The 72,089-nt window shown below is 45.3% G+C and overlaps 1 protein-coding gene across 1 annotated transcript; it reads left to right on the plus strand.

Annotated features, from left to right (window-relative positions):
• The first annotated feature begins 12,467 nt into the window (after positions 1-12,467).
• On the plus strand, positions 12,468-49,144 carry LOC119170777 (delta-1-Pyrroline-5-carboxylate dehydrogenase 1). The gene is made up of 14 exons (XM_037422038.2): positions 12,468-12,677; positions 17,159-17,357; positions 17,546-17,593; positions 18,200-18,355; positions 22,560-22,640; positions 23,085-23,159; positions 25,611-25,685; positions 28,688-28,875; positions 35,039-35,112; positions 37,678-37,826; positions 39,915-40,093; positions 40,517-40,705; positions 43,088-43,206; positions 48,781-49,144. Exons 1-14 carry the CDS (start codon positions 12,595-12,597, stop codon positions 48,897-48,899), a joined length of 1,734 nt encoding a protein of 577 aa, XP_037277935.1. The 5' UTR covers positions 12,468-12,594; the 3' UTR covers positions 48,900-49,144.
• Positions 49,145-72,089: the final 22,945 nt, after the last annotated feature.

Consider the following 72,089-nt stretch of genomic DNA (forward strand, 5'->3'; position numbering starts at 1 on the left):
TGCAAGAGTTTTCGAAGTAACCATGAAATAGATTCGGTAAAGGAACTTATCACCTCCCGAACTGACCACCGCAATTTCTTTAAAATATGTCCAATACGAGCAGCGTTACTAAGATTAGCCTCACGCCTAAATTGCTTTCTCTATTCAATCCCCACTAAAGCGCTGGAAGCTAAGCTGAGAGGGATGGCACGGGAAAGAACGTACGTGACGCGCGCCTCGTGATCTCCTGAGCTGTTTTTTTTAATGCGAAGCATTTCTTGGCGAACTTCGGCGACTTTGAACATATCTATCTATCTATCTATCTATCTATCTATCTATCTATCTATCTATCTATCTATCTATCTATCTATCTATCTATCTATCTATCTATCTATCTATCTATCTATCTATCTATCTGTCTGTCTGTCTGTCTGTCTGTCTGCCTGTCTGTCTGTCTGTCTGTTTGTCTGTCTGTCTGTCTGTCTGTCTGTCTGTCTGTCTGTCTGTGGGTGCTTTTGTGATCACCGCATTAGCTTTGTTTAGGCATTAGCTTTGTTTATGACATGCGTGTCATGTAACAACATGACTACGTTACATGCTCATGACGCACTCGCGGCCGTTCCGCTTGCGTCACATATACCAAATTTGGTATTACGGTACGTGAATGAATGGCGAAGGTATGCGACTGGTGCAAACATGATAATCATCATTGCGTGTCATGTAATAACATGACTACATGCCACGCTCATGATGCGCTGGCGGCCGTTTCGCTAGCTTCACATATACGAAACTCGGTATGGATGACGAAGGTAGGTGACTGGTGCAAACATGATCATGAGATGCGTGTCATGTGAGAACATGACTACATGCCAAGTCGAAACGCCAATACATCTTGACGTGACGTGGTGCGCGTGCTCACCGGCGTGACGCAGGCGTTCATTTCGTCGCGTCACGCCGGCGTTGCCACGCCAGTCGCCGGTCCTGCCATACACTCACAGGCGCGCGCCGCGCTGCGTTGCTTTGACGCATGCGCGTTTCAGCGCGTCCGGTGTCCCTCCGTCACGAAAAGAGGAAAACTCAGTGTTGTCTGGGTAGCGCATCGGCACAAAATTCAACATGTTGCATTTCGCGCCGCTTGTCGTCGGGCAGCGCTGACGGACGCCGGTCCCGCCTGGCGTCAGAATATGAGTGCTCGCGTTTTGCTAACGTAGCGTCGCTGTGCCCAGCGTGCTCGCGCGTCACCACTACATTGGAGTATACTGGGTCCTTCATGATGTGCTCGCGGCTGTTTTGCTAACTCCACGTATACCGAATTTGGTGTTACGTGGCGTTAATGTATGGCGAAATATATGACTGGTGCCAACATGATAATCCTGACACGCGTTTCATGTAGGAACATGACAACATACCACTCTCATAGCGGGCTCGCGGCCACTTTGCTAGCTCTACATATACTAAACTTGGTATCACGTGACGTTAATAGATGAAGGTAAATGACACATCCAAACATGATAATGATGACACGGAAGTCATGTACGGCATCATTTACCTCCACCTCGTGACGTTGGGCTGATTTTAAAAGGACATATCAACAGTTCACATTCGTGCTTCGCTTATCATCGGTTCCCACTGTGCGTGGGGTCTGCCAATTTTTTTTTTTCGAGTGCGCGGCTTTTCAGTGATCGCGTACACAAACACATTAGGGAGCCCACATGAACACAGGCGGTCATGTAGGCTCCGCAGCACGCATGCACACGTCGCGGCCTCTTGTGGCGGCCCCAGTAACTTCCGAGCGCACCGTGCTCATATCATCCACTGGCTTAATATAGGCCTGAGGCATGGTGATTTTTTAGGATATGGCATCATTTGCTGAAATAAAAGAAAGTGATTTTAAACGGAAAGCCTTTCTTTCCGTCCTGCAGACACTGAGCATTCCTATCTATCTATCTATCTATCTATCTATCTATCTATCTATCTATCTATCTATCTATCTATCTATCTATCTATCTATCTATCTATCTATCTATCTATCTATCTATCTATCTATCTATCTATCTATCTATCTATCTATCTATCTATCTATCTATCTATCTATCTATCTATCTATCTATCTATCTATCTATCTATCTATCTATCTATCTATCTCTAGGAATCCGCTCTGCGACTGCCTCTCTATAAAAGGATCAGTGACACTATCTATTTAGCCTTCTACGTCTGGGAGATCTCGTGATCACCTCCTCAACTTGGAGTAAACAAAAATTAGTTTGGGAGGGTAAAAAGTTTCGGCGAATATGTCTGGCTGGTCAAGGCAGGAGTAACGTCAAATTTCTGCGTCATACTTCCTCAAACGCTATTTTTCAGACACGTTTGACACATACCTAGATACCACAAGCCGCGATATGTAGGTATGTGCCACTGATGATTGAAACGTTAGGAATGGCGAAAACGTACTTTGGTAAATAAAATGCGAGAGTGTCTTAAGCTTACATCTGCAGCGTTGATGCGACAACTGCAAAGAATGAATATACGGGTTTCTGCAGGTATCGAACCCAAGCATTCTGCGTGGCAGTCGAGTATTTTATTCTGTTGTTAACTTATATGGCCCTGGAGCGATGTCTTTCTTCAGATTTTATGGTCGGTTCTACTTCCTGCGGCGTGAATTCCCCATAATTCCTTGCATCGTTGTTTACTTCCTATTGTCCTACTACGAAAGGGCCACGCCAGCTCTTGATAGAAACTGCTTCTGAAATAGACTCGATAAATGCGTAATATTGGTGAAATGTCCATTGTGGTTGTAGTGCTGTCTGAAATTTTATAAACCATACAAATATAATCCTACGGTATAGACGCCATATTGGGTTAACGTCTTTAGTATACTTAAGCGCCATCTGAAGTTCGTCTACCTCTATAGCCAGGGCTACTATCCTCGCATACACAAGCGCTATATCAGCTTACCACTTGCATATATTGTTCGTAATACTCATGTTACTGTTGAACAAGCAGTCGTCGCACAGTGCGAATAGCATAACGAGTGGGTCGTCCAAACTTGAAACCCATTACAAAAGCTTGTTTTTGTTCAGCCATAAACTGTGGCGCATACCCACTTCAGACATAATTCCTCATCGTCGTCAGCCACTGCATGAAAAATTGACACAAAATTCCTCGCAATAGTTTAGCGGATACCACGCTTTTCAGAAAAACGACGAAAAATAACATAGCGAATGCCAGCCTACTACCTAAAAATTTTTATTATTAAAGCCGTAGTGGGCATCAAGCAAGTGCTCTTGCAGCAGTTACCCAACGAATGTTTAGAAAGGGCTCTGAAAAGCTGCTTTTCTAATTTTCGCTGCGACTGTGCTGCACCTTCCGCGCAGGCCTGCGTTTTTTTAAGCAAAACTTACTTATATGCACGCCAGGCGCAATGAATAAGAACCTCAAGGAGCGCTCTTTGTATGAACAATGTAAGATACAACTTAAATATTGAGCAACCTTTCCTGACGAGGAAATAAATTTACACTTTCTTTTATCCGCCCCCCCCCCCTCTTTCCTTCACCTCCTTCGTGTGCTCGAGCCCATTTGAAGTTATGAACGCGCTGGTTGTCGGGTTGTCGCCTTCTTGTTGTTCCAGCTAATGGCTACATCTTGAGCCCACGGAAGACGGCATGGGCGACCTCGCTGCCGGGTCCGCTGTCGGTGGGATACTCGCAGGCCTGTTTCTCAATTTCGTCTTCTTTCGCATCGGAATCGAGGTGTTCTGCATTATTTCCAGAAGGTCCCTGTGATTGCCGTCCATGTTGGCGATGGCCATGTCAGCAGCGGCGCCGACAGCCGTCTCAGGCAAGCTGAGTAATGCCAACAGCCCTCCAAAGACCACCATTGATAGGAGGGCGAAGTCCAAGTCCTCGCGACCGACGTCCTGTAGGTAGGCGAGTGCGGCGGCCAACACTGCTCCAACGCGGCCGCACCTGTGCCCGCCACACACGACGGCGCTGCGTACCGACGATGGGAAGAGCTAGGCCATGTACAAGTATATAGTTGGTGGGGAGGGCTGCGCTTGCCACCAACTTCCCCGCTATTGCGAGTGCATACGCAACCTCGCCCGGCTCGGCGTACGTGGCGATGCCGTACAGTTCCGAAAATCCACCCAGAAGGGCGAACAGCAGGAGCATGAGCTGGAAATGACCCATGGTGTTGAGTGCTACGTACATAGCCACATAGATGGGCACAAGGGCAGCCACGTAAACAACACGCAACACCAAGTTGCTGCTTCCGCCCAGTATATGGCCCCGGGTGAGGGAATAGTAGGCCATAGCCACGTTGAACCTGGTGACAAACACGGCGGTGGCCCTGCCGCGCAGCGAGCTGGGAAGTAGAGCAGCGTGGTGGGCGCCACCGGCGCGCACGACCACATTGTTCACACCGAACTTGATCGGTTGAGGTCTTGCTTGATGCCACACCATTAATTTTGGCTGTAATGTATAGATGACCTCTCATACCTCCTTTATTCTGGACATGGTGAGGAGCCATATGGGTGACTTGTACGCGATGAATGTGGTCGAGATAAGCAGAAGGGTCGGCACCACAGCGAGCAGTTGTAGTGGGAACCAGCCGATGTGGACAGCAGTGACGACGACGAACAGCAACTCAACCAATACGACGCCTATGGAGCTGCCGAGACCCATGTAAAAAGCGTGGTACTGAACGGGCGACACCTCGAACAGGAGGATCACAGTGACTAAGTGGGTGGTGCTGGCGCATGCGGAGTTCATGAATATCAGCGTTAGGTATACGAGGTAGGCCTCGGCAAAGCAACTCGCGATGGCGCTCATCATCAACACGATCGAAGACATGACGATGCCTGGCTTGCGACTCTCGGGGTCAGCCAGGTAGCCCATGAAAGGGACCACAATGAGCGCACCGCTCATGAAGACACCGTTGCCCAGGGGTAGAAGCCAGCCGCGTTGGCACACGAGGTCCCGAAAGCTGTGGGCGCTCATGTGTGCCTCGACTGGGTCGTAGTCCCAGCAGTTACACGGAGGCCGTCTCCGTGTCGTAAGGGGCACCGCCTGTTCGTACGTACGCTCGGTACTGGCTGACACGGCCCGCTTCGTCGGCGGGGATGCCGACATTCTTCCATTGGGTCAAGGTCAGGACGTTTCTGTGACATAGTAGCACCATATGCGCCATGATGGTGAAACCGAAGATGAGCCTCTGGAAGTCGCCATTGCCGATGACGTGGGTACCCTGCTGCGCCTCTTCGTGGTTCACGTCGACGCCGACATAGACCGAGTTAATTCCTAGCGTGTGGGTCGTTGAGGAGGGATCCCCATCGTTTTTCTTCTCTGCGAAAAACCGCGCAGGAGACTGTGAGGGAGACTTCCGTGCCAATGTCATTGTAGTGACTGCGAGGGTCGCGGCTATGGAATCGTGCGGACCTATACTCCGCAAATGAATGTCGCCTTCAAACGAGGCCAGAGCGAGCGCACGCGACGCTCGGTGATGATGACGATGATGATGACGCCTTAAATATGGTTCCTACCTACTCAGGGGGTTGAGTGCTTTGCTTTGCTTTGCTATCATAAATACATGGCACGTACCCACTTTGGGGGATTGGCCAAGAATGCAACGTAGAGACGGGTAAATGTTATTTTAGGTAAGCTATGAAGTGGCTGCATAAACTTCTTCATCTTCTGTGAGTGTATGCACGTGATGCACGTGACGAATATGTACTTTGCCCCCAACATAACATATTCAGATTATATGTATATTGAGCCCTTATGAAGCATATCATGGTCATTTCTTTGTTGCACGAATAAATGTCGTGAATCCACGCACGCTGATCTTTATAAAGCGGGAGAAGTACGCAAGAAATTATTACATAATCAATAACCATCAATCAGGACACGTTATTTATCTATGTGACACTCGAAGGGTGGATGGTTACTATACCTTAGAATTACTGCGAAATCATGACCTATGGATAAGGAGTGTATTGACCATGTAATCGGGCATAATTCATCTAGAGTAGAGTATTGACGGCAAAACAACGTGCCATAGTCACGAATTGTATCAATCTTTTTTAAGCTTACGAGATATTATTGTCTTTGGTGTCAGCTTCACTAACAGTATGAAACTGTGTAGTTGGAGTCTCATACAGCACTATAGTCGTCTAACAGCTCTTCAAAGGTATGTGATGAAGTTGATATGTGGGTGCACGCACATATAGTGCGGAATATGGGTGTCGCTGACAGCTTTTCGTTATTGCACAGTCATTACATTAAAATGGTGGTATCCTTCTTGACAGCCTGCAACGCCTTCTGTGACAGCGAACATTCTAGAAATAACAAAAAAGAAAAAGACGCACAAGAGACCCATATGCGTGTGCAGGGTTCCCCTTCGAGGAGAGGGGCGAAGGTTTGTCGCAGCACCCCCTCCCTCCCTATTATGTCAATATATTAGGGCTGATTTTGCATTCCCCCCACTTCCCTATATTTGCAATGCCCCCGTCCCTATTAAGTCAATGTATAGGGTTAACATTTGCGCCCTCTCCCTCTTGAGTGGCAGGGGGGAGGGTCTGGTGGTATCGGCAGCAACTGCATACTTTGGCAATGCAGGCTTGGTGACCGGTGGTGGTGCGCGCTGTATCTTTATAGGAATTAGCAGACGCCTCATACCTGTGTACGCGTTGTGCTCTTATTGGAAAACTTGCGATAAAGTCGTAAAGAGCATGAAGGAAACTTCGTTCGCAGCAGCTGCCAAGTTTCCAAGGTGGTGGTGGTGGTAGTGGTTAGAAGATGGGAAAAAGCACCTAATTTCTGCAACCCGGTGGCTTGTATGCTCGCGCTGCGCTCTCTCCCTAAGGAGAGAAAAGGCCCGCAGATTCGTGTGTAACCGCGCTATCTGTCTCGCGGTCATCCAACCCTGAAATGCATGAAAGCTCCGATTTGCTTGAAAAAGCATGAAACCTCGTCATAATCCACAAAACATATGTGTGCTTCATCCACGAGGAACGCCATATATGTTTTGAACTGTGACCACGAACTGATATATTATTCGAACACTTGAGATCTTAAACATAAGTGCATGAGGCTTTTCGTTAACTATTTTTTGTCTATTTCATTTGTTATTGGTTGCGCAATGGCTTCATGATTTTGGGAATGCCGCATAGTACGGTGTCACCTACATTATACATTTTGAAAAACTCAACGGAATATTAACCATGCTTTCTTTTCATTTAGGTTTTTAATTAAGCTACAACTGCGAAACACAAAAGTTTGAGCCAAACCTACCTCGCAGCACCACACGAAATCGATAAAAAAAATTCACGTCGCGATTGGGCGCACGTATATACAACACGTTCATGGACAGTGTGCATGCGAGCGGACAGGCGATTGCCCCCGTGTATGTGCAGACGCGCGCGGCTCGTGCGTTTGCGTCTGCAATAAAACGAACACTGAATTCGCGTTGTTATTCCCGCCTCTGGTGTCGCCATACGTATGACCGGCGGGAAACGCTGAGCCGAAATCTGAGGAACTATACAGCAAGAACAGCAACAACACTTTGAAGTGGTCTGTCCACAATAGACGCCTTCTCAGAGCGCTATCAGTGCGATATGCTGTACATACAAATACAGCACTCGTGTACATACCGTAAGAACGGAAGACAGTGGATATAGGGGCCGGCAGACAGTCACACCGGACCCCTGTTTGCTCAGAGATAAGAAAACGCCCCCCTGAAGTATCGTAGTACCACGCGGTACGCCATAGAGACGGTGCCGGTATCGTACGCGCCCACATTATTGTGTGTTGCCGACGGTGGGCCGCGCGAACGATGGGAGAAGCGAGCGGAGTTCGTAAAGAATATGAGGATTGACAACAGAGTGATAACGGTTGGGATGATATCGTGCACGCACACTCGTCTTTATGCAAACGCGCTGATGAGTGCACTTGACGCAAAAGTGCCTCGCTTTCGATGTATCATTGTTGCCTGAGTCGGTTACTATATACATACGCGAAGAGAGGAATCACAATTTGGTACATAACAAATTTAGCTATAAAATTTGAAGTGTTTATGGCCTTACTATGGTTATGTTGTTTATGTGAGGAAAAAAAAAAAGTCGGCCGTATAATTGCGGTCACAGAAGTCAGGTATAGGTAAATACATATATGGCAGTACGGATTAAAAGTGAGAAATGTTAGAAACTGCAGGCTATTTTTTCTTTCTGTTTGAGACTTCATTCTTTCGGCGCCCAGATTACAATAGAAATACGGATAAAAATGTCTAAACAAACGGGAGTACAGCTTTTACGGGGCGATTATTCATCCACTAGTGCGTGACATGCATTACGTTATTGTTTTTTTCTATATTTCTTTCAAGAAAAAATATGTATAGAGACGATTAGCAAGACGGACGACAAAAAAAAAAAAAGTCTGATAAATCTCGCATTAAGCCGCGCAGCGCTTGCAACAGCAAAACTGGACGAACACTAATCTGGCTGCTTCTAAACTGTGCCAAGGCCCCACGTTACGAAGGTTGTTTCCACGTTGCTTCTACTAGAGGCCATTGCCAGGCTTTAGCTATACGTGACGCTGTGTTGTGCCCTACGCCGATTATAAGCGCGGAGAGGTTCCAGTGAAACCACATACAGTGATATACTCCACACGTCGTCATCGGTAACGTAGGCCTTTCATCGCTTCGGGGCCTTCTCGTCGTAGCCGTTGCTTTTGTTGCATGACATTATCTCGTTGTACTAACTAGGGTATTTAAGCATCGGATCACCGGCGTTGCTTCGCTGCCATTTCTTTTACTTACTGTTGCCTTCTTCATTATTAGAGGACTATAGTTGTGAGTACATTAGAGGGACTTACTCAATTTTTGCGGCACGTACCTGTTTATGTCATGATAATTATCGTGTACTCCCCACGGCACATATATCTGTAGGCTTCAGAAGTTGCGGATAGCTTGGACAGCTTCGCTGTTATAAGAAATGCACCTTAGTTCCCTGTCCCGAATTTCGAGCCGCAACCACGACATTGCCGTGTATTAGGCGCACACGTGAGTAAGAAAAAAAAAAAAATGCTTCTACGCCAAAGCATTTTGAGGTGAAGGATATTGTGGTTAGAGTACTGGCTAACTTACGTTCAAATGAGGCAATGAATTAAAAAAACTGAAAAAAAAGAAAGAAAAAGATGTTTAGTAAAAACTGCGATGTGACAGAATCTTTGGGTTTAGCAGAAACAAAGCAGGGCGTTGCAGAAGTAAAAGAGGGCGAGCGGGAACGGGAAACCAGACGACGAGGAACAGCACGAACAACTTATTACTCTGGACATTTTTTTCTCTCTGGCGCTGTGGCAACTATACGAACCAAACAGCCTTCAACAATACGTCACGAGGAGGACATGGTGCCTTCGTTCAGCGTCCTTTCTTTGCGCTTAAATGTCAATGATAATGATATGTGGGGTTTAACGTCCCAAAACCACCACATCACTATGAGAGACGCCGTTGTGGAGGGCTCCAGAAATTTCGACCACCTGGGGTTCTTTAGCGTGCACCCAAATCTGAGCACACTGGCCTACAGCGTTTCCGCCTCCATCGAAACATATAACATCAAGATATACAACTCCAACTGGCACCAGTTTGTTTTGCGAAATGCATGGATAATCGAAGAAACACACACGCACACAAACACACATACACGGCCTTAGTTGATTTCATTGAAATATTATATGCATTGGAATTAGTATATGCTGCTTATATGTCACGCCATGGAGTTTTTTTGTGAAGCTGCCATAGCGTCCTAGAGTTCGTTCGATCATTGCGAAAAGTTCAAAACATGCGCGCAAGCACAAACATATGCAGCAATGCTAATTTTAAGCGTATTAATGATACAAAGCTGTATTCTTGACTGTTATGTATCAATTTTGTTCCAGAATATTATTAGGAGCTCCAGCTGACCGGTTCTGCATATAGTGGATAAGGGCCGGGCGGATATAAAGAGTCGTTCGCCGCGCTCGGCTGCTGACCCGAGGGTAGCGGGTGAGATACGCTACCTTCAGGAGAATGGCACGAATGGGGGTAGTTAATCAGTGTTGAGTGAAGTAAATGCAACTTAATAATTCTGCAAGAAAATCGTCCTGTGAACGAGACGTCGTATCACTTTAATTTTCTCATAATTTCATTGCAACTTACGGGGCTTCGGGGACGTCAATAGCACCCGTCCTCCAAACCACTTCGCCCACTGTGCATTATTACCTTGTTTGTGAAGCAGGTTTTAGGTGTCTCACGAGGAGAAAAAAAAACAACAATCAACGATAAGGAACCATTTGCTGAAGAGTGGGGCCACGATGTATTACGGCCGGGCCGAATCCGGGCGCCACTTTCCGAGAGCGACTCCCCGTGAGCAATCAAAGAGGAATGTCAAAAAGAATCTCCAACTTTACTGGTTTTGTCACTCGGTAGCGGGCTCTCACGGAAGCGGCACAGAAAAGAAGAAAGAGGGGAGAGAATGAAAGAGAATGGCGCATCGCGTTGTTGCCCTCAAACAAGAAAGGGTGTTGTGGGAGAGGGGCCTCAGGGGGGGGGGAGGGGGGCTACTCCGCTTTGCGCGCGAGTAACTTTCCATGGAAAATACATGCAGGTGCACGTTGCCGCGCACAGAGAGCAGGAGTGCGTGTGCACCACAGTGCCTTTATTTTTTTTTCGATGGTCGTTGTATATACAACTTGTTGCGGATAACACTTCGTCAAATTCTTAAACTTTCTTAAAAAAATAGAAAGCATTTTCCGAAGAATTACTTGTCAGGTGTTGAGGACCATCATAAAGTTACAAACAGCATTATTTAAAAAAACAACAACATAAGTGGTGCTCCTCACTGGTTTTTCAATTATTATACGTTCCGTACATACTGCAATCTATATTCGCCGGTGAATTTTCAAGGCTGCGCAGTCGTAGATATCAATTTATGTGCATCCACAGATAAATGCGGCAAGAGTGAACTGTTCTTCCAGTTATTTTTATACAAAGCAGTAGAGTTATTTATGTTCACCGAAGTTGAAAGATAACGGGAATGCCCATGTATGTCGTGGCACAATTGGGTAATGTGTATATCCCGAATTCGGAACATGGTCCTGAAGATTAGTTGTTCAAACGAATGTACTTAGCAAAGTCATAACTTTCAATTTGTCGATTGGAATGCGTGCCATAAAAAAGATGAATGTGATATTCATGAAATCTTGTTAACTTCTCATTAGCAGATTTTAAGCAACTATGGGTGTTCGACACATTTTTGTGCCTTTAAAGTAATGTTCCTATCTTTGTCGAAAATTCTTATCTCTCTGTGGATAAAGAATCGAAAATTTTCAAGAAGTGTGGAGATGGCTCGCTAGAAAAAGCGTAGTTGTAGGCCTTAATTGAGTTAAATTACTCTAAACTGCGGGTGTTCATTACATGCGCAAAATACCTGTATAAATATTGTATTTTCATTATAGCCTATTTTTTAATAATCCAGTTTATATGACGTACGATACGCGTATTACGATTTCAGCAGGTATCTTCGCAAGACGTGTCTGCTTTCGACAAATATTTTTAGTTACAGCAGTTTCGGCGCATTCCTTCCGAAAATGTGCAATGCGATTTCCGGCTAACCGCTGGTGCAGTAGCTGTGCATAAGATGCGTGACATTTTGGAAAAAATGAAAGAAAAGAATTCAGACTTCCCCACGTGAATTCATATGAAACTTCTGTATTTAAGCCATAGGAAATTGTGTCATGTTTGTGATTAGGGTTCATAGTTTACATATGGTCTGTGCAACAGGGTCAATTTATGAACGGTGAGCTGCCCGGAGATAATTAACGAGATCAGCTGTTTCAAATGTTCCCGCGCGCTTATTAGAATTTTTCGCAAGCATGGCAATCCAAGAAAACGGCTAAGTTTTCAGTAAAAAGAATAACGGTGCTCGTTAACCGTGAACTTCTATCTTGAGCAAGTTTACTAGTTTGCCGCAAAGACAGAAGACGATTTGTGTCACCAAAAGCGACATTCAATCACCAGAAGGCACCAATGCGTGCGCATAGCGACAGGCGCTGTGCGGTCACGGCACACGATTTTTCAAGTTATATGTGCAGATGGACGAAACAGCAATGTTACAATTAAGATTATGGTGCCTTTGGCGTAATACTGAAGTAAGGAATAATGTTACAGCTGATCCTCGAAAGCGTTAAACGCTTCATGAAGCTCCTCACCCCAACGCCGCGCGGATATAGTTCGTCAAAAAAGCGGAAGAACATAGCTGAGAATGACCTTGGCATGGAAAAATTCACGCAAGTTTTTGTAGCGGAGTTGATTCTGTTGCCACCACAACAAACGCTAACTATAAAATATTTAGCAATGTTGGCGTACATTGGACGCACGTGCTTCAATAACGACGTAATAGTTATCAACTTGCGGCACTACTTTTTTGAGCGCACGATAACCGTGAATGGAAACGGGGCCTGTTCTAAAAGCAGACGAATTCGTGCCGTCGCTCGTCCCGTTGCTGCAGCAGTCAGCTGTAGGCGTGATCCAGAGTGCTTCCGTGGTGGCTGCAACGCTGGCTCGCTCCCACCCATTCATTTAACGATGGCATCCACCGTTCTCCAGCGATGTCGGATCCACCGGCTTACAAAAACACACAAGCGGTTGCAACTGGCCTGTGCATCAAGGTGAGCTGGTTACGCTCCACTGGGTTAAAACAACGTGTGTTTCGGCCGAATATTGTATGCGTGTGCTTGCGGTTTCTCAGGCGGGTTTCTCAAAGCTGTGTCCACGTGGGACTTCGTGTTAACAGCGGAGGCTTCGCTGGTTGATCGAGTTTGTGTATCTGTCGGCTTGAGTGTGTGGTCGCCGCGTGGCTTTATGCGAGAACCCGGCCGGCGCCGAGCCATTCAGCCGCGTGATCGCAGCTCGTGTGTGGCTGCAATATATCTGGAGAATGCGTCGTCGAGTGCTCGTTGGATTGCGCAATGCCGGCAGTAATCTAATCGTGCATACCGCTGTGCCTCTCGCACAGCTGTCTCGTTGGCGCATTTTTCTCGCACTCTTGTATACATTTGCACGCTACTTCGGGACGTGGTGTCCTGCTATTTTAATCGTACTACAAGTCCGCGTGAATCGCTAATCTAGATCGTCGCCCTTCAATGTACGAGACGTAATAGTAGTCAGAGTGAATGTGACCAGACACGGCGCACGCAAATTTTTTCCTAACGAAATCGCTCGCCGTCCTTCACGACTGGATATATACATGTGTGGCGTGCCGACGAACAAATTCCTACTTTAACATCGAATATGAGCACATTGCGCTGCGGCGTTCGAAGCTAACTAGAAGGCGCCGTAAATCGTTGTATGTGATCGCACTGCGAAAAAAAAAAAAAGTATGATGCAACACGTGTAAAAGCCAACAAGTGGCTTATATATCTCGTGTGGCGAGCATCCGAAACTGAAACTGCCATCAGTCCAGACGCCGAAGCACCATCAGTATATGGGTGACCAATAATCACTAGCTCTATAGTAATGTAACATTAGAGGTGTTATTTCAAGTACATTGACAGCGCACGGACCTCTAGCATATCGCCTTCATCGAAATGCGGCAAACATCGAACCCGCGACCATCGGGCCAGCAGCCGACCACAGTAACCGCCACACAAACTCTGCACTACAATGTGAATCCGTCTGCAGACTCTTCTCAACATACTGCATGATCACAACGGCAGTGCATCGTGTTTCTTGCTTGCAGAGCAGTGAGTTATGGCAAAATAACTGTAAATCGATGCCTATAAGGACGAAATGTATCATTCCGCTAGAACTGCCACTTGGTGTACCCTTAGTTTTGCATCGTGTATACTGTTTATGGTAATATATTTTTGGGTAGGTCTCACATATAGGAAAAAAAAAATTCAATGCTATGTGGCTTTTTTCAGTCCATCAGCAAAAATATTTCATTCATTCATTTACAAAACTTGGACTGCTGCCTGATCTTTTCAGTCACTGTTAGGCTGAGTCTTAAGGTGTCATTGTGGGCTCTCGGGACAGCCCATTGTGCTCAGATTTGGGTGCAGGTTAAAGCACCCCAGGTAGTCGAAATTTCCGGAGTCCTCCACTACGGCGTCTTTTATAATCATATAGTGGTTTTGGGACGTTAAACCCCACATATCAATCAATGGACAGCCCATACTTGATCTAGATATGACAAGCTCAATATTTCAATCCTGATACGAAGAGCTTTTGCCAGCGAAGCCATTATTTTTACGGGGTTAGCAAGAGCCACAGTGCAACTTCCCAGCGTGTGTCTGATTTCAGTGATGATATTTTACATGTTACATTCTTTCCTAATTTCACTTTTGGATTGAATATCATTTACGAAGTGTGGTGTGGAGTACATCTTGGTATGCAATAAGCATAGTGTGACTGTCTGTGCCTTGTTCAACTGTAAGTGTAGCCGTAGGAATTTACGATACTCCAAGTAGTGGTAATCGGAGACCTCGATGTAAGCCTCTAAATTATCTATATGATCTCTGAGAGGGTAATAGGTGTTGGTTTGGTCGTTTACTGGAGCTGAATGCAAGCAGGTCGTCGGGCCAGGTTGTTCGTTATGTCGTTTTGGTTGACCTGAGTCTCGTCGACCTGTCCCATGTGTGCAGGAAAGCATCAGATTTCAATTTTGAGATAGTTTCGACGCTGTTGATAACTTTAGCAGAAGTCCCAGTTCGTACCTGCTACTTTGGAATCGCTATTAATGCGAGACCATTTTTGGTCCTTGATAGCTAGAGCAAATGCAGATTGCTCCACCACTGTTGTCGGACGGTGTAGCGTCCCATACCTCACCCTGGCTTTCGACCACTACGGTCTTTGCCTTCGACCCAGGCGTCTTCTATGAGGCTGCCTGCTGTCCTAGCTGCTCAGTTTGAAGTTTTATTCACATGAAATAAGTACATTTTGTTTGCAAACACTGTATGACCCCTTAGCCCAAGGCTAATATTGGGGTCATTTACAGATATATAACTACAGAAATACTCATTAATAAAAGAAGAAAGAGCAGATAGAATGCATACACGTACACATCTATATATAGATACACGTCTATTTACACATACACATATACACACACTTATATACATATATACACATACATACATATATACACACATATTTAACAGACAAGAATATATGGTGTAGAACAACAAAAGAATATGTCATGTATGACTAGATGTGGTTAGCATATGAAAATTGAGAGAGAAGAGAAAGAAAACAATAGAATCGATATGAGTGTATCCACAGGCTGTGTACGTGACGCAAGTGTCTCTACAAATGACTTTTGCGGTTGATACTTTTTAACCAGTGTGAAATGTTCTTGCTCTGCTTTCCCTCAATTGGTACGCCATTGCATATTTTTGCACCAATAAATTTTACTGATCTCTGACCATATAGGTTTCGTGCCAACGATACTTTCTTTCAATAAGCTGTAGCAATAAAGCTGTGTGCATGATTCTTGGGAGGGGGTGGTTCTGATCACGTTGAGTCTCAAGTTGTGCACTCGGCTCTACCTTAGCCTTCTTTGGGTTTCTCAATCTGGTGGGGTCTGTCTCTATTACATTGAGAATAATGCTGGCCACCCGTGTTTTTGTCAGTCTTTCCTTCTGTGCCATCTGTTGCATTTCGGCCAACTTTTCTATTTTGTTGTATGTGCCTAGTCTCGTGAGCTTTCCTTTCGAGGGGCTGCTGGGTATAGCTAGGGTAGCCTTGACGAGCTTTCATATAATAGTGTTGAGCATGTTCAGCTCGGCCTGCACCCATTTGAGTAGATCTGCCACAAAGGTGAAGTGAGAGACAGCGAAGGCTTGTACTAATCGTTTTGCTGAGTAACCTGAGGACCTCGTCCATTTTGCTGAAAACTTGTTGAATGTTATTGAGGTTAGTACTTTCCCACTTCTATGTGGAAGTCTAAAACTGTAATCTTTTTTACTCGCTTGGTTACAGATCTGTTGTGACAGCGCAAAATAATTTTAGCTTCCTCCCCGGGGACACAGCCCATGTATCTTCCACCCCTGCCTCGATGTTTTTGGACCAACAGCACCAAATTTGTCTCCAAGCAATTTTGTGCCATTTCACTAAGTGTGCTTTCCACAGCTGCATCACTATTTTGATGCCGCTTAATTTCACAGAAATGTCGCACTCTTGTTTTCCTCATCAAAGCGTCGTTTGCTGCCGGTTGTAATCAGTAGCACTTTGCATTCCTATAAGCTAACGCTGTAGCCTGAATGCAGCGCTGTATCAATATCGGCAGTGTTGCAATTACAAAATTTGTTTGGCAATGCAGAATTGTGGAATTGAATGTCCAAATTCATGAAAATACCTAAATATTCATAAGAATGCAGTTTGTCTGCCATCTCCCTTCATTTATGCTACAATTCAATGTCATCAGTGTCACGCCTAGCTGAGTAGTCAATATGAAGGGCTCCAGAAATTAAGTGCAATAGTTTAAACTATTGCACTTAGACAACCATTTTAAACTATTGCACTTAGACAACCAGTTTTGTGTCACTGCATATCAGGCCACTTACAATGAAGATGGCGCTGGTCCATACTTGTTGTCCATGTTATGCCAGTTTGACATAGCTGATGATGGTGGAAGCAAAAGTGTGGGCAATATTTAGCTTTATAAATTGACATTTTTTTGTTCCATGAGGACTACAGTGAAGAGGAGAAGGCAGAGGGAAAGAGCATAGCTGTCCTTGATGAAATCCTTGTCAAATACTTTATGTGCACGTAAGGAAAGCATGAATTGAATTTGCAGTGAGTTTTAGGCTACCTAGAAATGGTGTGATGCCTGCTACAAACTGTAACAATCTTGTTGAAGCTTATTTAAAATTGTTTGTATATGCCAAAAGTTGTTTCATTAGTTAGCTTTGCGTATCTTCTCATGAATTTGCTCTTTAGCACACACGGCCAGGTTGGTTTGTGCATATTTAGAAAGTAATCAAATGGTGAAATGACCGATTATTGTGAAAGTGGCAACCCACAGCTGAGTCTTCGCTATAGCATATTGTTTTTCAGACTGTCCGATTCGTTCTGAAACTTCCATGCGGTGATTTATTCACCAATGCTGCAGCTCACTTGAAAGGAAATCCCAATTTTTGCACCCATACAGGGTGCGCTGTCTGACGTTTTCCCAACATGTCGATGAATTCAACGTGGTCAACGAACCCATGCTGACCTATCTGCCAGGAAGCAAAGAGCGACAGGCATTGCAGGATGCTTTGAACGAGCTCAAGGACACGTGCACCGAAGTGCCCATCGTAGTTGGTGGCAAGGAGATCAGGACCTCAGAAGCACGTTACCACACTGCGGTATGTTGAACTGACCTGTCGATCTTGTTGTGTCACTCCTTTCAAGTATTCAACAGTTCTAGCCTGTATGTGTGTTTCTTGCCCCTTTCAAAATGTGGTAGGCTTCTGTTAATTTTATCCTGATGGGATGAATGGCATCATTTTGTTTTTGAACTGCAGAGCCTGATACCACTTTCTTTTCTTTTCAGCCTTTTGATCATTCAAAAAAGGTGGCAAAGTACTACTGGGCATCAAAGGTAAAGCCCCTTCAAAGTCATGTTTAATAATTAGTATTACGTATGACTACGAATGACAGTTTGTAGCCACTGTCAGACTTATCTCTATCTTCAATGAACCTGCTGTTCTCCTATTTGGCTGATGCACAGCTTTAGTCATCAGCTACATTTACATGCATGTCATATGCTTGTGCCCAGACATAGTCATTGCTCTATTTTTGATCATTTTTTTATGATCTATTGATACTTGCATCGCTTTTCGTACTTGACTTTATTAAATAACGCATTCATACCAACAAATTTTCCTGATGCAATACCTTTTACAGCCAGTTATTAGAGCCAATCATTGACTTACAAATTTTACAAACCTGCAGTTTCATGAAGCAAGCATATGAGCATGTAGAATAACATCTTTGTGTGTTCACACAGAGATATTGTGTCTTCAGTTTGCATAGTCTATTGATTCTTTAAGCTTGTGTAAATATCACTCACAAAGATGTACTGTTGCCGGGCGATTTCGTTGTTGCTATTTGCGTGTTGAACTTACTTCATCACCATATTTTCTTTTTCTCGTGGTTTGGGACATAAAACCTTAGATATTATTGTCTGCATTGAACCCATTTGCAGGAGACGATCCAAGATGCAATCGGCGTTAGCCTCAAGGCCCGCGAGGAGTGGGAGGCCAAACCACTCAACGACAAGGTCAAGCTCTTTCTCCGCGCAGCGGACCTTGTTGGCAACAAGTACCGGTACAAGCTGAACGCTGCCACCATGTTGGGACAGGTGTGTGCAGACGTATTAGTTTTGTCGCATTCAGCTCATTACGCTCTCGAAGAACCACTAATACGTGGAAAGTGGGAAACACAAGTAGCTTACTAATAACTGAACGGCTTGACCCTGAAAAAATGTCTTAGCACTCCTTCTTTGTCTTTCACCGAGAAAAATAAAAAAAATTTGCAGAACAGTGGTGACTTGCATAGATAAAGTTTGCACAGTGGTGTAGCTACACTACATTTGTGCATGCTCTTTACGGACTTAAAAGGATTATATTTTTGCTGCAAAGCTACCTTGGTGTCATGCCTCCACTTTCTGCCTCGTGGGACCCATTTCTATGTTTTAGTGGCTTTGTTTGAGTGTAGCCGTGTGACCATTTGGCCAACGAGCAACTTTCGTGAGCTTTGGGCTCAGTTTAATTGCTGAAATGGTGGTTACTTGTACCACAAGTTATTCTAGTGCTAAATATGTTCAGGAACTTGCATTCGCAAAAGTCATATTTGCCAGCTTTTGCAGCCTTATCTTAAGTAGAATTCCAAATTGCTGGGCGTTCTTTCTGATGTTTATATTGACGTGAGTAAATGGATAATGTCGAATAAGATTTCTGTTGATAAAATATTCAACTAAACTTATATACCCAGGGAATTAAAAGTGACACGCAAAGTTGTTTTGGAGTGAAATTTTCAGAACATGAAGAATTCGTTTGTTTTGTTCATTTGTTTTTGATTTGTTTTTCATAACACAGCCACTATGAGCAGTGGCTGTGTTACGAAATGCAGGGACGCTACACATTTAGTAATAAGTGCTAGTGTGTGGAAAAAAAAAATTGAGACAGTCCACTCTTCTTCAAGGATATCCACTAAAAGGTGCATGAAATAAAATTAAGAGGTATTGCAGGAATACCACATACCTCAATTTAGTACGAATCAGAAAAAAATTTCTACTTGACCAATTTTTTTGTATGCGAGTTGCAGTTGACAAAGCACAGTAGAAGCTCGTTGTAGGATTTCACGGCACTAGAAAAGAACTAAAGCTGTGCGAGTAGCGAAATTTTTTGTATGAAGCGAACTCGAATATTTAAGTGTGAGTGCGAAGTGTCTAGAATATTTCTCAAATATTTTTCCAATACTTCAAAGCAAAATCTCAGAAGAAAAAAAATTGGCAAATCCCCCCGTACAGTGGGAATCGATGATATGCGAAGCACAAATGAGGAAGGTTGATAGGTCACTTCAAAATCAGCACAACGTTACGATATGGAGGTAAGTTATGCCATACATGACTTCCATGTCCTGATTATCATGTTTGGATGTTTCAGTTACCTTTGTCATCTATTATGTAAACTGATACCAACTTTGGTATATATAAATCTAGCGAAACAACCGCGAGCGTGCTATGAGCATAGCATGTAGTCATGTTTTACATGACATCTATTTCACGGTTATCATGTTTGGACGTCTCATTTACAATCGTCATCCATCACATCACGTACAACGAAATTTGGTATATGTGGAACTATTGAAACGGCTGCAAGAACGCTATGAGCGTAGCATGTAGCCATGTTTTACACGAAACGCATATTATGATTACCAGGTTTGGACGTGTCATTTACCTTCGTCGTCTATTCACTTCCCGTGATACCAAATTTGGTACATGTGGAGCTAGCGAAACGGCAGCGAGTGCATCATGAAGGGCCCAATATACTTCGACGCAACGTAGACGCGCGGGCAGGCTGGGCGCAGCGACGCCACGTTAGCGAAACGCGACCGGCGCGACCAGGGTTCGTCGGCGCAGTGTGGCAGCAACCGGCGTGATATGCGACATGCTGCATTTCGCACCGACGACGTTACTTAGATAACATCGCGTCTGCCTCTCTCCGTGACTGAGGGACGCCGTGTGCGCTCAAACGCGCATGCGTCAAAGCAATGCAGTGCACGCCTGCGAGTATATGGCAGGCAGATCCATAATGGAGGTCAGTGGGCAGATCCACTGATCTCTACAAGGGGGATATCGGTGTTTGGCGTAGCATTGCCGGCGTGGTGCAACGAAAGGAACGCCGACATGCACGCCCACCGGGTCACTCAGAAGTGTATAGGCGCCTTGAGTTTGGCATGTAGTCATGTTCTTACTTGACACGCATCTCATCATTATCGTGTTTGCCCCAGTCACATACCTTCATCATCAATTCATGTGATGTAATACCAAATTTGGCATATGTAAAGCCAGCAAATCGGCCACGAACACATCACCAGTGTGGCACGTAGTCATTCATGTTGTTATATGACATGCATGTTAAAATCATCATGTTTCGACATGTCATTTACCTATGTCATCCATTTAGGTCCCGTAATACCGAATTTGGTACGTGTGAAGCTGGCGAAATGGCCGCGAGCGCATCATGAGCGTGGCATGTAGTCATGTTGTTACATGACATGCATCTCATGATTATCATGTTTGCACCAGTCACATACGTTCGTCATCCCTTCATGTCCTGTCACACCAAATTTGGTATACGCAAAGCGAAACGGCTGCGAGCACATCATGACTGTGGCATATATCATGTTGTAACATGACACGCATACCATGATTTTCATGTTAGGGTCTGTTGCATGTGTTCGCCATGCAGTCATGTGATATTATACCAGTTTTGCAACATGTAATGTGAATAAAATCACTGCAAGAGCAGCAAGATCACGAAATGTATTTCATGACATTCATGACTACATGTAAAGATTTTCATGTTATGACTAGCCAGTTATGTTCATTATACAGTCACGTTATGTCACACCAAGTTTGGTATTGATGCCATTATACAAACGGCCAGGACAGCTAAAAGTCGTAAGCAGCTAGGGAGGCAGGCAGGTAGGCGCAGGCAGGGCAGGGCATGTCTGTCTGTCTGTCTGTCGCCGAAGTTTGCCAAGAAATGCTTCGCAATTATAAAGTTGGAGAGCATTCCTTAGCATAGTCATATGAGATAGCAACATGAAATTGTTTCTTTTTGCTAGGTTGAAGAAGTGCTGGCGGAGTAGTGTTTCATAGCCATATTGTTAAGAATGTGGCAAGGTGGAGTTCCAATTCTATTTACATACCCGAGTTCGTGCGACCGAAGCGTTGTCTCCAACACTAGGACGTCAAGGGCACAACTTTTATTTTCTTAGTCTCTCTTGATCCTTCAACTTCTGTGAAAGCAGAACTTATATGGCACACAAGGGTGTGCTGTCGTCAACTCAAAGGTTTCAAATCTGCCTTGTAAATGTCAATATATAAGAACACCTGAAATTGTGGTTCCTAAAAATTTTCTGCGTTTGATTTCTCGAACTTCCTGCTTAAATTTCGGGTTCACAAAGGTATTAATTGAGCCCCGAGGTCTGCCGCATTTGTCATCTCCGCGTTATAGCCTGCATTTTCTTGGGTCAATACATTTGTGACCGTAGCAGAGCCTGAAAGACAGCTTTGCCGCAATACAAGATGTGATGGGATGAAGCATGTTAAAAATATGAAGAGTTCATCCCAATTGGACGTTCATTGTATCTGTCTTCAGGAAGCTTGAACAGTAAATTTCCGGTGTGAGTCTAATCTACTGTGAGTCTAATCTACTGTTTCTATAATTAGCCTAAAATGTCATAGTATGATAATACCGTGCTCACGCCACTCCTATCGACATCATTAGTTTTTCCCTATTTTTCTAATGTGCTGGTGGCAGTGATTGGTTTTTCCTTGTGCCTATTCAAGCTTTGAGACTTTTGAATAAGTTTTGTAAACGTTCTAGCACAACTTAGAAGGCCTCTGAAATACCAGTGCCTGATGCTATCTGTGCATATTGCCAGGGACTGCCATGGTGGTGTAACAGTTGTGGTGCTTGGCTGCTGACACGAAGGTCGTGCAATCAAATCCTGGGCATGGTGACTCTATTTTTGGTGGAGGTAAAAACACATGAGGCCCCTGTACTTGAAATTTGATTGTGCATTGAGGAACCTGAGGTGGTCGAAATTCGTGGAGCCCTCCACTACAGCATTCCTCACATTTGTATCATAGTTTTAGGGCGTAAAATCCTAGATATTGTTATTACTAATATGTGCTGCTTTGGAAAGGCCCTGCGTGACTTTTGTGTTCGCGATCCCTTTAAGCATCAATGATGGCAAGTTTTCTGAAAGTTGGGGTTCTGTTTGCAATGCCAGATTGTCATCTTTCCTTTCTGTTGCTCTTGACCTTTCAGGGAAAGACTGTTTTCCAGGCTGAGATTGACTCTGCAGCAGAACTCGCAGATTTCCTGAGGTTCAATGCCTACTTTGCCAAAGTGAGTTTTCCATTTCCATCAATAATTAACTTTACAGTATTGTAAGGTATCTGCTTCTGCTAAGCTTGAGTGAGCTGAGGGGCATGTGGAAAAAGTGTAAGTAAGTTATTGTAATCATGTGTGCTTTTAGTGATTTTCTGATTTCAGTAACATTTCGTAATTACTACAGGGAACATGGGCTCTGAAATTGGGCTTTGCTCGAGTTTCAGCAGTGGTGTTGTGCTTACAGTGCCAACATACTTCACTAGATAGGCAGTGCAGCTACTTCAAAACATAATAACCAAGATTTGCAGGTTTTTTAGACTTTTGTAATGAGGTGTAGACTCTATTGTTTCTGTTTTTGAACTCCTGAAGCTGTACTGTCCATGTGTGAACTTGAATCTTGCATGTCCTACTTGTGTTATCCTTTTCATGGTTCATTGCTTTTTGTCCGACACTCTGCAGGAGCTCACTAAGTACCAGCCCATCTCTACTGACCCCAAAGTCACCGTGAACCACTATCGGCAACGGGGGCTTGAGGTGAGGAGATGCGCATAATGTTTCGCTGCCACATTTTTCTTTGTCTCGTACACCTCACCAGCTTCATATTCTCGCAGCTCTCAACAAGCTTTTGCTGGAAAGTGAACAAGACAAGAGACTGTGAAGAGTCTGGCAATTCATGTTTTTCATCCGCAACTTCATAATCTCTATTTCATCCTATCGTTAAGCAGCACCTTCTCTTTTCCTCACTCTTTAGAGGGGTCCTGCAACATTTTTTCAGCGTGGTAAGAAAATGCTGCCAATCATTAGTTGAGGCTCCTGGTAGCACGTGAGCCAAGCATTAGAGCGCAGCACGTTGCCTGAAATCATGAGAGTCAACTAAAAATTGCTCACTTGTCTCTCGACAAATGATGCCATAAATCCGGAGGGCTGTGCCGAAACAAAAAGCACACGGCCATTGGCTGATTTGAGCACTACAAGCTGCGTAGTTAACACAGCCAGTGTGGTACAACGTAGTGGACCTGCGTGCACTCACGCTCACATTGAAAGCAAGCCTCATGGTAGAAAAAAAGAAAGAGAAAGAATAAAGTGTTCAAGGTCATGATGCACACTGAAGAATAGATACAACTACTTAGCCCCCTTGTCACGGCCCTGTCTATGTAGCTTTTAGCACGTTCGCTGGTAAAAATAGAAAGAGAAAATGGTGAAAGCATGTAATAAGTTTCTGAAACTCCACTTGTATTTGACAGATAAAAACTCTTGTGTTAGTCGATTCATGAAACAATTAACTATTTTGATGAAGCAACTCGATGATTACTTTGAAAAGTGTGGCAGAGATCCTTTAAACAACTTCTGCAAATCTGAGTAACATACCAGAGCATTGATTCAGGTTGACATTTTAGCTTTCAGACCATTATGCATCTCACCTTCACCTGCAGGTTTGGCAAATTTTTAGGTGTGTACCATGAATTGAAGAGTCTTGCAGGGCCAGAATATATTTATGAAAGACCACAGCTAGTAATGAATATTGGTAGGTAAGAACAGCTCATCATTCCTCATACCTATGCATCATATTTTAGTGCTAAAGATACCAAATAAGTGTAAAGGATGCCTGAATGTAATGTTCAAACTTGGACAACTTGGAACAAATTTTGAAGTCCAGGCCACTCTGTTGCAAACATCTGTGTCGAATCTTTACCAGACAGAGAACAGAATGTATAACGTTCTTCCTGAGCATCTATTCAAGTGATTCAAGTGCTCATAGCAACCTAAATGTGGAATAACTGTTGAATAATATATGTCTATATTGGGCACCAAAGAGGCACGTTTGCATCAAGTGGAAGAATGTGGTAAGAGTCGGGTGCCCTGCTGTGGCATTTGCCCCCATTTAGAGGCCCCCTAAAGCACCTCTGATAACTTTTTAACATTTCAAATAAACACATGCATCGTGTTCAGGAATGTCATCACTGTTGGCAATTCCAAAAGCAGCAGCGCTACAAGCAGCAGACACCCGACAAATTTTAAGAAATAGCCCCTTGTCCTCTTCGAGCCTGTCGGCAATCCTCAGCTTAGCAGCACCAGCCGTGTTGTCGACATGTGGAGTGCTCGTCATTCAAAATAGTACATGTTGTCCGCTAGCAGGAACGCACTCCTGTTGCTCTTCCTCGTCGCTCTGCGAGGAGGAGCACTCGGTTTGGAGTACAGACAAGCTCACAAATGGAACTTAGCAAAGGAAAAGGCAGAACAAGCTAGGGCCTTTTTTGTGTATCATTAAATGCGTGTAGCTATGCTATTGCAGCACTGTTTTGAAAATTTCTTACGGCTATATGTTCATTGTAGGCTTGTGGAGAACTGTAAGCCCACAACTAAATCTGGACTTCTGCATTTTTTAGGGGCCCTTTAAAGAGACACCGAAGGCAAATAATTAGTTGACATTGATTGTAGAAATAGCAGTGTGCTGCTTTTGTGCCAAGAAAATTCGTATGTTAGTTTGAATTAAGTGGATTTTAATTTCATCGAAAGAATAGCAGGCAAGCCAAAAGCTTGAATTGTGTTGAATTAAGCAAGAGTACAAAATATCAAGGCATGAATTATTGTGAGTGTACTGTAAGGCATGAATTATTGTGAGTGTACTGTATTAGAGAGCCATTTTATTGAAACTCTGTTAAGTAATATTTTTATATTTGTGGTTTCTTTGTTTTTGTTTGTACTCATTGGGTTTTATTGTATTGAAATCTGGCATTAATGTTGAAAAAACTCCTCTCTCATCCTCATGTGCAGTCCCCACTAAGGTCTTTAGGCCATTGAAATCAATAAGTCCTGAAAGAACTTAAGTTGTTTGCACTAAAATCCGGGGTGTGGCAAGAATGGAGGCCTAAGGCACCATCTGAGATTGGAAATTTAAACATTGGTGGTCATTGGCTGGTACAGGTGCCAGTAGCGCCCGCAGGGTCTTAGTGAAATAGTCTGGCTTGTGCTGCTTGTTTTCAGGGTTTTACAACAGCTATTTCTCCTTTCAACTTCTCAGCCATTGGAGGCAACCTGGCATCAGCACCAACGTTAATGGTAGGAACTTCCTGTTGATTTTGCTTGTTATGGTTTGTCATTAATGGTTGACCGTCTACCCTATGCTTAATTTGCAAAGGGTCTGTAAATAACACCCATTCAGCTATGGGTGTTGGCACATCGGAAAAGTTATGCATGATTTGCTTGTGTCTAGTCTAAGCAGTTGTGTGATTCAAGCCGTTTTACTAATATAATAGAATGTGTCAAGAATGCTGTACTTAGTACATTGCACATCAACTTCGGTCTTGCTGTCAACTCCGCCATCTTGTTTGATATGATTGGCTCACGGGGTTGTTATGATTGGTCTGTCTGACCGACTCGAAATATTAACACGTCATCTATAGCATCCTGGCTTCATAGCATCTAGAGCAGCAGCCCAGCTCCTCCTAGATGTGAAAGCAATGTTATTTTTTTTAGTATCTACATGAGGGGAAATGATACCAAGAAAAGCAATAATATGAAGTTTTTGTTTTGAAAAGAGGGTGCACTGCTTAGATGCGGACAGAAAGACAGGGACAAGCGCTTACTACCAACTGAAAATTTATTCGGAAAACTATGAAATATATAATGACAGATGAAACAGTGTCATGGCGCATACGATAAGACCAAATCACGGACCAAATTGACAGAGAACTGATAAAAGACCTATGTACATCAGCCCGACCCTACCAACGCCTACTGTGCCTTCGAGTGATTACTTAACTCCTATGGCATCTGCTACTGTCTAAAAATGCTAGCTCCTTATCGGGCACAGCTATTGATGGATTGCTGATGCAAGTCAAGTGTTCATGAGCTATGTGTGCTGCCTCAATTTAAGCCTTGTGCGCTCATCTTTGTGTTTGTTAAGTATGACTGTGTTATTAAACTGTACTTCACAGCCACATCTAGTGACATGCTGGGCCAGAAAACCATCGTTTTCGCTGCAAACATTGCATGCGTGCTCACACAATCTGTCGTTGAGGCATCTTCCAGTTTGCCCAATGTAACAGGCACCACACGAAAGTATGATCATGTAAACAATGTTGCTAATGCAATTGACAAAATGGCTTCTGTGCTTTGTTTTGCACAGCTGTTTCTTGTGTCTAGGGGCACATGTCAGCCTAGCCAGTTGAGAAAGCTTGTGTGGCACAGAGGAAACTACACGCACTCCCATGCAATGCCCCACTTTTTTCAGGTGGTACGTAACTTGATGCATGTAAAGAATAACAGCTATTTTTTCTCTTTCTTTTTCGCGGTTGCTGTTCTCACGTCCTGCAGCACCATTTCTTTGGCCATCTTTAGCTCTACGTTTTCTACGGACACTTTCGGCCACGCAAACCAAGACCGCCTCAGCTGACTTTAGCCTAGCAACCTGTTTGTGGAAGCTGGCTTCCATTGAATGAACACAAGAACGTTCAATTGCATTAGAGAAACAAGTAATCACTATGCCTCTTTTGACAAGTTTGTTGTGAACCGACATGAACGGCAGCATTGGTTTTTCTGCGCGTAGCTCATATGCCCAGCAGGTGTGTTCCGCCCTAAATGTAAGCCTAATGTCTATAAACCTTATGGACGAGTTTTCCGGCATTTCACGGGTTAATACAAGTGGATCAAGACATTTCACAAAGAGCGACAACACATTGGTGACCTGAGACACAAAACCTTGCGGATCACACTTCACTGTGACTAAAAAAATCATCAACCATTCTAAACACTTTCTTCACTGCAGTGCTCAATAATTTTCGATTAACCGCCCTGTCCAACTTCGCCAACAACAAATCGCTCAAAAGTGGGGTCAGACATGACCCAATCAACACGCCCTTTTTCTGAAGATACACGTCATTCCACTCTACATATGTGGAGCTGAGGTACATGCCCAATAAGTCTAGAAAACCACGCGTACTCAATCCTGCGCTGTTCTGAAATGACACTTCACCTAACTGGTCAATGCATTCTTCAATATAAGTGAGCAACGCAGCAATAGTAAAAATCTTTTACATCTATTGAAATTGCCATGAGACCCAATTGACACTCTTGTCGGAAAATTTCGATAACTTTATCGGACTTCTTAAATAAAAATGGGTCATTACTGGCAAAAAGTTTAATCTTATTTTGCTCCCCTACATTCTTTTGCCAGGAAGTACACTCAGATACTAAAACTCTAAAAGGTACATCAGGCTTATGTATCTTAGCTGAAAAAAATTAATTCAGTGAAAGTTTATCTCACTTATCTGCGTATTTCACTAAACCTAGCTAGTTGACTTCTCGGCATAAGTCCTTTGCTCTTCCTTTCACTTTTCGCAAATCGATGCCGGTGAAATTATCAAACACAGAACTAACGGCGGACTGCGCTTTTTCGAAAAACTGGCTTTTTCTAAGCACTGCAAAACCCTTTCTTCTTTATCTGAAGACACCCCACACAAATCATTGTTTATTAGAAAGTTTATGGTCCGGCTTAAAGGCAGGTGACTACTGACAGGTTTACCGCGTTGTTTGAAGTATGTCAAGTGCTGCCGAGATGCGCCGACCTGAGTCTTCTTAGGGAACACGACTAGATATACTTCTAACAATGGCTAACAGGTCAGGGGGATCTCGCTTCTTCACGAGGACGAATTTTGGGCCTAGGCTTAACGTCCTTTGCACGAAGTTGTGTATCACCAACTCGCCCAATCAACTATAATGGAGTTTTTACCTCTACATCTTTTAATGGGGCACTGAAACACTAGTTCTATCTAGGACTTAGTTCTATGTTAGGACTCCATTCACATAAGTAAATTTATCAGCCCTACATTTTGAACCCATTTGGCTCCTTCATTGGGCCACCATTTCTGATTCGGCTGTTTGTGGTGCTGTTACACGATGCAGCATGTAGGCTCTGGGATCATATGTTGGCATTTCATTTATGAAATCGGCCCTGGAAGCATGCTTTTCCCACTACTACTTCTTCTTTGTGTTTTTATCCCCTCGGAGAACAGCATGTAGCAATCTTATCAACTTTTTATGTTTGCTTTTGCAATCCCCAGGGCAACGTTGTTCTATGGAAGCCCTCGGACGCAGCTGTCCTCTCAAACTACTTCATCTTCAAAATCTTTGAAGAGGCTGGCTTCCCACCTGGAGTCATAAACTTCCTGCCCTCCGAGGGGCGTGCCTTCGGAGACGTCACGTCGGCATCCCCACACCTTGCCTGTGTCAACTTCACGGGCAGCGTCGCGTAAGTGCTTTGTCATCAACTGCAGTTGGAAACTGGTGTATAGGCCGAACATGTTTCTTCCTTCTTTTGTAACACACTGCTTCAATCATAACATGCCTTTGGGGAGTGGCAGCTTGGGCTAGTTGGTATGGCATGACGATAGTTATAGCGTGAGAACGGAATGATGACACAGAGACGCTTTTGTCCTTCGTGTTTTTCTTGTCTCCTTGTCGTCGTTTTGTTCTCGCGCTATAACTATCGTCATGCCTCTGGAGTTTCAATCATCTTGTTTAATAAAGCCTGAAATTTTTTAGAGCAGTCTACTTCCAGGAAAAGCAGTTAAAAGTACAAAAAAGATTACACCACAGTACACGTGGTGCACTGTGCTGTAAGGACACTGTTGAGTAATTTTTTAAGGGCCAAGCTCCTTAGGGTGTGGGTCTGTCCTTCCTCCGATGGTGTATGTAGCCACCGGTGGCACATACACGAAAAAGCGGTCCTTAGAATGTTCGCTGGATGGCGGCACTTGTATATGATGTATACATGATGAAAAGATGTGAGATCGCTGTACTTGGAGTGTTCACTAGATATACAGACGGACAGATGAACATACAGATAGCCAGAAAAACTGACGGACGCATAGACAGACAGAGGGGTGGACGCATGGACAGACGGAAGAATGGACAGATGCATGGAAGGACGCACCGACGGTCACACAGTGGACGGACACACAGACGGACGCATAGACGGACGGATTCAAGAACGAATGGGCGATGTAAGCACAGACGGACTGACGAGCGCTTCGCCCCACCAATAGTCATTCACTCTACGGATATGCTGTAATTTTTAAAATTTTACTTAATTTACTGATTTCAACCAATTAAATTACTTTTAAATTTTATGCAATAGTTATTTTTTTTTTGAGATACTTATATGGAATGTGAGGCATACCCTCTTAGTTCGTGCAAGTAATTTCTCTGGTTGCATGTCGATAAAAAAAACCTCAATCTGTAAGAAAGTTGCTGTTAATTTTTTTTTGTTAAAAGGATGTTTAATGATATTCACCAAGTTCTTATATTAGTATTCGTGAAGAGTCACACACAGCAGTACTGTTTGTGTGCAAGCACGCGCCTGGAAGCATTACACTTGTCTCATCTCTCGAAAAAGCACATGGGCAAGTGCCAGTGCAAAATGCTCGGGATGTATTGAAAAACAACGTAGAAGTCGGTTATCAAAATACAACGAGCCAATATAGAATGCATGACTGAGAACTATGACATACTTTTCTGTATTGAAGGCTTAGTAAATGTTGCCACTAATTTGGTGTTAAGAATGTATGTTCAATCGCAGTGTTGGACGCGTGGCGCATGCTTTGTTGTGCATTATTGAATGTATGTGAAAATGTGCAGCTGGTTAAGAGTGTATGGTGGCGTGAGTATTCATGTAATCTCGACCGACTTCTATTAATCAACCAATTAATCAAAGGAACATTAATTTTACAGCAAAAGCTGTTATAAGATCACAACACAGGTCATGCGGCACCCTAGTTGTCCGCCGCCGGTGTCCGTAACTGCTATCACACGAAATAAGAAAAAAAAAAACTCAAAATAAAAACACGAAGGACATAGTGGGATTCGAACCCAGGTCCACTGCGTGCAAGCCCAGTAATATACCGCTGAGCCACGCCACTGCCTGGTACTTTTTCGCAAACTTGCCTTAGGCAGGCTTGATGTCGGGAAAGGAATCGCATTATTATGAATAATAAAGCATTTTAGAACATCAAAGAAACAACCAGGTGTCACACAATGCAAAATGCCTAACAGTGGATTGTCCAATGCTCCAACCCATTACACAAGCTTCTTCTTCATCACCTTTTAACTGTGGCGCATACCCACTTCAAGCCTGATTCTTCATCATCGGCAGCCACTGCATGAAACATAAAATTTGCATGAAATTCGTTGCAAGTGTTTAACAGATACCACGCTTCTCCAAAGAATGATGAAGGATGACATAGTGAATGCCTGCCTGTTACACAATGATTACCAATGGCGTAGTGGGTACCCTGCAAGTATGCTTGCAGCAGCTACCTAGAGAGTGTTAAAAAAAAGGGCTCTTAAGGGCTGCTCTTGGCGTTTTCGCTGTGCTATGACAGTGCTGTGCGTTCAGCGCAGGCCTGGCAGTTTGTTTCATGAGAAATATCGAGGTGACAAAGAAAACGGGGCAAAAACTGCATTTTGACGACGCTGCGACATTCTTCAGAGTCTGAGAAGAAACAAAAGACTATGGCTAATTTAAAGAACTAAGAATGACTTGCGAAGAATGATTAAAGGCTGGAAAGAATTAGTTTGGTTGATCTGTCACGATACACAAAGCTTTTCATAAAATGCTTGGTAATGAAGTAAGAAAGACTTGCGAAGAATCATTAAACACGGGAAAAGATTAGTCTGGTTGATCTATCATGGTACACAAAGCTTTCGATAAAACGCTTTGTAATGAAAAGAATCCGACAGGAATATAACGTAATACAGTCAGGCCAAAAAGGCATCTGCCAAAACTATGCTAATTGAGAAACTGTGCTTGCTGCCACAGTGGAACTGTGCTGTTACGTTCCTCACTGCTGCATTTTCTCGACTGTTATGTTGTCTTTCATCGGTCCCGCCACAGCTCTCATAGAATACCATGTATTGCGAACCCCGCTGTTACGTTGCAACTGTGAGAATGTGCCTGCATGATGCTTCGCAACCTAGTCCGCTGAACCCGCCTGGGAACCACCATTTTGATTTGACATTTGACTGTTATGTTGTCTTTCATCGGTCCCGCCACAGCTCTCATAGAATACCATGTATTGCGAACCCCGCTGTTACGTTGCAACTGTGAGAATGTGCCTGCATGATGCTTCGCAACCTAGTCCGCTGAACCCGCCTGGGAACCACCATTTTGATTTGACATTTGACTGTCTTGACCTGGCTTGGCTGTGGAACAGGCAGCAAGAAGCCCCAGGCGAGATGATGAGGCCACCGTTAGATGGCTATTGACAAAAAGTGCTACCATCATCATCACAGTGCTTACAATGGAAGTTTCACTACGCAATTTCGGAAGTGCTTGACAGTCCCACCGCCGCACGTCGCACATTGTGACTTGTCTTTAGTCGCTGTTGTTTCGCTTAGTTTGTTACCGCTGAACTTGTCAAAGGTAACAGACGTTGAACTGTCAAGCCTTAATGGCGTCGCGTAAGCGGAAAGCACTTTTCTTGAAGAAAAGCTGGATGTACCTAAAGCAATCGACAAGCAGCCACCGAGAAAAAGATCGACATCGCCAAAGACCTTGGACTGCCACTGTCAACGCTCAACAGCTTCGTCTCGATGGGACAATATCCGTACATTGAGTCGTATAAACAGGGTGTACAGTGAGCACGTCAACTGTGCAACACTGTTTCGCGAGGTGTCGGTTCCGTATGGACAGGGAAGGGGAGCCTGTCATCAAACCTCAACAATCGGAAGCAACTCCTTGTGAGCAAGAGCTCAATGAGGCAATGAATGCGCTGGGTGCCACAGGTACAATGTACGACGGCTGTCGTCAATGTTACAATAGGTACAATGTTGGTACAAGGTACAATGTTGATGGTACAATGGTACAAGGTACAATGTTGATGCTGCTGTCGTCATGTCGGAGTGCCATACAATCGCAAAGATTGTTGCAAAATCTATTGCCACTGAAGACGGGGACATCGATGACGACAACGAGCAAGAGAAACATGATTCTGAAGAGTTGGCCACGGAGTTGGCCGATCTCAACTTTGGAGAAGCCGTCGCGGCCCTAGACTACTTTCGCAGGTGTACGTCGTGCAGCAAAGCGACGCTTAAAGCAATGCGGCCTTCCAGATTATTGAGAAACACGTGGTGCTTACCAGCGAGCGAAAGAAGTGGTAGTCAACCATGTTAGAATATATTAAGCCATAGCCTCACTTTGCCAAAATAAATTGCTTGTAGCCAAAGTGCCTGTACTCTCAGTCATCTTTTTAGCTCTCCTCACTCTTGCATTTTCTCCAATGTTACATTTTTCCTACCTGGTCTGCTGAAAAACCTATCAACAATGTTCCACTACTTAAACATCCTCACTGCTTATTGAGCACATTGAAGTGTTTGATTTTTGTTGTTTACGGCAATGTACTGTGTGTCTTCAAAGCTACTATTTGTTCGTTTTTGTCTCCTCAGCATTGAAATCAGAGCTGAAAATTTTTCTCATTGCATAAATGCCTCTGTGTGCATGCTTGCTTTTTTTTCTATCTCTGTTTTTTTTGCATTAACGTGTTTTTGCTGCACATTATAGAAATGGCATACAGTAATACCTTGTTAACTTGAAGTCATAAAAACCAGAGAAAATTATGAGATAAACGGACTTTCAAAATAAGCAAAGTTTTGCTAATCACTGGACAAAATGAGTGCTTTTCAGGAAAATTGCTACTACTTACCGGCTCTTCAGCGGCAGTTTCTAATCTTTCTTCTCGTGCAGATTTTGAAGGAAAAAAACTAACAAACACGAGGCTTTAGCTGCCATTTTATTAAGCGAGAAGAACTGCCTAATGCTCATCTGCTTTGCGATTGTACTCGGACCTAGGAAGGCGTCCTAGTCAATCTTTCCCGCCACTGCAATCGACGTTAGTTCGAAGCAAGTGCCGCGAATTTCTTGACTCAGAAGATGTCGGCACCTCTCCAGGTGGTTCATCATTGCCGTTGTCTCCGCCGTCCTCTACGTTCATGGGCGTTTGATTGATTTCAGCGTCCGTTATTTCTTCGGTCACTGCCCTATCCTGCTCACACAGTGCGTACCCCAGAAAAGTCACGTCATTTATGGCGGTACCGTTACCTGTAAGCTTGATGACCTCTTGACAAAGTTCCTCACATCTTCTGTTGACTTCCATCCAGCACCTTTTGTTTGTTTTTCAGCACCGTCAAAAGCACAGTCAAAGAGATGGCGAATTACTCCACCTTGCTTTATTTCGTTTTGGCCTCCTTTCTCTACTTCCTTAATTAGGCTAACATTTTTTTCTAGTGTTAGCGACTTGCACTGCTTTGACGCCAGGCTTGCCGCGCTCATGCTAAGTTGCTGCTCCTCACAGTCAGCGAAAAATATGTACAGCTCGGTCTGCGCAGATAAACGGAAATCACACTTCAGGGAAAATTATATGCAGTGCACAAAGCGAAAAAGACGAACTACGCCAAGCATGGGCAACGGGTTTCTGTGCTCAGGGTATGTGTCACATGACGTGCCACAGGGTTGCTTGACAAAGTTTATATGTCGCTGGGCTGAGACTTCACGTTTGCGGAAAGCGTCAACGTAGTGGCAGGCACAGCTAATAGAAAAACAATATTGATGGACTTCAGGAGGGCAGCATCGCGGGAATTTTGTGAAATGATCCAGCGGTAAAATTCGCATTCCACTTCCAGTCAAGATCTCGAGTTACTTGCAATCTGACCCAAAAATACTTCGAGGTAAATGGGAAAAATATACATGAGACGTATAAAAAAAATGTTCAGTGCCACGAAAAATTTTCACTTAGCCGATTTCTCGAGATATGCGAGTTTGAGATAACGAGGTGTTACTGTATGCTGCTACAAAATGAAACAACTTTGTCACAATAGCGCAGTTCACTTTCTACATTTTTCTCATCTGATTGATAATGTCGCAAGCATGTTTGTAGGGAACCCGCTCTTAAGCATCCGTTCCCACATCGAGTAACTTCGGCGTTGGCAAGGTCAGTGGAACCGACATAACAAACGAGTATCAAAGACTGCGAACAAGAATCAAAGAGAGTAAATGCGGAGTCTGTCGATATAACGAGCCATTGGCCTATTTCCTCACCTTCTTCACGTGTTTGACACCTCAATCGTAGCTTGTCTGCATGGAGGGCTGGTACGGGCATTGCAACTATCTTCGTTTGTCGTAACACGGCTGCAGGTGCCTCTCTTGGTTCGCGACGCCTGCAATGCGCACAGTAGTGTGTGTAGCACTCGAGGTCTGGCAGTTTCTTTTTGCAATATGTAGTAATGTTACACTGCTGCTATGACGAAGAACTGAAAAATTCAAACACAGCTAGCATTGTCCCAACAAGAAGCTGCACTGAAAATTTGCACTAGGCAGTATTGTGATTGTAGGTGAATCTTTTTTTCTCACTCATTTGCAGGACATTCCGGACAATATGGAAGCAGGTGTCCCAGAACTTGGACATATACACAAACTTTCCAAGGCTAGTAGGAGGTGAGCTCGTGTCCTCGGCATTTTAGTTAATGCTATAAATGTGCATTATATGTTACTACTAAATAGGTATGACCATTTACCGAAATTATTTGAAAACCACCTGCCATTCTTTTTTCATTTAGTCTACATTTACCAGTGATTTAGCAAAGGCCAGTGCTTTCTGTTTCTTTATTGTTTCAGATGATTGCAGTCATTAAGGTTCTGTACAGTTTAGTGGCATACAATGTTTTTTTATCATTCAAGTGTTACAGGAAATCTCTTTGAATGCCATACAGAAGTTATGGTTTGTTGAATGGGAGCTGATGTCAAACTGGGATTCCATTTTCAAAAATATTTACCATACCCAAACTTTTTGTTCAAATGGGCATGATACGTCTATTCTTCTTTTATTACGTACACTTCTCATTCCAGATTATTCTGACATGCTGGTTTACTTTTTGGCACTCTTAAATTAGAAAAAAAAATTCAAATCGTAATGAGGCACTCAAGATGTTTTATATTTTAAAACTGCATGTTGTACAAGGCAAATGATTGCATACTTTAAATCTGTGCTGTAATATGGAAAAACTCACCAAGTTGAACAAAATAGATCAAGAACATAAAAAAAAAATCAAGTAGTAGTGACCCCTCTTAAAATGATTTGTTAGCTATGCCAAACTTGAAACGTAACACAAGGGTTGACTTGGAGGAGATAAAGACAGAAAAAAAAAACTTGTGTGACATATTATTAAATACGCAGGGTATTAAGGTGAAAGCCTTAGATGCCTCATAAAATGGGAAAATTGACCATCGGCGTCTCGTGTTGCCGGCGTCAACAGGAGTGATGCAGAACAATGTCGTCATTTGATGCCACCATCTTGTGACATCACTATGATGTCGCAGATTGCCGAAATTGGTGACGTCATCATGATGTAACTATGAAGTCATCGTGACATCTTATAACAGGACGTCACATGATGACGTCATCTCGTATCGTTGTCGCTTGGTCATACATGGGTCAATTGTTGAGGTAGCACAGGAAATGACATGCGGGAAGATTGCCAGGCCTCCGATCTTAGAGGAAGTGAAAAACCATATTCGGCAAAAAAAAAAAAAAAAAAAAAAAAAAAAAAAAAAAAAACCTCTCAGGTAAGGAGGGGTGTAGGTATAAAGTATTAATGCGTCAACAAAAAAGAAAGAGAATCGGATGGCATATGTCTTTGAGCTGTCTTAGGCAATTGGATGAGGCACCATGTTGGCTTTTCCTTTGAAAATGCTAACATTGATGATTCGCTCCTTTTTCTTATACCGTATTTACTTGATTCTACCGCGCCCTTGATTGTAACGCACACCCAATTTCCACGACGAAAAAAAAAAAAAGTGAGACATCAATTGCAACGCGCACCCATTTTTCTCGCTGGCCCGCACGATCACACCACTCGAAAAAAGGACTCCTTTCGGGAGAGTCTTCCATCTAAATATGAGGTACGGGGGAAGCCTGTGCCCACATTGACGTGTAACAGAGCATTGCTGTCACTGTCGTTTTACCGTGGACCGATGTCAGCACGCGAACTTGCTTCGCCCTCTTCTTCTCGAAGGTTGTGGTGCCAGGCATGTCGAAGTAAACAGGCGTCTAATCGGCATTCCCTATTTGCCCAAGCAGGTAGCCGTTGTTGTGCCATAAGTTTAGGATGAACCTCTGAAAACTGTGCAGCTTTTCATCGCACTTCTCCACAAAACTTTTCGCAGATGCCCGTTCACCTTCGGAGGGCAAAGCCTTTCCTCTTCATAAAGTTAGTTAGCCAGCACTTGCTCCCTTTAAACTGGCTCCGCATTAGCCATTTTCCAAGGCTAATTGCATAGCCCGCACTTGGAGCAGTTCTGTCGTCACGGGCCACTGTGCCGCTCGCTGCTCATGCACGTACTCGGCGAGCAGCTCTTTAATTTGCGGAAACCGACCCTGCTGTGGTTCACTGAAGCCTTTGCGTCAATCTTTTCTGTCGACAATCTTCTGCTTTTGTTTCCTCCAGTCTCGCATGCACGTTTCGGGAACTCCGAACGGCCGTGCTGCGGTCCGATTTCCATCCGTTTCTGCACACGCAATGACTTTTCTTTTAAAAGCGGCATCGCGGTGCACTCGTGTTTTTGGAGTCGGCCCTTCCATGCCGTCGATGCTAATGCACTACAAGATGACGAACTCCTCAGCACACGTACGAAGTGCCGCACATGGGAAACACATAGGCAGAAATGGCCGACGTGCCTTGCCGACGCATCTCTATGACCGGTGCACGAAGGGGGCGGCCATTTTGGAAATGTTGATGGCAATAGAATGACGGTATTCATTTTTTTTTTTTTCGTACTCGATTCAAGCGCGCATGCGATTTATGAACTCGCTTAACCGGAAAAAAGGTGCGCGTCAGATTCGAGTAATTATGGTAATCCCAATATTTGAGGCCGTAAATTCATACAATTCATTGGTGTCAAGTAAACAACCTTTGTTCTTGCCTGTGTGTAGGTAATGAGCGGTCAGTGTTTTGCATGCTTCACAGCCTGTGCCTACATTGTTTTTTTTTTTTTTTTTTGCAGAGTGTGGTGGCAAGAACTTCCACTTTGTGCATCCCTCCGCCGACCTTTCCACCGTGGTTGCACAGACGACGCGATCTGGTTTCGAGTACAGTGGCCAGAAGTGTTCAGCTGTGGAGAGGTTGTATGTTCCCAGCAGCCTGTGGCCCAAGGCAAGTTGTACCTCAACGAGGCTTTTATTATGAGAGCAGTTATGTGTACGGACACTCTCGGCGCATTGTTTGCCGTAGCCATCATGTTCTATATGAAGTCGTTAACATTGCCCATTGCTTAGTATGTCCTGTAGGCAAGTGAAAGCATGTAAGCACTGCCAGTGAATGTGGCTTCAACATACCGAATGAGCCGCCTGTCTTCATTGTACAGTTTGATGGGCTTGGCTCGGTCACCCACGGTCGTCTGTGCTGCATATTCATAGGGTATTTGTTTGGACATATTGTGCATGTACAAAGGTATACCCTAAACCTTTGTACATGTTGGGCACTTATCATAGTGCTTGCGTTGAAGCTATATAAATTGGAAAAGTCAGTTCGCTCGTTGCAGCAGGTATGTGTCTTTATGCTAGTGTTTTGTCGAGTTGTGCCAGGTACCATGCTATAAAGCAGCTATATAAATTGGAAAAGTCAGTTCGCTTGTTGCAGCAGGTATGTTTCTTTATGCTAGTGTCTTGTCGAGTTGTGCCAGGTACCATGCTATAAAGCAGTTACCTGTTAGATAGCTTCATATAACATTCCACTTTGTTGTTGTTAAACTGTTTCTGTGTCCTCATGGCAAAAGTGTTAACAGTTGTGTAGCATTGCATTTTTTCGAGACTCTGCAATGATAGAAACAGTGCTAAGTGTTCGCACACTTTATTTACGGGTGTTTGTCATTATTTTCGCTTTTGCTCTTACTTGAAGAGTTCGTCTCATGGGCACCTTCCCAGAGGTCTTTTGAGCCATTCACATGGTTCAATGATGTGGTTACGGCCGCGTTTTCTCGTGATCCCTGAGTAATATTGAAATAAGGTTAGCGGAGAAAAAGCCACTTGTGCTATTTATTAGCAATTTGGGCACCTTAGTTTGTCCTGGTGCACAAATTTGCACATGTGGCAGCTTAACCTTTATTTTATTTTTCTAATTTTGGCTTATAATTTGGGGGTGTGGCCATTGTACAGAGGTGGCTCATACGCATGTATACACGGTTTTGTCTACTTGTGGGCTGTTTGAAGGCTGCTAGTGAAAATATACCACTACCAGCGCTGTGCCCTCGTCAATGAAGAGACAGAAATGAAAAAAATCAGCTTAACCTTTATTTTATTTTTCTAATTTTGGCTCATAATTTGGGGTGTGGCCATTGTAGGGAGGTGGCTCATACACATGTATACACGGTTTTGTCTACTTGTGGGCTGTTTAAAGGCTGCTAGCGAAAATATACCACTACCAGCGCTGTGGCCTCGCCAATGAAGAGAGAGAAATGAAAAGAAATGGCAGGGAAATCAACCATGTCACACTGGTTTGCTACCCAGAAGGGTAAAAGGGTAAGGAAAAGCAGAGATTGATTAAATGGCATACTGTATGCTACTCATGCACAAAGGCATTAGCCCAAATTGAATGCTGATGCACTTGCCCTGCAAGAAGTTGGCAACACAGGTGAACATGAAGTGCTTAGGTGTTGTTGCATGACAATTACTCTGTTAAGAGTTGCTGTTGAATTTTACTATTTTATCTTGCTTATACATGCTGCACAGCCAGTCAGGGCTATAGCAGGCGAAGGTGTACATGTTAAATATACAGAAATATGTAACGAGGAGAGGTTGGAACATTAAGAACAGCTATGTAGAAACAACAAGACCAGAACATGTAAAGAAACTATACATCTGTAACTGTGTTAAAAAAATCGAGAAAATTGTCAATGAACAAACTTCGGCAAGTAAAAAATTCCAATATTTATTCGGGTGGGGGAAAACTGGTATTTGAAAATGTTGGCGTGTAGATGGAATGGATTTAAACAAAAAGAAATTGATTTTAAGTTGATAAAGCAAAGGTAACAGAAGATGAAGCGACATGGGACTAAATGGTCAAAGAATGCGATGATGTCGTCAGGCAGATGAGGTTTAGGAGACAGGAAAACCTTGCTGTCTTTAGTGCCCAGGGTGTGCCCGATCTCTGCCTTTTTTTTTTTTTTCTGAAACGAAAGCGTGAAATTTTAAGCTGCTAGAGATCCACAATTTATTTTTAAGTCTTTAAACTTTGCCTCTGCAGCTCAAGGAGCAATTGGTGGAAGCTCAGAAGAGCCTGAAACTGGGCTCGCCTCTGGAGTTCGACACCTTCACCTCGGCAGTCATCGACAGGGCAGCCTTTTCCAAGATAACTGGTTACTTGCAGCATGCCAAGAACAGCTCCAACCTGAAGGTTCTTGCTGGTGGTGATTCCGACGATAGGTTTGTAACACCTCCATGTTACGCGCCTCTTCTGTAGTTTTTCTTAAAGTCCTGCTCACTAGGCCCATTTGTTCATTCTCATTATACATTAGGAAGTTGTAAAATGTCATCATGAGCATGTTTAATTGAAAACATGTTACTGAGATGAGTGTTGCTAGGCACTTTGCTGCCATCCTGAGTGTGTAACAAGTTCGTCCAGTATGACTGTACACAACAATTCATCTCATGCACACACATGTGAAACAGTAAAAGGCCAAAGTAGCACTCAAGAATGAAATGTGTGAAGCCAACGAACTCCAGTGATTGGGTGTTACAGCTGCTTGATATAGACAGAGGATGAGTATGCAATTATGATTGTGCATTTTTTGCTGTCACCACGTGTGTGATGTGTGCTGTATTTTTTTTTTTTTCTGCTGTTTGCAGCCAGGGCTTCTTTGTGCAACCAACCATCTTGGAGACTTCTGACCCTCACGACAGGATCATGAAGGAGGAGATCTTTGGGCCGGTGTACACAGCATACGTCTACCCAGACAGCGAGGTTGACAAATGCCTTGCCCTGGCGCGTGACACAGCCCCCTTCGGCCTCACGGCATCAGTCTTTGCGAGGGACGAGTGAGTGACATAGTTCGTATGTTCTATGGTGACGGTTGTAACGATGGTCTCATTTTTGGGGCTTTTCCCGACATTTACCACCACTTCTATACTAGAATCATTTGCCACCACTTCTATACTAGAATCAGTCACTGGGATACCAGAGTGCTGTTGCAGAGTTTTATAGAAAACATGGGAAGAAAGAAAATTTGCAGGGGATATTTCTTAAAGGGGACATGACAATGGAAATGGTAAACTTGATCAAAATGTCTTATTTCTCAGTTTATTTTTATTTATTTGTTGTTTAGAATCCTCAAGATATTTATACATAGTTGTGAAGTATTAAGACCAAATATGCTGTATAAGTTGAGAAAAAAAAACCCGTTACTAAGGTGTGATTTTCGAAAACTATGAAACAAAACAGGCTTCAGAAAGGGCCAATCTCGCCGCCTTGCCTTGGCTAAGTGTTGCCATCTTGGCATTATAATAAAGAGGAGAGATGGGAGCTGAAGCTGACCACAGTGCCGCACTTTTTCAATAAAAATTAAAAGAAGCTGCCTTCTGTTTTCTGTTTGTTTAACTTCGAACTGCACTTATCTAGCTTTCGATTTTTGGCGCAGTTGCTGTTTTGCATTCCTTTGTCAATTAAATGCAAAAATAAAACTGTTCCTTTCTCTTCTTCTCAGATACTGGAACGTTGAGTGCCATGCAGCACTCATCAACGTTCCAGGATCACCATTCTAATTATATACTTGATTCTTGTAAAAGTTGTTAGTATGGACTGTTTTGTTAGCTTATTTAAGAATTTGAAAAATAAACCAATAGATTTGCAGCACAGAATAGGCCTTTGTGAATATGCTTATTCATGCCCCTCCGCGGTGGTCTAGTGGCTAAGGTACTCGGCTGCTGACTCGCAGGTCGCGGGATCGAATCTCGGCTGTGGCGGCTGCATTTACGATGGAGGCGGAAATATTGTAGGCCCGTGTGCTCAGATTTGGGTGCACGTTAAAGAACACCAGGTGGTCAAAATTTCCAGAGCCCTCCACTACGGCGCTTCTCATAATCATATGGTGGTTTTGGGACGTTAAAACCCACATATCAATCAATCGATCAATCAATATGCTTATGCATAAATCTTCATGAACTCATGTTGGAATGATTTATTCTTTTTGAAGTGTGGGTTGGTCAAGTGTTGTTACTCAAGAACTAAAACATATAGCTTAAAACTTAATGTTTGATATCAGCATAACAAACAACATCATAATGACACTAGTAATGCACCTGACTGAGCTGGTTGTTACGAGAGTAATTACTTAATAATGTACACTATCGTCAATCCTAATTTCATTGCATTATTACATCATTTTTATAGTTGGCTGCTAGCATTCAGCAGTGCTTTTATTGTGCAGGTAAGTACAGCAGGCTTCATGCATAGTGTACACTACTTTCCAAAATAATTAATCAAGCATTTCATGGCACAGCTAAATAAAAAATGGCTCATACAAAGTTTTCGAAAGCAGAAGTGCAAATAAGCCAGATCACTTTAGAATGTGGCACAAGAATACTCCATTAAGAGGGCGAATTGTTTTTAGAGTGTATATTTCTTCTGTACAGGGCATTTCTCAGGCAAGAGTGCAAGTTTTTTGTGCAGCTCATATTGCTCGAAAGGCTGCAATATTTTTTGCACCTTGTTTACAGTTCAGCCTTAGTAGTTTTACTCCGACAGGCAGATTAACATTTAGTCTCTGTTGATAAATCTTTTATATTTAAATATTAAGCTATCGTACCGTAGCTTCTCGCAAAGGGTAAAACTTGCATGGCTTGTCCTTATTCTCTCGTGCACACTTCGCACATTTTGTAGCTTCTGCGGGGAATTGATCCGCCTGTGCAGAAGAAAGGTGAAGGCATTATTTATATTGTACATACAGAGATGATCCATGCCATGTTATGAAGGATACAAAATGCAGCTGGTCAAAATTATAACTGTAGCTCATCTGTTATCAAGCTTTAGATATGTGAGCCTCTGCTACCTCGGCTTTATTTTATGTTGTATGCTGGTCAGCCCTCAATGCTCATTGCGAACGGAAAAGTAACCTCGCATGTAAAACATGAACACCATTCTGAATTTCATAATGTCATTGCCTGTGGTAGTAACCTATACAGCTTTGTGACTTTAGTCATCGGTTATTTGCGCAATAATTTTTTTGTCACTGTTGCATATCAGACAGATGCTCATATGTTATCCCGCTTTTGTCTTTTGTGCTGTGCAATCACGCTCGAACAAAATGCATAGAAAGCGAGCCAGTTCAATATTCGTGTGTGCCCGTGAACAGTTTTCAAGTTTTTATAATGCTTGTTCATTTGAGTGCTGAGCGCTACTTTGTACTTTATTTTTGCATGCAGAAAGTTTCTGAAGTCAGCGTGCGAGTACCTCAAGATGACAGGTGGCAACTTTTACGTCAACGATAAGTCGACTGGAGCTGTTGTCGGACAACAACCATTTGGAGGAGCTCGTATTTCCGGTAAGTCTAACAACAAGCAAGGGTCCAACTTTCTAATTCAACACAATCGCTAGCATGTAGTGCCTAATGCAGGGAAATTATTTCTGGAGACTGGGCTTTCAACTAGAAAACCACAGTGACATTGTTGTACTTTGGAGTTATATTATTTTTTTTCAAACATAGTTGAAATGAGTTAGGAGTGTCGTTCTGTTAACTCAAAACAAGGCCTTTTTTCAAAACAGTCTGGATGGATCTGCGGCTGGTAAACAAATGTTTTAGAAGGCATTGGCATGCAGGGGCATGATGGGAGCATTAATATACTGCACTTAAGGCTCCAAAGTCTTGAGTGTGCTTAGGCATAATTCTGGAAGTTATCTTAATGCAATTTACAGTGACTGCAAACATTCAATATGACTGGTGTTATGTCACGTCTATGTCTGCTGTCATGCTGATAAACAAGCGTGACAACACTCCACCTTGACACACAAGCTGCTGCAGTTCATGATCGACAGTGGTGGGCTAGAGAATTGTGACATGCAGAAAAAATGATGTTTTGTGCGTGTGATGCAGACTGCTGGCACTGCCACGAGAAGTGCAGTAGAACCTTGCTGACTTGTTTTTTACTCTACTGTAAAAGAAAAACGTGTACGGGTAGGGAAACGAAAAGATACAGTAGACTCAGTAAACGGGACTGTTCCTTAAATACAACTTCCTCTAGCATGATTGGTTACTTACTTGAATTCTTCATTCATGTTCACCTCTCAGTAAATGTAGCTCCTGTTGAACAGACCACATTTTCTTGGTTCTTTCAGGTTCCACTTAATTAGACTCGACTGTAATGTTTAAATAGAAGTGGTGCAGGGGACACAATTCTATTACAACGCTTTCACTTGGTAAGAAGCGTGGTGTGTTGCAGTGAAACCTCGTTAAACTGTACCCGCGTAAACAGTAGTTTCGTTTTAAAAGTAGTGAGGTCAAATCCCCGACTCGGCGGCCATTGAACATAATGCATTTTGTATCCGCATAAGCCGTACCAGCTTATCGCGTATGTATCGGTTAATAAGTAGTTTTTCCAATTTTCGTTGCACACTCGCCGCGGCATGTCGTCCCCTACTGGGCGTCCCGACAAAACAGCAAGCCCCAGAGATCGAAACACGCCTCGCTTGTTTGTGTTAATGATGATGGTGGCTGTGTTGGTGAGCGCCATCTCTTGGATTTTTCTGCAACAAGAAGCACTCGGCTGGCTAGGCTTCTGGTGTTATCCATGCGATGGCGCTTTGCACAAGCACGCAAACATGCTGTGCGCTTGGTTTGCTTTCTTTGTTCCTTTGGCGCCGTGCATAGGTGTTATCTTGTTGATCCGTGCAGTACAGCTCTCGCGTCTTTTTTCACGTGTTGTGTATGTGTGCTTGTGCTGCTTCGTACTTGCGTCATGCCGAAGCTGGGACAAAAGCATCGAGTGCTGAAAATAGAGGAGAAATTGAACATAATTCGTGCTATTGAAAGTGGCACGAAAAAAACGGCACTGGCACGGGAAAAGGCACGTGAAAAGGATCTGCCGTTAACCACGGTGTGTGGAATTTGGAATTCCAGAGAGAAGTTGCTCGGCATTGCTGCTGCAACTGTGAAAAGGTGCCGTCTACGCGGTTCGGCATTTTCGGATGTAGAGGAGGCGCTGGTGAAGTGGCTAAAAGCTGCACGGTCAAAAAATCTGCCTATCAGCGGACCCCTGCTCGTGGAGAAGGCCCTGGTTTTTGCCTCGCAGCTCAACCACTCAACCATGACAACGTCGTGTGCAGCAATGGCTGGCTGGCCAGATTTAAAGCGAGGCACGGCATTACCACGAGGACTGTTTCGGGAGAAGGTGCTGCTGCTGACGTGGATGGCGCGGAGCAGTGGCAAAGTGGTCAGCTGAAGAACATCTTGGAAGACTACGCACCTGATGACATCTTTAATATGGATCAGACAAAACGCTCGCGTTCAAAGGGGAGACCTGCACCGGCAGCAAGCATGCAAAAGAGAATATCAGTGGCGTTTTGCGTAAACATGACTGGAACCGACAAAACTCCGCTCCTCGTGATTGGAAAGTCGGCGAAGCCTAGATGTTTCAAAGGCTCCCGGTTGCCATCAGGGGTCATCTATCGCAGCAACACCAAAGCTTCGATCACGGCAAAACTCTTTGAGGAGTACGTGTGCCTCGTCGATTGTCGTTTTGCGGCTAAGAACAGAAGAGTTGTTATTATTTTAGGCTACGCTTCGGCGCACGCCGCCCTGGACAACCTGACGGCTGTGAAGTTGGCGTTTCTGCCACCAAACACAACAGCGATTGCCCAGCCCTTGGACCAAAACATCATTCGAGCTGTAAAACAACTCTACAAGAAGAATCTGCTGCGCAGATTTCTTCTCGCCATTGAATGTGGCAAATTATTCTCCATCGACTGATTGGCACAATTCACCTGCTCAAATACTCGTGGCGGCAGGTTGATGCAACGACAGTTCAAAATTGCTTCAAGCGTGCTGGTTTCAGTGTGTGTGCGGGCGACGCAGATGACGCCAGTGACACCATCGACCAGACTTAGGACATCGTAGAAGAAGCTTGCAAAACTCTGCTAGCTGAAGTGCTGGAGCGGCAGGGCGTTAGGGAAGACATTTCTTTCCCCGACTTCAGAGACGCAGACAGCGATGTGCAGACATCTCCGGACATGTCCAACGAAGCCATTGTTGCCTCGGTTGTCGAAGTGTCGCCAAATGATAGTGATGAGGGCGACATGGAAAGCGTCAACACGAGTGATCCAGGTCCGACAGTGGCCGAAGCTGCGAATTGCGTCAGTGTCATGCGGGTATCTGCCGAGAAGAGGGGGCTGGCGGAAAAGCTGGCTCACAGCATAAGTGAGTTTAAGGCGCCGCCGCGTCGTCAAGTGAAGATTACAGACTTTGTCAACCGAAGTTAATAAATTACTGCACGTTTTTTGTTCTTTCATCGCACTCCCTGAAGGTTTCTTTTTTTGACAGGTAAGTGAGCGACCTGACGCTATTTCGGTTAAGCAGTACTACCGTTTAGGACGTACTTTTTCCGAGCTCCGGCCAACTACGGTTTAACGAGGTTTCACTGTATTGCATTTTGTCATGCCCACTCAACAGAAGGCATTTTTTTGAGCGCTCGCAGTATCATCAGGTTCTTGTCATTGCCTGAGCAACTTCTGAATTAACAAGAGTGTTTGCTATGGCAGCTGGGGTGACATTTTGAGGTGGACATCTTTGCAATACTTTCACTTCTATGAACTTATTACTGGATGTGTCATTCAGAGCAGAGTTGCAAAACTCCCCACAGGATCCATGTATCGATATCCGGACACGCCATTGGCCATTATCTTGGGGTCTGCTGACTGTAACTTACAAACGCTGGTGATGATGCCAGCACTGCGTGAGGCGTTGAGCAGCTTGAGAGAAGTTCACAATGAGGCGGCACTTCCTACGTGTGCCTCTTGGTGTTTTGTACGCTGCCCCCCCTCCCCCCCCCCCCCCACAGATGGTCCGACAATCTACAGGCCTCAGCACAATTGGCCAGGGGCATGTCCAGGTTTCGGAATGCAATGTCGCAACTGGTACGAATGAAGAACTATGAAAGACTCCGAGTCATGACCTTCTTGGTCTACTCTTTTGGCATCTTGGGCATTCTTCCAGACCAACGTGGCTTTCAGACAGCCGCAAGTTTTGTACCACTGAAAGCATCTTCAAGTGTACAAAACACCAAGTCATGAACTTCCTCGTCTACTGCTTTGGCATGTTGGGCATACTGCCAGACAGGGACGTAGCCAGGAAGTGGTACACCGGGCCCGTGCGACCACCTGGCACGCCCCCCCTCCCCCGCCAATTTTTTTCCGCCATAGCATATAGAGGGAAAAATGAGCATGACCATTTCACGAGGGTGCCTCTTCCAAAATGAAAAAAAGGCCCTCCCCCATCCCCGAACAAAAATTTCTGGCTATGCGCCTGCTGCTAGACCAGTGTGACTCGTAGACAGCTGAACACTTTGCACGTATGAAAGCATGTTTCGCTCATCTCCTAGTAAATGGCCTTTGGTCCACCTCCTAATCTTTTTCCTCATTTGGCTACAGTCTCACGAATGTGTAGGATTATGGAGATGAGAACAGTCATCCACCAAAATGCGATCACTGCGTGCTATTCTATTCGCACCAACAGTTTGAGATGTGAAAGAACTAGGCACGCTTAGATGACTTTCAAAACACGCAAGCACCAGCACAAGCACTGTGTATAAATTTCTCACGAAAAACATGTAGGCAGTGCAAAACAGGCAGTGCAGTGTAGGCAGTGCAGTGTAGGCAGTGCAAAGAATGGTGCAGAACATATCCAACAATAACTCTCATGATGTGTCTCCACATAAATTACAGCTCCCTGTTATGCAGTAAAATGCTGGCCATGCTAAAGAAAAGTACTTTACCTTTCAGGTTTCTTTTTTCATTACCGAAGGAAGCACGTTTTGGTTGTCTCTTGAGGTTCTGTAAAAAGCCCACTGTGCACACACCTTCTGGTTTTCATTTAAAATTTTTTCACCTCCTCCGAGCGTGCTCGTGAACTTGTGTAGGGTTGCCCATTCGGGGTAGCTGAGTGTATCGCCTCAGCACGCCGCCCCTTGTTTTATTGGCTCACACCAAAGGAAAACGTGCTTCACAATGCATGCCAGAACAAAAATGAAGCGATGACATGCTTCCTGATGCAGCCTGACTTTGTTCCGTAGCTTTCAAAATATCCTTTGAATGCAACGTTTGGTGCCCTCGACTGTTATTACGTCAAAAACTTGCATAGTCGTATAGACCTGCTCTTAAAAGAGCCCTGCACCAGAAAATGCTGCCATTCGGTAGTACATTTGGTAGGCTCCCAAGAACATGCGAGCCAAACATTGCTTGGTAGCACACGGCCTGGAATTCATAATAAGTTGTCAAAGTCAGCCAAAAGTGGCTTCCTTTGCTATAGACAAACGATGCTGTAAGCTCAAAATCACTGTGTCATTTATTCAAGTTTCACGCCATTGGCTCATTTGAGCATGGCGGGCTCTGTAGTTCCTACAGCACACTGCGGGGAGCCGCTACGTGTTCTCTCACGCATGTGCGCGATCATGCAGTCGCGCATTTTACGATAAAAAAAAAAGTGCCCAAAGTCGTGAGGCACACGTGTCGTACCTTTCTTCCCCTGTGCCATCATCCCTTTCTACTTAGCTTCCAGTGCCTTCGCCAGGACGAGAGAAGAGAGATATCAGTTACAGCGTGCAACTTATTTCTGCAACTGCACTCGCATGATGGATTCCAAAAATTTTTGCAGCTATTGATTTCTGAGACAGTGAGCCCCTTTAGTTAAGTCATTCCATGGCTACTTAAGAAGTGTTGCAAGGCTCCTTTAAACAATGTTTCTAATGGTCTGGCTGGGTAAATGTGTGAAAACATACTTTGCACCGTCATATGATTAGGGGGAGTGGGAACAGCTCCTTTTCTTGCTTCTCCCATGCTCATGTAGAAAAGTTGTGTCATGCAACAGGCAACAACTACTGTAATACTTTTATTTTTGTGTTTTCTGCAGGCACCAATGACAAGGCTGGGGGTCCTCACTACTTGCTTAGGTTCAGCTCGGCGCAAACCATCAAGGAAACCAAGGTTCCACTGACCGACATTAAGTATCCCTACATGACCAGCTCGTAATGTTTTGAACTCATTCAGCGTGGCGCATCATCAAGCCTAGACCAACTTCATCCATGGGGGCACCTTTGTACTGACGGTTATTGTTTTTATGGAGAACTTTTATACTATATATCTGGACACCAGACTAGGTGTATCGAATTGTCGTTATGTGCGCACCAAGTGTTAAGCCGCAGCTCATTTGTGGCTCTTGGTTTAGAATGTTCACTTTGCTGTGTTGCATATCACAGAATACAAAATAGTGTGGTCTTGTGTGTTTTATGTGGCATTACAGCTTGAAATGGCTTCCATACTGCTAGCAGTTTCAAGATCTGGCCTCTCGTCACAACAAAGATGACGGTGAAAGAGATACTGATTCTTGTGTGTACGTATTATGGTTATTAATAACTTTATACTAGTAAGAGACGAAAAGTTTGCTGGTGATTATACATCATGCCAGAGAGAGAGAGAGAAAGCTCTTTAATGAAAAACAGATAATTCTCTCCGCATATACGTACAAGGCACCTACATAGTGCCTTGTATGTATATGCCTTGTATGTATATGGGATGAGGATTAAGGACTGAAAGGCCCAAGGAGGAGGAGGAGGGAAGGAAAAGAAAAGAAAGAAAAAAATTTGATTGTGATACCTGCATTTCTCCACATAATAGTGATCATGTAAGTTATGTTACAGTTTTATCTATTAGGGTAATGTCCTCTAGAAATCTGAACGGAAGTTTCAAGTTGTGACTTTGCTAATAAAAAGAAGCAGGTCCGAGTATTTTCCAAAGATATTTCCCTTTAGCACTTGATTAAAAGTTCTTTGTGTCTATTTATTTATTCGTAGTATAACGCCGCTGGCTTCATTTTTGTGGTGCTTGATGAGGTTCATATATAGTCACACAGCACAGAATTATAGAGAGACAAACACATCAAAGTATTGAAGTGATTGCGCATGAACGCTCCAACTCTACTCACTCAACTCATCTCTTGGAGCAATGAAAAATGGTATCTGCTAAGTGATGTCATTAAACTGTTTTGTATGTTTTTAAGTAGCAGTAAGGCTTTGTCATATGGTAGTAGTTTTGAGTGTCTCCTAGCGAGAAACAGCAGCAAAAGTGCCTAATTTACAATTATTTTGTTCTAGAGAATGCTGAATTTAGTTCAGAGCATATCAGCCTACTTCACTAGGCTTTCTACAATTTTTTTTTTCTTTTTAGTGCTCAATCACTGAAGAGCGTTTCAACTTGGTAAAACTGCACATTTCTGAAACTGGTATGCCTAATCTTTTGTCAGACTGCACAGTATTTCACCAGCGTCAATTCTTGGTGCTGGCCATTGCATGCATTATTCTTGGAGCTGGGCATTCTACGTTGTCTGTAAACACCAAAATCACTTGAAGAAAACTTCGATACGATATGTTTTTTTGAGCAATATTTGTGCTGCATGCTTTGACAATATTGTGTTTTGTGCTGCACTGTAGTTTTGTGCTTTCTTGTAATTCAACTCTTGACATGTGCGACTGAGCAGTGAAATGTTTTGGGCTCACCTGCTCTTTCTGCGAAGCAATATATGCCGGTGACCAGAGAGGCTATTTTCAATTCTTGTACATTGTCACAGGGACATGTGTGTATGTTCTAGTTCAGCATAGTCTGCTAGTGCACTGTGTTCAAAAACATATGCATCATGAATGCAAGAAATAGCCGTATAAGGTTTGTTTTGTTAGAAAATCTTGCTACATAAACGTGGATCATATGGATCATGTGTTCTGGCTTGTGTTGCGATTCCCTCCTCACCGACGACACACTTTTGAATGAGCTGTTTAAAGCGAGATTGGGTTGCCTTTGAACATGTAGGTATAAAGCGAGATTTAGTAAAGAAGGACAATGCACATGCTGTGGGGAATATAAAATGGCTTAGAATGTTCTCATTGAATGCTGAGATATACACCCTCATGCACAGTTGTGGACGGGCCTACAGGAAGCAATGGGTTTTAATGGCAACAATAGAAAGCTGACCACGCTTGCAAAAGAAATAAGGAACTGCTGTAGTATTGGTGGCAGAAGACTAGATACAAAAGGCCAAATAAATAGTGGGAAAAATGAGTAGGAAATTCTTCCGTAAAGGGCAGAGAACTGGGCTCTGAGTCCACGTTTTTTTTTCTTGACACTTAAACCTTGTTATATAACCAAGTGACGATATATAGCCAAGTGACCAAAGTGCTTTGTTATATCTAAAAATTTGTTAAACATGATTATTTGTCACACTGTTGCTAAGCTATTGGTCATATACTGTATTATATTCGATAATTTGTTATATTAGAATTCGTCATATTGAGGCTTGAGCGTGTTAACACAAATTTAACCGAAATAGACATTAAGGCACCAGGCCGACATTGAAAAAAAAGGAAAAATGTATTTTTATTTGTCTTCGATGTGTGGTATCCACATCAGAATGTATGGAGATGGTATCTGCATATGGAGTGTATAACCTAACTATGTCACTCGCTTACAGAAAGGGCTGGCAAACACTTTCTTTAGTTTGACTCACAGAGGTCTGCACCTACCTCCAAAAAAGAGTGTCCTCATGGCTTTTTCTTGAAAGAGCTAGAAAAAGTACCCATTAATGGTTGGTGAATGCCCTTTTCCTTATGTGCGATGCCAAATGTCTTTTGGTGCAATCGCTGTCAAACGTTCGACTTGGTCACAAGTGAACGAACTCTGTGCACGAATTTTTGCAGTTTCACAAGTATTGTGCTACATTTGAGCATGATAAGGTAATGAATGACTGCCACTCGATACATTTACACAAAGCTTACATTGATTGTATCTTGTGCTACAGCCTGCAGTTACTGCAGCGAGTATCGCTGACCAGCAAAACGAAACTTGATGTGGTGCTTCAACTCCCTACGAATGTGCCTTGGTGTACCGAAAGGATCGCTATACATTGGAATGGTAGCAGAAGCAATGGATGCCTACCTATGGAAGTCCTTGGTAGGCAAGGAGTCTTGTGCATTCATCTTCGACACATCACCCAAGATGGGAAACAGTACCTTGAGCGCATTACTAAAAGCTGCACCAACTCAAGCTTTGGACAAGCAGTTTGAAAAATAGCAGTTTGAGAAATAGCCCCGACCGTACAGTGCCTAGATTATTGTAGGCGCTATACCAGCGGCAACCGTCGCGAAATGCGACATGCCGCATTTCGCGCCGACGACTTTACCTAGACAGCACCGTGTCTGCTTAGACCTAGACAGCACCATGTCTGCACTGAAGGACGCCGCGCGTGCTCAAACGGGCATGCGTCAAAGCAACGCAGCGCCGTGTGCGCCTGTGAGTACATGCCAGGCAGATTGGCACCTGTCGTGGCATCACCCGCATGACGCGACAAAACGAGTGCCAGCGTGCACGCGCGCCAGGTCACAATAAAGGTTATTGGCGCCTTGAGTGTGGCATGTACTCATGTTCTTACATGACATGCATCTCATGATTATCATGTTTGCACCAGTCACATACTTCGCCATCCGTTAATGTGACGTAATACCAAATTTGGCATATGTGGAGCTAGCAAAATGGCCGTGAGCGCATCATGAGTGTGGCATGTAGTCTTGTTGTTACATGACACGCATATCATGACTATCCTGTTTGGACGCGTCATTTACATATGTCATCTATTCACATCCCATAATACCAAATTTGGTATATGTGAAGCTAGCGAAACGACCGCGAGCGCATCATAAGCGTGGCGTGTAGTAATGTTCTTACATGACACGCATGTCAAGATTATCATGTTTGGACCAGTCACACACTTTCGTCATTCATCACGTCCCGTAACACTAAATTTGGTATATGCATGTCATGACTGACATGACATGCATGTCATGATTTCCACGTAGGTCTGTCACTTGTGTTCGCCATGCAGTCATGTCATACCATGCCAATTTTGCAACATGTAATGTGAACGAAACCACCGCAAGAGCAGCAAGACCATGAAATGTAAATCATGACATTCATGACATACATATCATGAGAGTCAAGTTATGAGTCAAGTTATGACTTGACAATTATGAGAGTCAAGTTGAGAGTCAAGTTATGACTTGACAATTATGCTCGTCATACACTCATGTTATACCATACCAAATTTGGTATTGAAACCATTACCGAAACAGGCATGAAAGTTAAAAATCGTAGGCGACTAGATCGATAGATACGCTCAAGGTCGCTGAAGTTCGCTCAGAAATGCTTCGCATTTAAAATGTCTCTACAGTCATCATGCAAAAAGAAAAAGGCAGATCCCACGTACAAAGGGAATCGATGATATGCGAAACATGAATGAGAAATGTTGATATGTCGCATTAAAATCAGCACAACGTTACGAGGTGTAGGTTAATAATGCTGTACATGGCTTCCGTGTCATGATTATCATGTTTGGATGTGTTGTTTTAATTCGTCATCTATTCACGTATTTAGTAAATTTAGTAAATGTTGAGCTAGCGAAACGGCCGTGAGCATGCTATGAGCATGGTATGTTGTCATGTTCTTACATGACACGCGTGTCAGGATTATCATGTTTGCAACAGTCATATATTTCGTCATCCATTGACGTCACGTAACACCTAATTTCGTATATGTGGAGCTAGCAAAACAGCCGCGAGTGCATCATGAAGGGCCCAATATACTCCAAAGTAGCGGTCACGCGTGCGCACGCTGGGCACAACGATGCTACGTTAGCAAAACGCGAGCACTCATTGAATAGTCTGACGCCAGGTGCGACCAGCGTCCGTCGGCGCGGCCCGACGGCAACCGGCGAGAAATGCGACATGCTGCTATGGTGGCCACCATATGCTGCATTCCGCGCTGATGCTATAGAGCATGGAGGAAAGAAAGATAAGAGAGAGAATGCCCAGCAGCTGTGCTACGTGAAAAGTGTGGAGGAAATGACATCATGGCGGCCATATTCACTGGGCACAACGGCGGCGTTGCTATGGTTACGTGTTGTGCAGTGTAGCTGGTCCGGCAGTGAGCAGCCGTGGCTGGCGGCGGCATGTGTGCCTCCGCAGCTCTCGTGCTGAGCCGTGGCGGACAATATCCGTGCTTTGCGCCGCGTTATTTGTTACGCAGTGTTCTCCTGGCAGTTACTGTACTCTTAGCAACGTTTACAAAACCTTTCGCCCACCACGGGGCCTGAACAGTGTGTAGAACGAGCTCATATCCGTGTGGCGGATGACGCGGATGAAGCATTTGAAGTGTTCAGCAAATTGCGTTGGGCACCATGACGAAGCGGAACGGCAACGAAAGCCTTGCAGGTCAGTGACGGTTGGCCAGTGCTCCTGCTTGTGACAACGGACGACGCTGTTGAGCCCACCAAGACGCAATGAGGACCGTGTGCACATACGTAGTTTCGTGTTCGGTATGTGTACAGTAACAACTTGCATGTGCGTAATAAAAGACCTTTTCTGTTCCGCTTGTTATACTCGCCCCCAGCATTGTAATCTCAACGTTAGAGCAACCGCGTTCAAGTGTCACTTGCACCTTGCTCAAAGTCACCACGGTCAGAGAATGCTGAGGCCGGTGAGTTTAACGTAGAACACAGGCACAGTGGCTGGGTGCTGCGTCGGCCTCGTGTCGGAATGCAGCCGTAGAATAAGGCGCACGACCTATCGTGTTGCCTGTACAGTTGCTGAATTAATGACGTGAAAACACTCGCCGTTGTCAGTGCATCTAGCGCACGTTCTTTGGTACTTGCTTCTTTGGCGGCGAGCCGTTACTCGCTGTTAATACTCGGACGAAATGATTTCGACGAAGGTGTCGCGCTGGCCCAGAGTGTTGAGCCCCGTTCCATTAGCTTCGGATCGTCACGACACGCGCGCTGCACAGCCCACGTACTTTCCGAGCAGGAGAGAGAGCAGCGCCTTCTGCTTCACAGTCGGATGAAAACAAGAAAGGAGAGTTGGCCCAGTCTATAGGTCCGTTCGATTCACCTGAACCGGTCGGAACCGGTTCACGGCTGTGCACGCGAAGTTCAGAAATCGTGCAGCGTGAGTTCAGCGGTGCAGGCACAGAACGACACCCGAAACAAATGACGATGTGCCGACAAGGTGTTGGCCTTATTTCTTTTCGGTTAATTTACACCATTCAGCAAACACCGACCTATGGCGAAACGCACATGCGGACAGTTTATGAGGCGCAAACATCTTGGTAAAACACACCGCATTTGTAGAGGCTGGTACGGCGCCTAAGCCACCTACGTCTAAGTGCTGCGTCGTCTACTTAGTTGCACGCGCGCCTGCACCAAGCCGGCACCGTCAGCGAAGGAGGTGCAGGAAAATTGTGAACCGGTGCTGCACCCCTTCTGCACCTTTCGAAACGAATGGCAGGGTCCAGCGATCGTCAATGCTACACTGCTGAAACGAATGGTGAGGTATTCGCCTGCACGTGGTGCAGGCGAATCGAACGGACCTTATAAGGCCGACTTCCGGTTTCACTGCGGCTTCACAACGAGTGACGTCAGGGCCTCTCCTACCTTTCCTTCCTCCATGCTATAGAGTAACATTACTCTATGCCGAAGCGTTACATAGGCAACAGTGCGTCTCCTTCTTTTCGTGACGGAGGGACGCCGGATGCGCCGAAACGCTTATGCGTCTAAGCAACGCAGCGCGGCGCAAGCCTGCGAGTATATGGCAGGACCGGCGCCTGGCGTGGCAACGCGGGCTTGACGTGACGAAATGAACACCGGTGAGCACGCGCACCACGTCATGTCGAAATGTATTGGCGCCTTGACTGTGGCATGTAGTCATGTTCTCATACAACACGCATCTCATGATTGTTATGTTTGCACCAGTCACATACCTTCGTCATTCATTGGTGTCACGTAATACCCAATTTGGCATATGTGAAGCTAGAGAAACGGCCGCGAGCGCCTCATGATTGTGGCATGTAGTCATGTTGTTACATGACTCGCATGTCGTGATCATTATGTTTCGACGTGTCATTTGCTTATGTCGATCGTCCGTTCTCGTCGCGAAATGCTGCGTTTGGTACATGTGAAGCTAGCGAAACGGCCGCGAGCGCATCATGAGCGTAGCATGTAGCTATGTTGTAACATGACACACATTTCATGTTTATCATGTTTGCACCACTATCATACCTTCGTCATACATTCACGTCCCGTAATACCAAATGTGGTATAAGTGAAGCTAGCAAGATGGAACTCAATAAACAATTGTAAGCGCTTTTGTTGCGTGTTCTTTGTAATAGTGGCTGCGCTTCCAAGCAAGATAGCAAAATGGCCGCCAGTGCATCATGAGCGTGGCATAGAGTCATGTTGTTACATGACACGCATCTCATGATTATCATGTTTGCACCAGTCATATACCTTCTTCATCCATTCACGTACCGCAATACCAAAGTGACGCTATAGCGAAGCGGCCACGAGTGCATCATGAGCGTGGCATGTAGTGAAACGGCCGCGAGCGCATCATGAGCGTGGCATGTATAGTAATGTTGCTACATAACACGCATGTCATGATTTATATGTTAGGGTCTGTCGTTTGTGTTCGCAATGCAATCATGTCATAACATACCAGTTTTGCAACATGCCATGTGAATTAAACCACCGCAAGAACTGCAGGGCCATGAGATGTAAATCATGACATTGATAATATGCATGTAATGATTTTCATGTTATGACTAGTCAAATGTGTTCTTCATACAGTCATGTCATTTCATACTAAATTTGTTATCGATACCATTATCGAAACTGCCAGGAGAGCTAAAAGTCGTAGGCGGTTTGATAGATAGATAGATAGATAGATAGATAGATAGATAGATAGATAGATAGATAGATAGATACGCTCAAAGTTACCGAAGTTCGCTAAGAAATGCTTCGCATTTAATACGGGAATTAGGAAAGAAGCTCATTGTCGCACTGTCGGTGTTTGATTCACGCTTTTTTCTCACTCGGCTTTGCACCGTTGTGCAATATATTAAGCACATTCAATTTGTGGAGGCTACAACGTAACTTTTAATTCAAGAGAGAGAGAGAGAGCCAGTGGGTGCAAAAAAGTGAAACTGAGGTGTGTAGGCAGGCGTGCAAGTGAAATAATTGGAACACCAGAGATGCGAAAACTAGTAATGAGCCCGACGCAACGTCTAAGCGCGACAATAGAAACTAGGAAAGTTTCACTTGCGAATGAAAGTATTTCGCTTTGTTCAGGGTAAAATTTTTTTTGCTTTAATTTTAACCGGCTACCGAAGAAAAGTTTCGTCGTCGGGATTGGTTGGCCAAATGAAAGCGGAGGTGATGAAAGCAATCGGCAGCACGTTGTTTTTAGGCAGGAACTGACTGGACTCATGGACTCACTATTGTGTTCCTGATGTAACTTCCCAGAGAATCTCTGTCATGTCCTTTGTGAGTGCCGGCTATACGCATCAGAAAGACAGTTTTTGAAGATGGTTCTAAATTTATAACGGGACTTGAGCTTCAAAGCAGCTACAGTTCTTTACGCACCACGAAAGCGCTGCTGAGTTACTTGAGCCCCCCAGGCCTGGACAAAACGTTTTAAACAGTGTGGTCTGCGTGTGTGATGCTTTATGTGTTTATAAGTGTATTTATAATAATTTCTTCCTGTCTCTTAGTGTTACACCTAATATTTTCCTTTTTGTCCCTCGCTGTGTCATTCTCAAATAAATTGAACAGTTTTTTAAGCATAACTACACCGTCTCTGCGTGCTGTGGCGTTGTCACCTCAGGCTTTTCGTGGCTGAGATTGAGGAAGTGTGTTACAATGCTGCAACGCTGACGATTATGTAGCCAGGATAGAACCACCAACCCGGCTGCCTGACCGGAGGTCACCAGGAGAAAGAGGTCCCACCTACTGCGTTTGCGCACGGACTGCTCCTGGCACAGGAGAAAACGCAGAGGTAAAACCGACCTGCTGTCAAGCGGAGCGAGCGTGAGTAGCAACAACGCTCTTCCTTCTCTTATTTTGCTAGTGCTCTTGCCTGTGCTATATATCAGTGCTACACATCCCCCCCCCCCTCCCCATCCCGAAAAGGAGTCATCCTGGTGACCCATGGAGGGAGTACGACGAGTGGGTCGTAGTGCGGCTTCGTGCAATCGATATTAACAGTCTCGCGGCCATGACGGCGTCGGTCTGTCGATGATTGAACCAGCTCAACAATATTGCTGACGGGCGAGGCCTGACGTAAGACTCGGTAGGGACCCTCGTATTTCAGCCGTAGCTTGGTGGAAAGACCAGGAGCAGATGAGGGCCATAACGTGCCAGGCGAATATGACTGGGAAGGCAGGTTCTCGTCGTGACAGTCCTTCTGGTATACGCTTGATCTTGAGCGGTCAAGGAACGCGCGAGTTGCCTGCATTCTGCCGCATAAAAGGTGACTTTGGATACAGTTGTGGATTCTGAAGCGTCTGGACAATACAAATAATGGTGTCCATGAATGAGAAAGGTTCGCACCCGTAGAGAAGGAAGAACGAGATAATCTTGCGTAGATTGAGTGGTGCTGTTGTAAGCGTAAGTAACAAAGGGGAGTATGCGGTCCTAGTTGGTGTGGTCAGTGGACACGTACGTGGATACCATGTTGCCCAGTGTATGGTAAAACAATTCAATCATTCCATTAGTTTGCGGATGGTGTACACGCTGGTTGTCCGATGCACAACGTGGCATTCACGAAGAAGGGCTTATATGACTACGGAGAAAGGAACGTATGTCCGCGGTCACTGAGTAGCTCAAGAGGCGCACCATGGCGAAGAACAGGATTGTGAGGGATAAATAAGCCAGCTTCACATGATGTGTCCTCTAATTGCGCGGCAGCTTCAGCATAGCGTGTCAAGTGATCAATGGCGATCAATCACCCAGTGGTTTCCGATAGGCGTGTGGTGAAGGGGACCGTGCAAGTCAATTCCGACTTTTGGGACGTTAAACCCCACATATCAATCAATCATCAATCAAGTCAATTCCGATGTGGTCAAAACGTCGGGAGGGTAAAGGGAACGGCGGCCGTTGTCTGTTGGCTGTGTGCGGTGGGCTTTTTCGTCGTTGACATTTGTAACACAACCGTACTTACGGTCGAACAAAGCGGTACAGTCCACGCCAATAGTACCGTACCCGGAGGCCTACAAACGTTTTTATCGCACCGGCGCGACCGCATAGGTGATCCGCGGTAAAGGAGTTGCAAATATCGGCACGTGCGTGGCGAGGAATCACAAGCAACCACTTCCGGCCGTCAGAAAGGTAAACGCGACGGTACTGGAGTCTATCGTGGATGGTGAAATATGGAGCTGTGCGTCGCAGTGAACGATTGACTGTACCTTAGGACGGCTGAGACTAACTCTATCATAGAGACTATCCGAGCGTCTTGGCGCTGCTCGGAAGGCATGTCAGTAAATGAAAATGCCGCCGCATATATAGGCTGGAAAAAGACGCACTTCCATACTCATGGGGAAGTGGAGAGCGGAAAAGAGCGTCGGCATCTCAGTGTCTGCAGCCTGAGCTGTAGATGAAACGGATATCATATAGTCTTGGAGACGTAATGCCCAATGAGCCAGACGACCAGAAGGGTCTTTTAGTGACGATTACCAGCACAGAACGTGTTGATCAGTCACGACGTGAAATGGATGGGCATGAAGTAGGGTCGAAGTATCTTGATTGCCCAAAAGGATGGCCAGACATTCATTTTATTTTACTGAATAATTCTTTTCAGCCCTATAGTAGGAGTGCAACTGGCATAAGAAATGACGTACTCGTTGAAGCCATACTTCTGTTCAGCAAGAATAGCACCAAAGCCGACTCCACTAGCGGTGGTTTGGATTTCAGCATAGAGTCGTCTGGATCAAAGTGATGGAGAATCAGTTGAGATGCCAGCAAAGACGCAGTTGCGCGTTTGGGTCATCGTAAGCGGAATACCATGCCGACAAGCCTTAGCTCTCAGAAAATAGGCGTGTCAAAAGTCATTACGGATGCCAAATTACGGACGAATCGACGAAAGTATGAACATAATACTGTAACGAATGTACCAGCCTCACAACAATGATATTCTATTTACACGGTTTATTGAGGGCGAACTTGTGCCCAAAGTGAACGACGCACAGCAATCAAGAAGATCCGAAGGTCGGTAGTCCTCGTGAGCCTCTGCCTCGAGCACCCTCGTTCTCTTCTTCTTCACGCGCGTTGGCTGTTCGGTGGAGTACCGTGCGCATGCAGGGCTGGCTCGTGCATTGCGGCTGGCTTCGTCGCTCGTAGTCCGCGTTGCGCGGAGCAATAGTAATTTCCTGTGGCACTATCCCCCCTCTCAAGAGGCATCGCCCCGATGCTTTCGATGATAATATATGCAGCGTTTCCGTCCAGCAAGGTTCGTAAGAGTGAAATGGTTGTACAGAAAGCAAGTGGGGTGGCTAGTCTTCGTATCGGTCGTAGTACGGTTTCATGCGCACAGTCTGTACACGCTCGGTGGGGTAGCGTCGTTTGGAATGCCCGTGTCCTGTAGGCTTGACTTCATAAACGAGGTCGCTGAGTCGCTGTACTACCTCGTAAGGACCAAAATATCGACAAATGAGTTTTTCAAACAGGCCTCGTCGTCGTACTGGGGTCCATATCCACACTTTGTCACCAACTTCATACCGTGTTTGACGTCTTCCTCGGTTGTAGCGGTCGGCATCGATTCGTTGTTGGTGACATATTCGGTACCTTGCTTATTCGCGGGCCTCTTCCGCTATCTCTATATAGTCATCGAGATCAGAAGGGTAGTCATCTTGATCTATACGTAACATAGCGTCCAGTGTTGTGGTAACTACACGACCGTAAATTAGTTGAAACGGGGTAATCTTGGTAGTCTCTTGTACGGCGGTGTTATAGGCGAAGGTGACGTATGGTAAAATTTCGTCCCACTTTTTGTGTTCGACGTCCACATGCATGGATATGTCAGCTAGAGTTCTGTTAAGGCGTTCAGTCAGGCCGTTGCTTTGAGGGTGATATGCGGTAGTTTTCCGGTGAACAGTGTGGGTCATGTTCAGCAGGCATTCCATGAGTTCTGCCGTAAAAAGCCGGCCCGCGATCAGTGATTACAACAGTCGGAGTGCCATGCCGTAGCACTATGCTCTGTACAAAGAATTTGGCGACCTCAGCTGCCGTTCCTCGATGCGAGGAGTCTGTTTCCGCGTATCTCGTTAAATAATCAGTCGCTACAACGATCCACTTCTTGCCAAGTAAAGATGTCGGGAATGGTCCAAGGAGGTCCATTCCAACTTGGAAAGGTGCTTTCGGTGGGTCTATCGGGTGCAGAAGGGACGCTGGCTTAGCACGAGGCGCTTTCCGTCTTTGGCACTCGCGGCATGTTTAACATAGCGTGGTACTGAAGACAATAGCTTGGGCCAATAATAGTGCAGACTGATTCGTGGAAGCGTTAGAGTGACCCCCAAATTTCCAGACGTTGGCTCGTCGTGGCACGCTTGTAATATTTCTTGCCGCATAGTTGCGGGAACGACAAGTAGGAACTTTTCACGGTTGGGCTTAAAGTTTCTCTTGTAGAGGACATTTCTTCGGAGGCAAAACGATGCGAAGCTTCGAGAAAATATACGAGGTACTTGTATGTCAGCTCCTTGCAGGTGTTTGAAGAGCGGGAGTGATTCTTCGTCCGCATGTGGAAATTCGGCTATCTGAGAAGTCTCAACAACAGCCACGAATGGAAAGTCCTCTTCATCTGATAGTGCTATGTCTGCAGGCGCCCGTGACAAACAGTCGGCGTCGGTATGCTTTCTGCCAGATCGGTATAGCACAGTTATGTCAAATTCTTGCAGTCTGAGGCTCCACCTTCCTAGTCGTCCAGACGGGTCCTTGAGGTTGGCGAGCCAGCAAAGGGCATGGTGATCGCTGACTGCCTTGAATGGTCTACCATACAAGTAAGGCTGAAACTTACTGATGGCCCAGACGACGTCAAGGCATTCTTTCTCTGTTGCCGAATAATTGGTCTCCGTCTTTGTTATGGTCTGGCTGGCGTATGCTACCGCCTTTTCTTCGCCATTCTGCCACTGTATTAGGATGCATCTTATGCCGATGTTACTGGCGTCTCTGTGTATTTCTGTGCCAGCTGTTTTGTCGAAATGAAAAAGCATTGGAGGTTGCAACTGTTTTTTTAATTCGTTGAAGGCGCTTTGTTGCTCAGTTTCCCACCGGAAAGGTACATCTTCTCTCTTAAGTTTCGTCAAGGGTGCTGCAATCTGCGAGAAATTTCTGACAAATCGTCTATAGTAAGCACAGACACCTAGGAATCTCCGTACTGACTTTTTGTCTGCTGGCACCGGATACCTTGCAATGGCGGCTGTCTATTCGGGATCAGGGTAAACATCGTGGGCGCTGACAACGTGCCCAAGGAATCGAAGCTCTTCGAAACCGAATTAGCACTTCTCTGGCTTGATGGTTAAATCTGCCGAACGGATTGCTTCTAACACTGTTCGCAGACGCTTGATATGCTCCTCGAATGTAGCGGCGAAGATGACCACGTCGTCAAGGTACACGAGCAACACTGTCACTTCAATCCGGAAAGTACAGTGTCCATCATGCGTTGGAACGTTGCCGGCGCACAACAGAGACCAAAAGGGCGAGCCTTGAATTCATAGAGTCCGTCTGGGGTAACAAAAGCAGTCTTCTCGCGATTACGTTCATCAACTTCAATCTGCCAGTATCCACTTTTCAGATCTAGTAATGAGAAGAACTTGACACACCGAAGTCTGTCTAATGTGTCGTCAATACGCGGGAGGGGATATACATCCCGTTTAGTCACAGCATTTAATTTCCGGTAGTCGACGTGAAACCTTAGCGTGTTATCCTTCTTCTTGACAAGTACTACAGGATATGCCCACGGACTGCTAGAAGGTTGAATAAGATCATCTTCAAGCATCTCCTTTACTTGATTCTTGATAACTTCCCTTTGTTTTGATGAAACGCGGTACGGGTGCTGGCGTACCGGCGTGGTTGTCTCGTCTGTTATGATCCTGTGTTTTGCAATGGTCGTGAGTCGAACCTTTGAACTATTGGAGAAACATCTGCCGAATTCCCGTACAAGGTCGTATAGCTGTTGACGTTGGATCACTGAAAGGTTAGGATTTACTGATATTACGTCGCAGACATCAGATGTTGGTTTCATATCCGTTGACGTTGTTTCAAGGCTGCATATTTATGTGGCTTCACAAACCTCATGAAGAAAGGCTATGGCTGTCACCTTTGCGATGTACTGGAATTCGTTCCCGGAATTCGTCAGGATGTCTACGTACCCGTTTTGTAACTGGTAATTCCTCGTGCCACACGAACATCTCTTTTCAGGAAAACATCCATGTTGCTGTCTGCCACACCTTCGTAGTCACCAAACGTGTCATTCATGACTAGAACCATTACACTGCTCTGCGGTGGTAGCGTCACATCATCATCGACGAATCGCAGAGAAGTGGTGTATTGTTCGTCTGCTCGAGCTACCTTTATAGCTTGTTCCGCCGAAAATGATACGCTGGACATCTGCAAATTAATAATGGCACCATTTGCTTGCAGAAAATCCATTCCAAGTATAACTTCTCTCTAACATACGGGCAAGACAACAATGTAACCAACGTCAGTGAAACCTCGTATCTCATCTCTTGCGGCGCATCCGCCGAGAGGCGTAATATGTTGACCACCTGCGGTATACGTACTTGAGGTCCACTTCATTCGGTCAAAACTTTCCTGAGGCACTTCGATAAATTGTAGCTTACCACAGAGTAATCCGCACCGGTATCGATTAAAGCCATGAGCTCTAGCCCGTCAATTAGCAACGGCAAGTCTGAAGTCATTTTCTCAATACTCCACTTCTTTACCTGAAGACAGTCGTCGTCGTCGTCACGCTGGTGTCGCAGTGGAGGATCTTCGCATTTCGAATCACCAGCGGCTTCGCCTCCACAGGTCGCCCACTTCAGTTTCTGGGATTCGGACTAGGCGAACGATGCCTAGGTGCGTTCGGAAAGGAACGTGGGCCTGGCGAGCGCTGACGTAGAGGGGATGGTGACCGCGGTTGATGACGACGATGCAGGTTGAAGCTCTGACGTGAGCACAGGTATTCCTCGATGTAGGACGGCCTTTCATCGTTTCGCGGACACGGTGCGCTGACCGCGAATCCTCGAAGACCAGCTTGACGATATCGGCAAAACCGGTACAAATGGCCAGCCTCTCCACAGTGGAAGCACAGGGGCCTACGTTCCGCTTCTCGCCATACATCGCTTTTCCGAGGTCTTGTCTCTGTGGAAAGAGGTGCGCCACGAATCGCCTCTACGATATGGCGCGGGCTACGTGTTGTCGGTGCGTAAGTACCTGGTGTCTATAGGCGCACAGTGGACAGCAGGCCGCCCGAGCACTTCAGAATAAGTTACCGCGCGTCGTGTCGGTGGTGCATCCCTCTGCGGCTCCCGTATGGCCTGCCGAATTTCTTCTCGGACAACATCCGCAATAGACAGTTACGGTGAAGCGGGTGGCTGCAGCTTGCGTAGTTCCTCCCTGACAACTGACCGGACGAGCTCCGGCAGAGTGTCATGATTATCGACAACGTTTGCCGAGAAGACCCCTGCTGCTGTACAGGCTATGTCACAATTGTATTGCTGGGCTCTCTGCTGCAGCGTCGTTTCTATTGTTGTTGCTTCCGACCGAAACTCAGCAACATTGCGTGGTGGATTGCGAACGAGTCCCGCGAACAGCTCTTGTTTTACCCCATGCGTGAGATGACGCACCTTCTTGTCTTCAATCATGTTAGGATCAGCTCGCTTGAACAGGCGGGACATATCTTCTATGTACATAGCGACAGTCTCGTTTGTGCGTTGATTCCGTGCACGAAGAGCTGCTTCTACTTTTTCCCGGCGATCATTGTTGCCAAACGTACACAGTAGCTGCCGCCAGAACTCTTCCGAGGACGTCAGGGATGCGTCGTGGTTTTCATACCACACTCGCGCAGCGTCTTCCAAAGAGACGTATACGTTGCGCAACTTGCATGCTTCGTTCCATTGATTTATGTTCGCCACCCTCTCGAAATTATCCAGCCAGTTTTCGGCGTCCTCGAACGGGTCACCATGGAACACCTTCAGTATGACGGGTTGGCTGACAATGAGCTGTGATGTTGCAACTTGGCTAGTTATGGTGGTGGCGTTTCTTGTCTCCGTCGCTGATGCCCTTGGCACAGGGGGAAGTGGTCCAAATTCTGGTGAATCGCATCGATTACGGCGACTGGTCCGTTGGTGCACCGGCGTAAGCTCCACGGCTTGCGGATGGTCAAGGCTTGGACTTCGCTCTCTCGTGGTGTTTGGAATCATCTACCAAGCACCTCCACCAAAAAATGTAACGAATGTGCCAGCCTCACAAAACGGATGTTCTATTTACATGGTTTATTAAGGGCGAACTTGTGCCCAAAGTGAACGACGCACAGCAATCAAGAAGATCCGAAGGTTGGTAGTCCTCATGAGCGTCTGCTTCGAGCACCCTCGTTTTCTTCTTCTTCACGCGCGTTGGCTGTTCAGTGGAGTACCGTGCGTATGCAGGGCCGGCTCGTGCATTGCGGATGGCTTCGTCGCTCGTAGTCGTGCCGTTAGCGTTTCTCTTGGTTCCCTACGTCCGCGTTGCGCGGAAGAATGATAATTTCCTGTGGCAAAACAATAAAACTCCGGAGTTCATTTAGTGTCGATGGCTTATGAAACTAGGCGACAGCACGGAGATTTACAGTGTAAGGTAGAACACAGTCACTGCTATTAACATTCCCTGAGATGGTGAGCTTCCGGGTGGCAAAATGGCACTTCGTCAAGTTAAATTGGAGCCCAGCATGTGTGAGGCATTCCACAACACTTGCGAGACGCCGAAAATGGGTATCAAAGTCTTTTGAAAAACAAAATGACTGCGTCGTTCAGATGGCAAAGGCACGTTAGCCGTTTGAGACCTCCAAGTATGTTATACATCAGACGCTCGAAGGTGGCAGGGGTGTTGCGAAGGCCGAACGGCATCACGTTAAACTTTTAGAAGTCGTCCGCAGTTACAAACACCGTCTTGGAGTGGTAAGCTTCATCCATATGGGTACCTGCCAGTATCCCGATCGAAGATCCAGCCAGGACGTGCCCTATTGTCATAAGCGCGTACAGAACCACACACTTCATTGTTTCGTGGAGAGCACGTACGTGTGATTGCAACATTGCATTACGTGTACAGTTCAACTCCTAAAAATGCGACAACTTCTTGAACTCTGCTCCTTGCAAACAGTCGAAAATGTCGTCGATTCTGGGGAGTGGAGAGAGAGAATAAACTATTATTAATAACAAATGCACACTGAGCCTTCCTTGGGTGGGGCCCTCAGTCCAGGGCTCGATTGCTTTGCGCGACCCTGTGAGCCCACTGGTACAGCTGCTTCTGTTCCTACCGGCGTAAGCTGAGCAGTGCAGACTCTCAAGAGGAAGGGGTGGGGTTGGGAAAGAGAGAAACTCCCCGTGGGGCAGACAATTCCCACGTGGAGTGGTACACTGTCGGTACAGATCCACAGAAGGGGCAGTAGCAGGGGTAGAGAGTTGGATGAAAGCGATTTGGCATATGAAGGAAAGGAAATGAATTGGTCTGTAGTTGCCGCCAAGCGACAGCATCTGCTCTGTTAAGTGAAGGATGAGGGGGAGGATACCTGTAATGGCTCTGTCGGTAGTACTTTAGCGTAGCGTTGTAGTTTATTGGGTCTATCAATGCGTCGTCTGGATTGGACAGCTCTTCCAATGGAGCCTGGCCGGTCAGCTCTCAGGCAACCGCGTGAACGCGTTCATTACCATGAAGAGAGGCGTGTTCAGGAGTCCAGACGATACGCACAGGACGTAATGTGGACGGTGAGACAGAAGAGAGGATATGGTGTGCATGTGCAGCCAAAGTCCTTGAGCGAAAGCACGGCAAGCAGCTTGTGAATCTGTTACAATAGTGACAGGGGAGTCATGTGACAGTGTCGTAGCGTGAACAATTTGCCAGAGCAAGAGCTCCCTCCTCTGCCAGACCACTGTCTGTAGGGCGAAGTGTGGCAGAGGCCACAAGGGCGTCTGTTTCATCTGTTACGGCTAAACACATGGCTGATTTCTCTGGGTAGCATGCCGCATCAGTGTAATGTACTTGTAAGTCCGTGGTACCATCACCAAAGACGCGTGTCATAGCCTGAACTAGGGCACGTTGACGACCGGCGTGGTGGGAGGGATTTATATTGCGTGGAATTGGAGGCACTTTGATGAGTGCGCGGACAGTAGAAGCAAGTTTATGTCGCGGTACTTGTGCGGGTTTTTTTTTTGGGAATCGCGTAGCCAAGACGAGACAGGATGGCGCAGCCCTGACGGGTCTGCCTGAGCCGTTGGAACTGACTGTTGTGCTGGGCCTCTATGAGTTCGGTTACAGTGTTGTGGACTCCAAGTTGAAAGAGGCGTAGTGTAGATGCGTGTGGAGGCAAGCCGAGAGCCGCATTCACAGCTGTCCGTAGAAGGATGTCCGTCTTTTTGATTTGAGCTAGCATGAGATTGTGAAAGGGAAGATGATAGGTGAGTCGACTAACTATGAGTGCTTGTACTAAGAGGAGGACATCCTTCTCACAGAGGCCTCTCCTGCGATTGGTGATGCATTGGATCATGTGTGTAATTTGAGTTATCTGCTGAGCCAAAAGGTGTGTAGTGTGTGAGGCCTTGCCATCGGACTGAAGGTAGAGGCCTAAAATGCGAATTCGTGGTACCAGAGGGATAGGACGGCCATCAAGAAACAGCGCAATGCCAAGAGAATCAGCGGTTTTGCGGCGCCGCTTCTATACTAATAACAACTCCGACTTATCCACTGAGCACGTAAGGCTGCCGGCAGCAGCATAGTCTTGTACCACAGACACAGCTTCCAGTAGGGCATCCTGAATGGTTCCATCTGATCCTTCGGTTTCCCAAATTGTATTGTCATCTGCATAATCGCATGCTGGATGTTGGGAACTTGTTGTAATAGGGAAGGGAGTTTAGCTATAGCCACGTTGAAGAAAGTGGGCAAGAGAACCGAGCCCTGTGGTGTTCTTCTGTCTGCGAGACGAATGACGTCTGACCGGAGGTATCCAATCCCAATAGTGACCGTGCGGTCAGAAAGAAAGGACCTGACGTAATTGTAGATATGGGAGCCACACTGAGATGAAGCGAGATTGTCAAGAATAAGGTCGTGGGAGACGTTGTCAAAAGCACCCTTCAGATTCAGGGCCAGAATATCTCGGACCTGGTTTGAAGTGGGGCTATCCAACACGTCCTCCTTAAGCTGTAATAATACGCCCTGTGTAGAGATACCAGGACGGTAGCCGAATAGTGTATTAGAAAAAAACTGACTGTCTTCCAGAAATGGTTGTAGTCGAGAGAGGACAACGCGTTCAAAGAGTTCAGCTATACTCATAAGTTATGGATACAGGGCGAAGATTCCGGAGAGATAGCGTCTTGTCAGGCTTTGAAATAAGTATGATTTCTGCGTGTCGCCACTTCTGTGGTAGCGTGCCGTTGTTTCAGTGTTCGTTGTAAAAAGCGGGTAAATATTCGATGGACTGGCCATCTAAATTACGCAGAAGTGTGTACGTAATCCCGTCTGTCCCGGGTGCTGTGTTACGCTTAATGCATCGCAAAGCTGCCCTAACCTCTGCTTCTGTAATGTCCTCATCTAGAGGCGTTTTTCGGGACGATGATAGTAAACGGGAAGGGCGTATGTAAGGATGCGGTTGCTGTGCTTCATGTGTCGGAGACGTGGTGCGTTTTGGTGCAGATGGCGCAATATGAAGTTGGCCAAGTGCAGCCGATATCTCCTGTTTAACATCTGTTATAATCTGCGGGACAGCAGGTTGCAAGGCCTGCTCGATCAATTGCTGGAGTGGTGCTGTTAGTTCAGTCATAATGCTATCCTTCATTTTCTGCATTTCTACCTGCATCATAGCTGCGAATTCGTTCCTTAAAGAAGTAGTCATTTCGTTCAACGCCTCTAGTGTGCAATAGTCGGATCGTGCCGTAGTTGACGGAATGTCAGGGTGAAGCTGAGTGTCTACTGACATGAGTTGTGGTGTTCTTTGCTGCATTGATGTTTGTGTGAGGCAGTGGGACTGATGTGGAGAGGGAAGGAGAGGAGGGAACTGCCCTGCCCAGCTTACCGTTTGTGCTTTCGTGTGGGAACCGCTTTGCTGGCCATGATGATGCGTTGTCCCGTCCGTGTGCCAGCCTTGAGATCCCTGCTGGCCAGCGAAACTGCTCCGCGATGACGAGTTTCCTCGCTTGGGCCCCGACTTATCCCTGGAACGGCTCCTTCGCCTGGCTGCACTCCTGGACGCACTGCTCTGCTGTCCGGGGCTGGGGGGTGGTGACTGGGCCTTCCCGGTGGGGGTGGCTGACTGGGGTGGTTTGCGTCGGTTGACTGGTGGCGAAAACCACTTTGGGCATGGTTTGGCAGCCTTCAGGTGGTCGCGACCGCAAAGCACGCAAGAAGGGCGGCACTCATGGTTGTTAGGTTATAGCGAATCTCCGCACACTGGACATTTCGGCGTGTCAGGAGGCTGTGGACACACATCCTCGCGGACCCCGCAGCAGTAGTCTAGTGGCTAAGGTACTCGGATGCTGACCCGCAGGTCACAGGATCGAATGCCGGCTGCGGCGGCTGCATTTCCGATGGAGGCGGAAATGTTGTAGGCCCATGTGCTCAGATTTGGGTGCACGTTAAAGAACCCCAGGTGGTCGAAATTCCCGGAGCCCTCCACTACGGTGTCTCTCATAATCATATGGTGGTTTTGGGACGTTAAATTAAACATATCAATAAATCAAATCATCCTCGCGGTGTCCTGTTTTGTTGCACTTTTTACAGTGGGGAATAGTCCGTTCGTAGAGGTAGCAGCGAAGAGCCCTTCCGTACACGTTGACGAAGAAAGGGACTCGCTTGCCACAAAATGTGAGCACCATTGCTTCGGAGTTGCCGAGGCGTCTGCACGTAAGGACCTCGTAGCCCGGTACTTTTGTCAGAAAGTCGTCTGGTGTTATTTCATGGCCTATTCCGTTGATCAAACCTTTGCACGAATTATCAGGCGCAATACCATAAGACGTGATGTCGTAGGTTGCTGCATGCACTGTAATTTTGATGATTTGTCCAAGTGCAGTGGCGATGTGTTCAGATGGGGTGCTTATTGTCAGCACATTTTGATTTTCGTCAACACGAAGCTTGATATCAGGCTTCTCACTGCGTATATTTGCTGCATGAGCTACGGCGAGAAGTAACGTCTTGGGGCCAACCTTGCTCATATTCAATCCACTATGGGGATAGATTGCTAGCTTGTAATCCTCGGTAGGGAGCGGTGGGAGTCTTGGTAGGCGCGTCTTAGGCCGGCTCTGGCGTAGAGAGGGCTCAGACGGCGTGCTGGGCAGCTGTTGAGTCGGTACGGTATGGGGTTGCAGCTGTCGGAGTTTGTTCGCTCTTTTGGTAATAGTGATCCATGGATGTACGTTGTGCTCATTACTAGCCTGCGTATCGGCGTCTTGGCTGGTCTGCGTGTCCATCATGTGGTCCGTGGAGCAAGAGGACAATGAGTGTTTCTCGTCGGCTGCGACGCTCACAGAGACGCTCGCCATCCGCTGTAGAGCGGGGTGGCGTTCTGTCCAAGCTGCGTCCCCGGCTTGTTAGGGTTAGCAAGGCGGACCTCGCCTAAGAACTTTTGAAAGCGTTAAGACGTTTAAAAGCTTACTAACAGGTTGAAGTCCGGTATAGGCTTGACAGTGGTGATGCTAGGAACAAGTTCTTATGACTGCAACAGGTCGCCAGGCAGAAATTTTGCTTGAAATTGGACCTGAGCCGGAGCCGACGTGATTCGCGTCCGTAGGACTCGTTCACCAGGTGGCGACCTCCTGGAGAGTGTACGAACACCTTTGCGCGTGATCTTGTTAAGGTGGCTGTAATCAACTCAGAATCGAATGCTCCCATCCTTCTTTTCGACAAGTACGTTTGGGGAGGCTCACGAACTGTTGACGGCTGTATGACGCCATTATTAAGCATATCAGACAATTGATCGTCGTAAACATTACATTCAGCGTGAGAGACTCGGTGTTAACACTGACGCAATGGTGCATGGGTGCCGGTGTCAATGCGATGAATGGTTGCAGATGTCCGACCCAAATAGGTTTTTTTTGAAGTCTAAATACGTCTGGAAGTGGTCTAGAAGCGTCAAGAGTTACGTCTGTTGGGCAAAAGGAGGTCCGAATCAGTTGATAGAGGAAAAACGTCAAGAGAAGAGGGGGTGGACGCGGGAGCGGGAGTAACACTGGTGATCTGAAGGCTTGTTGTGTGATCGAACAGTTAACTGGCGCAAACACAATCAATGTCCTCAAGGTGGTCTTTGCATTCGCCACAGAATAATTTGGCTGTTTCTGAATAGATATTCACAGCATAAATGATTGCGCAAGTGTTTTCGACCATCAGAAGAGCTAAAGGTAGAATAAGTTTTATTCTAGGAGTGAAGTGTTCCGACGGCGTGAACATGGTGATCGAAAAAGCGGCATGGTCGCCGGAGATCAGCGCAAGAACAGAAGACCTAGGTGGGATATCCGTGTCCGCGGCGACGACAACACGAGAACTAGAAGGCTTGCCAGAATAGCTGTCGGAGAGCGATGACAATTAGAGTTCAGCCGGGGCACAATAAAAAACGGCTTGATGTGTAGAAAGGAAGTCCCAGTCATCGTGTGAGCAGAGTGAAAAAACGATGCATTCGACCCCGCATAGCACGTGCAGGATGAGTAGCTGAGCTTTGAACGTCATAGAAGGGTTTACATGAATTGTGGTTGCCGTACGCCGGGAGAGACCAGAAAGCAGAATCGTAACTTTTTTTAACTTGCGACACATTGCTTCGCTCACTACGGCATGTTGGACATGCAAAGCATGTGGGCGTAGGGTTATCGTTCTTCACACAATGGAAACCTGCAAGAGGTGACATCGGAACGCGACTCTGCATTTGATCAGATACCTGCAGGCGAGTCGCGACCGACTTCTCTACGGTATTTCAAAAAACACCAAAGTGGTAACATCCTCGGCAGTGCTGTAAGTAAATTCATTTGATCGTGCTGGCGGGCTCTATATTGCCACGTTCCATTTCCCAAGTTTTTGTTATCGTCCCAAAACACCACACGATTCTCAGCATGGTTTGCGCTGAGAATCGC

This window comes from Rhipicephalus microplus, chromosome 3 (genome assembly GCF_043290135.1).
Source record: "Rhipicephalus microplus isolate Deutch F79 chromosome 3, USDA_Rmic, whole genome shotgun sequence".
Lineage (NCBI taxonomy): Eukaryota > Metazoa > Arthropoda > Arachnida > Ixodida > Ixodidae > Rhipicephalus > Rhipicephalus microplus.

Coding starts and splice junctions, on each gene's coding strand:
- LOC119170777 (XM_037422038.2), top strand. CDS start 12,595: ATGGCATCCACCGTTCTCCAGCGATGTCGGATCCACCGGCTTACAAAA. Junction 28,876..35,038: donor AACTTCACGGGCAGCGTCGC/GTAAGTGCTTTG, acceptor ACTCATTTGCAG/GACATTCCGGACAATATGGA. Junction 40,094..40,516: donor GGTGGTGATTCCGACGATAG/GTTTGTAACACC, acceptor TGCTGTTTGCAG/CCAGGGCTTCTTTGTGCAAC.